Source organism: Hippopotamus amphibius, chromosome 8, assembly GCF_030028045.1.
Source record: "Hippopotamus amphibius kiboko isolate mHipAmp2 chromosome 8, mHipAmp2.hap2, whole genome shotgun sequence".
Classification (NCBI taxonomy): Eukaryota; Metazoa; Chordata; class Mammalia; order Artiodactyla; family Hippopotamidae; genus Hippopotamus; species Hippopotamus amphibius.
This window is the reverse complement of record NC_080193.1, coordinates 37872089-37944177: the sequence shown is the minus strand read 5'-3', so window position 1 is coordinate 37944177 and position 72089 is coordinate 37872089.

The following is a 72089-nucleotide window of genomic DNA, read 5'->3' as shown; positions in this document are numbered from 1 at the left end:
AGAGAAGAGAAGAGAATATTTCAAGAAGAAAGGCAATGAGAAAAGCCATGGTTTTTGCTGAAACATCAAGGTGGTGAAGAGTTTAAAAATGACATTGAGCTTGGCAACATAAACGACATCAGAATGGTTAACTAGAATTATCTCAGGAGATTCAAAGAGGTAGAAGTCAATTAGAGTAAGCTGAGAAGTGAGCAAGAGTCTTATCTGTTACTCTTAGCTCCAGTAGCACGCTGAATTCTGTAATAGCATGTCTCTCTGCATTGAACACTTATCCATTTCAGCCTTTCAAACTGAGTGTGAGTTCACTAGCACTAGAACCATATCCAATTCAACTTTGCATTCCAGTCTCATCATAACAGTCAGTCGTCCTCCTAAATCATAAATCAAACCATCTCTCTACTCCGCCTAAAACCCTCCAACAGTTCCCATCTACTAAAACTAAACGACAGAATCCTTCATATAACCCTCAAGTCCCCCCCATCAGCCATTCTCTTTACCTCTCTGGCTTTGTCTTCCACCCCTCTCCCCCTCACACCATTTACCAAATAGCTATGACATCAAGATGCTAAGCATGTTTGCTTCTCACTTGCTATTCCTTCTACCTTGTGTATTCTGCTCCTACACACTCTCATGGTTAATTTCTTGGCTCTTCTTAGCCTTCATTCAAATGTCACCTTTTCTGGAAGTTCTTCCCTGGCAGTCTATCTGAAATGTGACTCCCTCAGCCTCCCATCACAATAGTATCTATCCCCCTTCCCTTTTTATATTTTTTCTCTTTAGTACTTAACTCTTTTAAGCATATTGCATTTTTATTTATCCTACCTATTTTGCTTCTTCTCTATTAGAATATAAGCTCCAAGAGAAGAGAAATCTTCCATGTGAGTTTTACTGCTGTTTCCCCAGCTCCAAAAAAATATCCTGCCCAGAAAAGCACATCAGAATTATTTGTCGAATAAATGAAATTTTCCAGTGCCTAATGCAGTGCTCTGTACATAATAGACACATGTAAATTAATAAATATACTTTTGTATTATGGCCAAAGTACATTTTTAATTACTAAGACTGTATTGAATAAAATAATGCAACTATTTAAAAGTTTACCTGTTTGCCAGTCATTAGTTTTTGGTATTTTTCTGTACCTCATCAAAATTACAGTATAGTCATTTTGGTGAAATTCTTTGAAGCAATTTGAAACTGTAGGGTTTCATTGGCTATCATATCAATCTTAAAATTATATTGATGTAATGCTTTGCATTCATTTTAATCTAATGGCTCTCCTAGAGCTCCAGAGTAAAGAAAACAGTTTTCATTAATTGCCATAATAACATCACAAGAAGACATGGATTGCAGGAGTCTAATTCCTTTACCTTTTAAACTCATTCTGAGCATGAGCTTGGCTTCATTAAGTAGACAGGAAAGATAATGCTATACTCTTGAACTTGACTAAGAGTGTACATTAAGCAACTGGGTGGAAATGTTCATGACATCTTTATGTCCTCTACTGATGAGGATTTCAAATGAGTTGGTGTTCCAAAAAATTCAGCTTAGCATGTTCTACATCATCTTCTCACCAAGGAAAATAAAGACTAGGTTTCTGAGCCATATCCCAGTTGGCTTCATAATTCTGTGAGCTGACATCAAGTATAAGTGTGTGAAAATTTTCATAATGGCAGGGATTATTCTGATCAGGGCAGAGACAAGATCTTGATGCATAACTTCTAAGCTGAGTAAATGATTTTCTTAGGGGAGCTTGGTGAATGTTTTTTAAGAAATTTAGTTCACTAGTGATAGTGTCTCAAAAAAGCTAGCTGTGGTTTTTGGAGAAAAAAAAAGACGATTTAATGATGACAAGGAGTAGCCACTGCTCCCTGAGGCCCAAATGTATAGAAAATGTGTTTTGAGAATGTATGTCTTGGCCAAAGATCATTGTGTAAGTTTCATGACAAAAGCAGGAAAGGAAAAACAGTAAATTAATTCCCCTAGGATAAATTTCTATTTCTTTGTCTTTTACCTTATGTTAACTAAGATAACCTAATTCTTTTAATTCATTAGCACTAGTGATAAATCTCTTTCCAGAGCCTTAAAGTGAAGGAAGGAAGGACTGTAATCTGACCCTTAAAACTGTAGAAATAGAGCAACTGAGATTCCTCATCCTAGCATAACAGACAATGTCATAAAATCTCCCTCTGTAGATATTTTTGAAAGGAAATGACTGTACAGCCAATGAGAAAATCTCTATGGTACAGCCCCTGCATACACCTTTGCTAGCACAAATCTCTGATGTATCAGTTTATTCAGGATGGATCCAGTTCTCAAACTTCCAGTTTATTTATTTAGTCATTTAAATTTTTATCTTATATTGGACTATATAGTTGATTTACAATGTTGTATTAGTTTCAGGTGTACAGCAAAGTGATTCAGTTACACATATACACGTATCTGCTCTTTTTCAAATTCTTTTCCCATTTAGGTCATTACAGAATATTGAGCCGAGTTCCCTGTGCTATACAGTAGGTCCTTGTTGGTTATCTATTTTAAACGTAGTAGGGTGTATGTGTCAATCCCAATCTCCCAGTTTATCCCTCTCTACATTTCCCCTTTGGTAACCGTAGGTTTGTTTTCTATGTCTGTGGGTCTGTTTCTATTTTGTAAATCAGTTCACTTGTATCATTTTTTTTAGATTCTACATATGAGTGATATCATATGATATTATTTCTCTGTCTGGCTTACTTCACTTACCATAACAAGCTCGAGGTCCATCCGTATCACTGCAAACGGCATTATTTCAATTGTTTTTATGTCTGGGTAGTGTTCCACTGTATATATGTACCATATCCTCTCTATCCATTCATCTGTTGATGGACACTTAGGTTGCTGCCAGGGACAATGGGATGCCAGAGGGAGTACAGGGCACAGACTCAGAGGACCTGGGTTCTAGTCCCATCCCTGTGTTAATACTTATCCCCCGTGTATCTAAAAATATCCTTCTCACTTAGATGGTTAAGGGAAGAGAGGTGTTATGGTGCTATCTTTAAGGATTTGCTTGCTTTAGGGTCCATTTATTTGTGTACTGATATGACTCCGGTGTGTTTATCCATAAGAAGTATTTTCCTTGATGAAAGACGTTTACCAAAGGCCTTATGTCTCCTACCTAATTAGAATAGCTCAGTAGTAGGGAGTGTAGGCTATAGAGTCTGAGGAATCTCCCAAAGCTGCTTTGATTAATTACTCCCTGGCTCACTTCGGGCATATTATTATAAGTCACTGAGCATCGCATATTCCATATACATGAGAATAAGTGATAATTTCTACTTCATAAGGAAGTTATGGCAAGTATTTCAGTAATTAAAAAGGTTTTGGTTCAGCTAATATCTGACGAGGCGGCCAAGAATACCAACGGGGACAAGATAGTCTCTTCAATAAATGGTGTTGGGAAAACTGGACAACAATATGCAAAAGAATAAAATTGGCCCCCATCTTACACTACTCATAAAAATTAACTTTCAATAATGCATTTTGATTAGTAACCTTTATCTTTTAAAGACGTTTTAGGTTCACAGCAACATTAAGAGGAAAGTACAGAAAATTTCTATATACCCCCTCCTCCCGCATATATCCATCCCTCATAACATCCCCACGTTATAAGTGATGAACCTGTATTGACATATCATTTTCACCCAAAGTCCGGAATTTACATTAGGGTTGACTTTTGATGCTGCACATTCTGTGGATTTGAACCAATGTAAAATGACATTCATCCACCATGACATTTATCCACCATAGAGAATAATTCCACTGACCTAAAAATCCTCTGTGCTCTACCTTTTCATCCTTTCCTCCCTATTAACCCCTGGCAACTACTGAACTTTTTACTGTCTCCATTGTTTTGCCTTTTTCCAGAATGTCTGTAAGTTGGAATCATACAGTATGTTGTCTTTTCAAATCAGCTTCTTTCACTTAGTAAAATGCATTAAAGATTCCTCCATGTCTTTTCATGGCTTGATAGCTCATTTCGTTTTAGTGCTGAATAATATTCCTTTGTCTAGGCTACAGTTCATTTATCCATTCACCTACTGAGGGATATCTTAGTTGCTTCCAAGTTTTGGCAATTAAGTATAAAGCTGCCATAAACATCCATGAAGAGATTTTTGTTTGGATAAATGTTTCAATCCATTTGGGTAAATACTAAGCAGTGCAATTTCTGGGTCATATGGTAAGAGGATGTTAAGTTCTGTGAGAAACCGTCTTCAAAAGTTGCTGTAACATTTTGCATTTCAGCCAACAATGAATGGGAATTCCTGATGCCCCACATCCTCACCAGGATTTGGTGTTATCAGTGCTGAGATTTTAGTCATTCTAATAAGTGCATAGTGCTATCTCATTGTTGATTTAATTTGCAATTCTCTAGTGATGTATGATGTGGAGCAACTTTTCGTATGCTTAATTGCCATCTATATATCTTCTTTGGTTGATGTGTGTATTCAGGTCTTTGGTCTATTTTTAACTGGATTGTTCATCTTCTTATTTTTGAGCTTTATGAGTTCTTTTAATATTTTAGATAACAGTCCTTTATCAGATGTTTCTTTTGCAAATATTTTCTCTAGTCTGTGGCATTTCTTCTCATTCTCTTAATCAATAATATTCTTTCATATTGATTACATATTGAAATAAAGTTTAAAAAAGAAATGAGTAAGTTTTGATACATTGAATTAAATAAAATATATTAATAAAACTAGTTTTACTTTTTTACCTTTGATTTTTCTTAATTTGCCTACTAAACATTTTTAAAGTTTATAAGTGGTTCTTTTTTTTGTTCAAATTATATTACTATTAGACAGAGCAATCCAAGAATCTTACACTTGTCTTTCAAAAAGTCTCCCATTTAATTGTAAAGTATGGTGCAGAAAACAATAATGTCAGGAGTTCTGAGATAGTGAAGTAATGAATTGAAGTGAATTATGAAAATCACTGAAAATATTTTACAGAAAAAAATGATCATTATATGTTATTGTAGTCAAGAAAACTATCATGAAAAAGGAAACACTTGCCCCAAGTCAATTCTGCTATCAAAAGTAAATGCTATTTTTTTATTCAAGATTGAATATCTACTAGGATATGACTTCACACCAGGAAATGAATGTCAAACATTGTCTTCATTTCAAAATTCATGTGTCTATAAATGACTGGCCCATATGTATCAGACATTGCTGTCCACCTACTCCATCAGATCCTCTTGGACTCTCTGTTCTCAGTGTCTGGTCCTCTTGCTCCTCCTGAGCAGCCTTCAGGAGTCATGGAGACCATGGGTGCCCAGAAGCTCTGGCTCCTCCCACCACTGGTAGACTTGAATGAAGAAACACATGGCAGCAAATGGGATCTAGTTATCTGGGCGGCTCCCAGTGTAGCCAGGACATAGTTCAGAGCCATCAAGAAGGAAAGAGGAGGCTTCCTTTGAATAGATCTTGATCAATGGGAAGCAGAAAAAGACAAGTATGCACAGATTCACCCCTCACCCTTGCCTCTCTCTCACAGCACAGCCATCTGGAGAGGTCCTGCAAAGCATCATAAAACATATGGTAGGTACAGTGACCATTCCTCTGGTACTGCATCCCTGCTTCATGAACCTGCTTCTGCAAACATCTGATTCCAAACACAGGATGTGAGCGCTAGGTGGGACAAAGAGAGAAAAAAAGCAGGAAGAGGTTAATGGACAGTGAAAAAGTGGTTGGGGTCATGAATCAGAGGCCTCATGACACGAGGGAGATGTGTGCAGCAAAAATAAATTTCTCCAATTAAAAAAAAACTTTATTTCAAATTAAAATATTTGTAAGTTACGTCCAAAATAAAGGAGACTACATTTCCAAGGGTTATTTCCAAATTCAGTTAACTTTCTCGAATTGAACTAAACTAGTTTCTGTAAGTACCAATTGACCCACTTTTTTACTATATATTTAGAGGTAAAATAAAGTTCCTCCAATAGAAAGATTCTCTGACTTATTCTTAGGTCAGCTGCTGCTAGTTGTGAATGTGACAGGAATGCTAGCTCATTAGTGCTCCGTAGATGCTTGTGTGGGAAGACTTAGCATCCTATTTTACTTTGCTATTTGACATTTTTCTCTCTAATGTGTAATCTATTGAGAGAAGCTAATCCTCAACTCATCCTGTTCAGCGGGAAGTAAAGAAATTGCTAATTATCTCATCACAAATCCACAAGTACTGTAAAGTTTGGTTTGGGTGTTTTGTATACAGCATTAACGAACAAACACCCATCCTTCCACGTGCTGATCTAAAGGCAGGATTCCTACCGCCTTTATATTTGCACTGGGCATCAAAATTCAGAGTACAGAGGAAATGTTCCTTCAAATGTTTGTAAGTGGCTAGGAAAGAGTTCTGGCACATTTCCATGGGAACAAAGATAAAGGAAACTTCTGAGGGGGGAAAAAAAACCAGAAATGCTGGAGAAGAACATAATATACCAACATGAAGGGCTCCTTTCTAAAAGAAAAATTGCAAATTGGCCGTCCTTTGGGCTGAATTCAGCTTACAGACAGATTTTCTTCAGCTTATTCATTGTTTTTAATAAAGTGAATTAGTTGCCAAAATTTAAAAATTGGCAAGCCTACATAGAAATACAATATGTATTTCTGACTTCTTCTGAAAAAGAGGTTAATGGAGCAAACTGTCCCTTATTCCATGTGGCTCCTGTTGGCCAGAGCAGAGAACCATGCTCTGGTTGGTTCACCGCTGTCCCCAACTGACCTGCTTCCCTCATACATTTTACCTTCTTGCCACCTGAAGCCATTGATGTTTGTGTTCTCTGTGAAGAGTTTCTAAACTTATGGTTACCAGAGATGGGGGGGTGGGGGAGGTGGGGGAGGGATAAACTGGGAGATTGGGATTGACATATATATGACTATATATAAGATAGATAATTAATAAGGACCTACTGTGTAGCACAGGGAACTCTACTCAATACTCTGTAATGACCTATATGGGGAAAGAAGCTAAAAAAGGAGTTGAGATAAATAGATAGATAGATATAGATATAAATACAGATATATGATATATGCTGGAGTCAGCTACAGTGCTTTAAACATTTTTATGTGCTACTTGAAAATGGCCTCCTAACTCCTGTGCATTCATTTTGTCTGAAACTGATGAAACCGACAATGTTCAGGTATCCTCCAGATGTCCTACCACGGGGTAGCTACCTATAATTGTTTCTTTCCAACTTGTTTGTGGACTGGGCTCCGTGGCATACTGTACTTTCTAAAGATGATCTCCAAATTTCTTCCAGTCTACATTTTCTTAAAACTTCCCCTTCTTTTATTGAGAAATGAAGTTGACCCTGGTCTGAGCAGGCTCTTGACTTATTTGTAACCAATGGAATATGGTGGGAGTGACTATGCTTTTGCAATAAAGAAATAAAAGGTGATATAACTTTCACCTTTTTCCCTGAGGCTCTTACCTTTGGGGCCCTGAGACAACGTGTAAGAAGTACAACTACCATGAGACCACCCTGTGGTGAGGAAGCACAAATGAGGAGACACAGAGAGAACACCTGCAGAAGAGAAGAAAGAGAAGCACAGCCCACCCTGCCGTCGGCCCACCCTGCTGTCACAAGCCATCGCTATTCTGGCTGTAGTCATCAACCAACTGAGAGACCCTTAGCCAGAACTTCCCAGCCAGGAGACTCCTGCAACTATTTACCAACAGAACTTTGAGCTCTAAGAGTAAAATCATAGTTGCTGCTTTAAGCCAGTAAGCTATGAGGTGATTTATTTATTTAGCAATAGTCAGTGAAATGCATTTGTTCCACTGCTTATTCCTTGGATAGGAAAGGTCCTACTTAATCAGTGGTGTGCTGGGAAATGGTTAACAGCCAGCAATCTGGACAAGAAAGCCCTGATTTGCTGATCACCTCAGGGTCATTTCAAGCTACCAATGGGATACCATTCAAAGTAGAGTTGGAAGCAGTTACATAGCAGCCCTCCATTGTAGTTTTCTACCACATAGTCATAAAAGCTGTAAATACCCTCAAGAGCATAGACATTAGCAAATTGTAGAAAATAAGTTTGATTGTTTATCCTCATTTTTAATACAATTTGCTTAATTTTAAATGTATACAACTTAGTGCCTAGTAGCAGTTGTGTCTAATAACCAGCTCACCAAATTGCTGAGCGGTCAGCTCTCATCCAAGGACACCATTGTGTTTCCCCTTCTGTATCGTGCTGTGTGCCTCTCAGCCCTAAACACTAGCACTCAGGAGAACCATTTCAGATGACAGATAAGGTCTCTTTTGCACACATGCATCTCACATCCAATCCATTACTCTCCCATTGTTTCACTGACCTTCAACCATCTGATTATCCATAATCATCAACATTGAAATCCATGTCCCAAATTACTTTACTAGGATTTATGAGTATTGTACCTCATAACCAGTTGATGAAAAATGGAAATCATCATCTGTCCCATCACCCCTTTTCTTCTTCCATCTTCCTTATCTTGCTCAATAACATCACGAAAGAACTGGTCCCTGAGAATCCTTGAATTCCACCCTCTCTCTCCATGGCCAGTCGTCAGGAAATCCTGTTACTCTGCTTCCTTCAGGTTTCTCAACTTTGTTTACTTCTCTCCACTTCAGATGTGACTGTCATAGTCCAGGAATTGAGCTTTTTGGGATTTTTTAATTTGTTTTAATTTTAATTTTTTTTGATCTTTATTGGAGTATAATAGCTTTACACTGCTGTGCCAGTTTCTGCTGTACATCAAAGTGAATCAGCTGTATTTATACATATATCCCCATATCCCCTCCCTCTTGACCCTCCCTCCCAAGCCTCTCTCCCACCCCCCTAGGTCATCACTAATCATTGAGTTGATCTTCCTGTGTTAGGCAGTTGCTTCCCACTAGCTATCTATTTTACATTTGGTTGTGTATAAATGTCAATACTACTCTTTCACTTTGTTCCAGCTTCTCCTTCCCTACCCTGATTTACAATGTTGTGTTAGTTTCAGGTGTACAGCAAAGTGATTCAATTATTATACGTACATTTTTCTATACATCTATTCTTTTCAGATTCTTTTTTTTAATTTTTATTTTATATTGGGTATAGTTGATTAGCAATGTTGTGTTATAAGGGTGAGTCAAAAATTATCCACACTCTGGTTATATTAAAACTTCTATAAATTCTACAGCTAGAGTGTGGATAATTTTTGACTCACCCTTATAGTTTTAGGTGTACAGCAGAGTGATTCAGTTATAAATATACATGCACCTATTCTTTTTCAAATTCTTCTCCAGTTATTAGGTTATTACAGAATATTGAGCAGTTCCCTGTGCTATACAGTAGGTCCTTACAAGGACTTACTATTTTATTTTAAAGGTTACACTATTTTATATATAGTAGTGTGTATATGTTAATCCCAAACTCTTAGTTTATCCCTCACCCCACTTTCCTCTTTGTTCACCACAAATAAGTTTGTTTTCTATGTCTGTGGTTCTATTTCTCTTTTGTAAATAAGTTCATTTGTATTTTTTTTTTTAGATTCTACATATAAGCAATGACATACAATGGAATATTACTCAGCCATAAAAAAGAATGAAACATAGCCATTTGCAGCAACATGGATGGACCTAGAGATAATCATACTAAGTGAAGTAAGTCAGACAGAGAAAGACAAATATCATTTGATTCTTTCTTCATAGATTATTTCAATGGCTCCCCTAGCAGCCTCCCTACCTTTGGTCTTCTCCTTATCTCTTCTTCACTCTAACCTCAGTGTTACTTTTCCAATCATGCTGTGTTTATCTAGGCTGTTCCCATTCTTGAAGGCTGTGAGGAGCAGTGGCACACATCACAAGCATTTCTTCCACGTGATTTCATTATCTGGTAGAGACAAACAGAGCCCCCCTGGGGCACATGGAGGATATATACATACATGTGCATCTATGCAGTGTCTTAAGTCAGATTACATATCTAGTCTGACAGGCTGAATTTTCCTTTAGACCAGTACCTGCTCTGCTTGTGGAATTTCACTGCAGTTGAGGTAACTTGTTTATAGCTCATTTCAGAGATATTCATCTTTATATTCTCTAGCTAAGCCAACCAATGAAAGTTGAAATATATCTGAGAGATATTTGCTATTGTCTAGAGATTATTCTTAATGTTTCTCCTTGATTACACCCAGGGATAGAAGTAGAGTAATACAATTATGGGCACTTGATTTAATGTCTGGAGAAAAGGTTCCCTAGGGAGCTGTGTCACTTTGATCAAATTTAATTTAAACAAAAGATTCAGCTGGGGCTGATTTCTGTGGACATCAAATTAAAAAGAAAATCTCCACCCCTGAGCTGTATCATTTCATTTAAATGACAGTAACTGCATAAACAAAAATATATTGGAATTTTTATTAACCCTAATTCATATACTCAGTATTTTAATCTTAATCCTAAAGTACTTAGGTTCAGCACGAGTTCCTAAAATGAATAAAATTCATTGGATCATAAAAGAAGATAGAAAAGTTAAATGACCTGAAATACATTTTATATGAGACTTTCACTTTTCAATAAAGCTTCAGAAAACCTGCTTATATTCTACAGGATAGAATATATTATGATCACATTGGAGATTTCAATAACTTCTGATGTTCACAACAGATTATTTAGGTGTTTATAACTGAAGGGAGATGTTTTCCATCAAAATCTGCTGAATTATATTTTCCAGGGATATTTTTCCAATACAATCTTCATACAGTGGGCAAAAAGAATAAGTTTTAGAAACCAATCTATCTTAGAAAGAATAACAGATTTTACTGAAGGATCTTCATGTTGTTAATTCTCATGTAGAGAGTTTTTCACTTCTTTAAAATCTGCCTCAATACAGGTGGCAGCACACAAGCACCTGTGTATCTGCCTGCTGAATGCTATTTTGTACTTGCCAACCACGATCAAGTGTTGTCAGTCTCCCATTTGTAAAAGGCACAAATGGTACTTGCAAGGCTTTACCACTTCACCATAAAAAGAAAAGATGGCATTTCCACACAACTGTCAAGGGACGTCTTGGTAAGCCACTTTGCTTTGATTGTTTCCTGTATAGATTGGGATGGATCCTAAGCCTTAGGTAGAAAACAAATTAGGATGAACTATTATAGGGTGTTATTTAGATTCTCATCATGTGCCACTTTACCAAGAATGTTGATGTATTCATTCACTACCCATTTACATTTTCATGAAACATTTATTTTAATAGTAGTTGAAATTTACTGAGCACTTACTATATGCCAAGCCCAGTGCTCACCATTTCATATACTGTATATACTGTATCGGTATCTTTTTTTTTTTTTTGTCCGTGCTGTAGGGCTTGTGGGATCTTAATTCCCCGACCAGGGACTGAACCCAGGTCTCAGCAGTGAAAGCTCCCCGTCCTAACCACTAGATCTCCAGGGAATTCTCTCAGCATTTCATATAGTGACAAATATATATATTACCCTACAAAGTGTAGGAGGCATAGATACTACAGTTATGCATTGAAATTTACTTAATACTGTTTCTGGAAAGAGGTTTAGGTTAATTCAAAGAAGGGTAACATCTCATTTATCAACCAGTAAAGTGTTATTGCATGACCTTACGGCTCCTAAATGTCAATATTGATCCCCTACCTAGTATTCACTTATTCTTGCTAGTTAAAATTAAGTCAAATGTAATATATCCCATTTTGAAATCACAGTGTACAGGAGCATGGATTAGAAAGAACAGAGACCCTGACTCCAATGCCTACTCTGTCACCCACTGTGTGATCCTGCATGGGTGGATTCCTCTCTTTGATTCAATTTCTTTGCATGTAAAATGGTCAGATATTCACTGAAAAGAGTTGTCATAGAGTTAAAAGATAATGATTTATAATTGGCTGACACCAAGTGAGTTCCTGAGAGATATTCGTTCTCAAACTTTTCTGTCCTGGCAATAACTTCTTCTTGCATTTGAGGTTAATTAAATTTAATTTTCTGTATGAAAAATATAGTACATAAAGCTTTTCTTCAAAGACCATCTATAAGTAAATAGCATCAGACTTGAATCCAAGAATCTTGGGTTTGAGTCTTTTTTTTTTAATGTTTTCATCTTTATTGGAGTATAACTGCTTTGCAATGTTGTGTTAGTTTCTGCTGTACAACAAAGTGAATCAGCTATATGTATACATATATCCCCATATCCCCTCCCTCTTGAGTCTGCCTCCCATCCCCCCATTCAACCCCTTTAGATCTTCCCAAAGCATCGAGCTGATCTCTCTGTGCTCTGTAGCAGCTTCCCACTAGCTACCTATTTTACATTTGGCAGTGTATATATGTCAGTGCTACTCTCTTACTATGTCCCACTTTCCCCTCCCCTCCCCATGTCCTCAAGTCTGTTCTCTACATCTCCATCTCTATTCCTGCCCTACCATGAGGTTCATCAGTACCATTTTTCTAGATTCCATATATATGTGTTAGTAGACGGTATTTGTTTTTCTCTTTCTGACTTACTTCACTCTGTATGACAGACTCTAAGTCCATCTACCTCACTATAAATAACTCAATTTTGTTCCTCTTTATGGCTGAGTAATATTCCATTGTATATATGTGCCACATCTTCTTTATCCATTCATCTGTTGATGGACATTTAGGTTGCTTCCATGTCCTGGCTATTGTAAATAATGCTGCAATGAACATTGTAGAACACATATCTTTTTGAATTATGGTTTTCTCCAGGTATATGCCCAGGAGTGGGATTGCTGGATCATATGGTAGTTCCATTTTTAGTTTTTTAAGGAACCTTCATACTGTTCTCCAGTGGCTGTTTCAATTTACATTCCCACCAACAGTGCAGGAGGGTTCCCTTTTCTCCACACCCTCTCCAGCATTTATTGTTTCTAGATTTTTTGATAATGGCCATTCTGACCAGTGTGACGTAATACCCAATTGTGGTTTTGATTTCCATTTCCTTAATGTTTAGTGATTTTGAACATCTTTTATGTCTTCCTTAGAGAAATGTCTATTTACGTTTTCCATCCGTTTTTGGATTGGGTTGTTTGTTTGTTTTTTTTTGATGTTGAGCTGCATGAGCCGCTTGTGTATTTTGGAGATTAATCCTTTATCAGTTGCTTCATTTACAAATATTTTCTCCCATTCTGAGGGTTGGCTTTTTGTCTTTTTTATGATTTCCTTTGCTGTGGGTTTGAGTCTTAAATGGACCAAATACTATCACAGGTGGAATCATTTAACTGCTTTGAACTAGCTTCATTGTCTGTAAAAATGTACATATAAGAAACCCTTTCCCTTACAAATATTTCATTAATTACCCAGTAGTTAAGGCCACTGAAAAAAAAAAAAAAAACAGCTCTTTGGATCTCAATATAGTAACATTTGTGAAATGACTTTGTGTCACACTTGTCACAGGCAAATGTGACACAAAGTCATTTTTTTCCTTAATTAGATGGTTAACCACAACAATTTGTGATCATTAGCAACAGAACCCAAGCCAAAACCAGTCAAGATCAACCTAGAACAGCCAAGTCAACAAGGTGGATTTAAACTCTTAAAAATATATAAATGCCCATTGTTATGTCTTTAAGACTGAAACTGTTTGTCACACAACAATAGCTTACTGATACATTGTACTTTAAATTCTGGTCCATCTCCTACCAATTCTCAGCAGAGTTCCCTAATTCTTCTGGTCCAAAGTCATTTCTTCTTCTTCTGAATGCCTATGGTATACAACATTTCCACCACTACTTGACAGTCAATACCTTGGAGCACATGCATACATTTTTATATCCCAAATCTGGTAGCAATTGCCTTGTTTAAGAGAATCTAGTCCTTTTTCAATCCACAGTTCCTAACTCAAGATGTTATGCAGCTCAGGGAATATATAAATATTTATTCCTTTGTTTAATACACTATTATTTAAACCTCATCTGATTTTTTAAAATAAAGTGGCGTTGTATTTGTTCTACAGCACTAGTTCTCAACAATTCTGACTTAATTAAATTAGAGTGAGTCCTGGGCATTGGTATTTCAAAAGTTTTCCAGGAGGTTATAATATATATCCAGGATTAAGAATCACAGTGTTCAGCTTGGCTCTGAATGGATTAAGTCTTTAGGGCAGTTTTTTTAAAGGCAAAAGGGACTTCCCTGGCAGTCCAGTGATTAAGACTCTGCACTTCCACTGCAGGGGGCTTGGATTTGATCCCTGGTTGGGCAACTAAGAACCCACATGCCATGCACCGCCGCCCCCCCCCCCAAAAAAAAAGAAAGCCATTTATCCATCCTGTTCACTTACTCTAGGTAGAAATCATTGACTGCCACTTACAAATCTGCTCAGTCTTTTGGCTTATTGATATCCTGCTGCCCTAGCCAGTGCCTCTGTCTCATTTCTGCTCCCAGGCAGAGCTATATGAACTCCTTGGTTCTCTTTATACTGTAAATGCAAGCAAATCCTTTAAAACCAAATTGATTCAGCAGAGAGGAAGAAATAGCACTGAGTGGTATGTTGGTATTTTTATAACTTCTAAGTGAACAATCCATTTTAAATGATTAATTCCATTACACTGCAATTTATGTCTAGTGCCAGCTAATGAAATAAATTAGTTTCAACATCAATTCAACACTCTTCCCTTTCTCACATGCTCTCATTAGCTTCATCCTGAATGTTTTGCTACAACAATTTCTCTGCCACACCAGCTGCACCATTACTGGACTTTTCTTATTGATTACTGAAAAGTCAGATGTAAGAAAGACAAATGAGCAGGGAGTTGGTTACCATGATCAGTTTCCAGTCTAGGGAGAAAAAAAAGTCATCAACAAGGTATTTATTCTCATGACTATTTATTTTCTAGAGGAAATGGTATATTTCTGACTCTACATATATTAAGAGGCTCTGATAGATATGTAGATTCTAAAACAGTTTTGGGGAATGATTTATTGATTTATTCCATTAATTAATAATGTTACAAATGTTGCAATACATTTCTGTATTTATAGTGCTTTCTCATCCGCTACAGTGAATCTTCATGGTAACCTAGGAAATCAGAAATGTAGACATTTTAGCCACATTCTGTTAATAAAGAAACTATAAGTCAGAGGGTTTATGCAAGTGACTTTAGGCTCCTTGTTGGCAGAGTTGGGACCAGACCTTTCCTGTTCCCCATTATCCTTCAAAGGTAAAAATCATAAATCAAGAAGGCGGGTTTGGAGAATCTGACTAGTAAGTTGCGTAGTAAGCAGAGGTGATTCTGTGTAGAAGAGAGCTATATCCTACACACTCAAATGTTAGAATGGGAAAGTTGACTCTAAATGCTCCACTGAATGGCCATGGTATCAAAAATGCCAACATGTAAGGTACACATTGTCTGACACCTCAAGCAATGTTTTGAATACATAATCCATTGACTCTTATGGAGACACCATTTAAATCCAATTGCCCCCAGATGCAGCACATTATTTTAAATTAATGTTTCTATAAAATCAGACAACAAATCTGCCAGTAAAAGACTGCGAGACTGTAGTCTAGAATGAATACATTTTGGTAGTCAGGTAAGGGGTGGATTTAAAGACCCTTTAGGAGAGAAGAGCTAGAGGGACATTGAAATAAGCATCCTTGGAGTAGGTATTCAGAGAAGCAGGATGGAAAGAAGGTGATGTACCAGCCAGTACCCCAAGCACTTCAAGGAGGATGTGGGGCCAGTGTTTCCTGTTCCGTTATTCTGCAGAGGGTCATATCTCAATAGCAAGGAGTAATGTAAACCTTGCAACCAGAGAGGCAAAATTCCTTTCATCACTGTATCAGTTGAGAGATATTGAAAAGTTGTTGCATAGTTCTGAGCTTCTGTGTCATCATTTCAGAATAATATGTAACCATTTATGAAATGAACTGAGATTTAAAATTTTTCCCAAAATATAAGGAGTGCTCAAAAATGTTTTCCCCATTTCCCCCACTTCATCTCTTCCTCCTAGTAATCGTTACAATCCCCAAATCCTCTAAGTTTTAAAATACTTATCTTTGTAGTGGTTAAAAGAAAGTTCAGAATAAGCAGTCATATATACAAGGGGACAAATTTTGTCTTTATCACTTATAACTGTACTCTTGGGTGAGCAACTTAATCACACTATTTCGGGAATGTCTGAATTCCTCATTTATAAAATAGTACCTACTTCATATTGTTACAGTAAAGAGTACATGAGGAAATATACAAAAGGTCTCAGTGCCTGCCTTACAGCAAGTCCTCAGTAAGCCCTCCCCATTCCCTGCATCATTTTCTAGTACCTGCAGGATCTCAGCCTTCACTCTATCTCCCTCATGAGCCTCTCCCCGGCAATGTGCTAGTCACCACCTGTGGACCACCTAGGTTTGGCTTGTGTCCTTTTTTTGAGGAAGAGTGGCTTTCTCTCTGTCTGCTAGCACCTGTTCCCTTCAATTTCCCCTGGATGGACACACTGGCCTCCTACTGACTGAAGCACAGCCATACCTTCCCACTGAGCATCTTCATTCCAGGCAAACCCAGACAGGTGCTTTTAGGCTTCGGGGGTATTTCTAGCTGGATGGCTACCAGCATAGCAGTTTACAAGTTGAAGTTGCATGCTTCATTGTTCTGTGATTTGCATATGCAAGATGAACTGGGTCATTTCAGCTTCAAAAGTATTGTGATGATCATATTTTAAAGTGAAAAGAATTTGACTTGAAATACGATATTGATATTGTTCTCTTTGGTGTGTATTCTCAAGTGGAATATGTGTTACTTATATATTCATGATTGAGATAGAGTCAGCATGTGAGAACTATTCAAAGTCAGGCAACATATTAGAATATATTGGATCCGTTTTATTTTAAAGTCAAGATGATTAAAACAAAAAGATGTTTAACTATTCAATTTTTAAGCTAAACCAATTTGGATGAGTCTGGCAAAATTGCAGATAGCAGGTTTTATTGCTAACATTCTAATAGTCAATCAATTCCTTGGTGACAATGGTTTTCTTGTCTCCTACCTGCATTTTGTTCTGGTTTCAATGGCATTTCAGCATATTAAGCATTTGGAAATTTTCAATACTCATTCACAGTATGGTAAGATTTTAGAAAACTCCTGTCTCACATCAGTTTTAAAAGTTTTTGGTCTTTGATCTTTATTCTCGGATTCCTAGCAGAACTAGGGGTTAGCGACTGAATTGGAGGAAAGAGTAGTGGGTTCACCTCAGTGCTCCTTTCCTTGTTTGCTCTTTGACACTGTCTGCATTGAGGAATCTCCCTGAGGCACAGATTCCTCCAGCAGCTGGCTCTGAGATCTGGGTGGGTACAGTGTGTGGGAGCTAGTCCTCATACGAGGCCCCTTGGAAAACAAAAAGAGAGAAAAGACCGTAATATATGCTTGTTTCAGGGTAGGAAGGGATTCTTGGTCCTCAGCCTCATTTCTCAGAATTTAGCAATAACTCAAAAGAAATAATTTGTCACTAAATACTACTACAAAATTTAATTAGTTGCCTTTACATTCACCTGGAATAAGAGTTACTAAATGTGTTCACACAGATTTTTCATTAAAGCCAGAAGTTCAGAACTGGTAGGCATATGTGCTTTTGATAAAGTTATTTTATTTTTGGAAGCTGTCATGATGTCTAAATTGTGAAAGTCCTAGAAGGGAAATAATAAAGAGGAAACTTAATGCTAAAATATAAACTACTGACCTGAACCTACGGGTTGAACTTAATCATTTTAATTTGTATTTCAATTACTTCTCATTCTTCTCATCAATAGAGAAAAACTAAGTGTTTTATAGGAGAGTTGCCTCTACCCATGTCACAAAGACAATGCTACCAAATGCTGTTTTCCCCTATTTCAAACCTCTCAGACACACGTTATCTCAATAAATTTTTTAAAAATTTAATTTATTGAAGCATAGTTGATTTACAATATTGTGTTAATTTCTGCTGTAAGCAAAATGATTCAGTTACACATACATATATCTTCTTTTTTATATACTTTTCCATTACATTTTATCACATATTGAATATAGTTCCCTGTGCTATACAGTAGGACCTTGTTGTTTATCCATTCTCCATATAATAGTTTGCATGTGCTAATCCCAAACTCCCAGTCCACCCATCCCTCCGCCACCTCCCCTTGGCAACCACAGGTCTGTTCTCTGTAACCGTGTATCTCACTGAATTCTCATAACACACTTGAGGGTCCCTACACAGGGGCTGGGACAGATGAGGAAACTGAGATTGAGGAAAGCTAAGAGACCTTCATGAGATCAGAGACTTATGCAGTAACTGGCTTTGGGCTAGGGCTAGGGTTTTGATTTGCCAATGAGTTCCAGTTAAATCATGTGGACTCAGCATAATCATGAAATAATCCTTATCATCTCTGAAGGGAACTGGACTTATTCCATGACCACCCTAGCCAGAAAGCACCTCCCCTGAGTCACTGTCCCATGCCTGTTCCACTGCACCCAGCTGGGTTTAGATATGTCTGCTCCTTCAAGAAATTAACATCCCACCTTATCCAGGACCACATTTGCTGCTGCAGAGCGGAGAGAGGAGAATCTCCAGGGGCAGTTACTGCCACCTCTGCACTTACAAAGCTTCTGTTTCCTGGTCAGCTTCCTCTACAGCAATGGCTCCTTTTCAAATTACTATGAAGATTATTAATTTCTCAGACAGCATGCTGAGTGATGTCCTGAAGCTTGTCTTATTTTTTCTATCAGTATGTCTCCCCAAAGCTGCAGTCCAGAAGAGTCTGAATCATTACTGTAATGATACAAAAGATCGAAGAATTGACATTAATTTTTATCACTGAACAGTTTGAGTTCAATTGAATTCCATTAAATTTTACTTCATTATTAACAAATATCAAATGTTTATATCAAATACTCAAAGAGTTTCATTTTGTCTTTGTGTTTCCTTTAAAATTTGAATTTAAATTTAGAACATCTGTTCCTTGTAAGCACAAAAGGGTGTGCTTATTGGTCCAGGCTGAAGGCTGAAAGTTATACACGAGATCATGGGTCTTATTCACATTGGGCTGTTGGGTGTACATAGCAAACAGTGACCATGGTAAATGGAGTCCAGCAAACGTGTGTTCAGTTCAGTTAGTAAAATGAAGTACAACTAAATACACAACTTCTTATATTTGGACAAGCTCTTCATATGTTTTGCATTTGTTTGTGTCTCCTAACATCTTTGAAATATAAACAGTCCAGATGTTACCAAAAGTCTTTAAGTTCTAGTTCTCTGGTCAACCTGACCAGCCAGTTCACCCAAAGACCATATAAGAAGAGAGCCAGGGAATGCCTATAGTGCATGGGTGTGGATCACAACTGACTTGTGACTCCTCCAGTTCAAGGCTAATGGATCCCTGTGACACTTAGAGGCAGTGCAGGCAAGGCAGTCTGCAGGTGAGACAGTGCAGATTGGAACTGAGCAGCATGCAGTGTGTAATAGATCTTTTTATTATCCACAGTTGTTGAAAGACCAGATTGAGATTAGGAACCACTCAGGCAGGAATGGGTGAGTAAGAGGAAGTACAAAGGACACACAACAGATGCAACCTAGAGCTGGCAGGACAGCATGTTGGGAAGATGAAAGGGGACCATTTATCAGGATGCTTCTCTCCAAGAAAAGTTAGAAGAAGCACAGTGGGAAAGGATGCACAGGACTCCAGGGACCCTGACCTGGGCCACCACAGCAGCACAGACAAGCCAGGTCCAGCAGCAATAGACTGAGGTCCTTGTGACACCATGTCCATGAATCCTGCTGGTCCAGTGCCCAGAAGTCTGCATCCCTGCAGACATCACGACCGGTGACTTACCCTCTGCTTCCAGGCACCCGCTGGTCTGCAGAGACAAGGCACTAATTAGAATAATTAGGACAAATCCTCTCAGTGAATTAATGGCTCACCAGCCTCCCCCTGAGCACCATGGTGGGTTTAACAAAGAGGGCAACTCCTAGAATTGCCGCAGACAATAAACCTTCTTGGACTTCTGTGACACTGCCTGTGTCCAGGGGACACTTCATTAGGAGAAAAGCAACTTTCCCTGTTCCAGTTCTGGCTGATCTGGTCAATAAAGACTTGTTAAACTGATTTTTTTTTTTCAGATAAGATCTTGGAGGTTAGACAGTATGATGACATGAAGGCATTACACACACCATGACTGCAACTGAACCACACACAAATGTTCTCTCCCTCAACAGAAAGAAAGAAAAAGAAAAAAAAGTACTGCAGTGTTCCTTTTCCTGTTTCCAGAACTACAGGGAGGATCCTGGTATTTTGACAGACATTATATTCTGATGTGTGGTTATACTTCATTCACCCGAAAGCAGTGGGTGCAAGGCACTGAGTATAGGAAACTCATACCTATGATACTGACACCATACTAGGTATGTTCTATTTTTTTTTAATTTAAAAAAAATTTTGTTGGAATACAGTTGATTTACAATGTTGCATTAGTTTCAGGTGTACAGCAAAGTGAATCAGTTATACATATACGTATATCCACTCTTTTTTATTTTTTTAAGCTCTTTATCGGAGTATAATTGTTTTACACTGTTGTGCCAGTTTGTGCTGTACACCAAAGTGAATTAGCTATATTTATACATATAGCCCCATGTCCCTTCCCTCCTGCAACTCATTCCCACACTCCCTATCCCACTCCTCTAAGTCATCACCAATCATCGAGCTGATCTCCCTGTGTTATGCAGCAGCTTCCCACTAGCTATTTACTTTACACCTGGTGGTGTATATAAGTCAATGATACTCTTTCACATCGTCCCAGCTTTCCCTCCCCCGCCACCACCCCGTGTCCTCAAGTGTAATTTCTACATCTGCATCTTTATTCCTGCCCTGTCACTGGGTTCATCAGTACCATTTTTTTAGATTCCATATATATGAGTTAGCATACGGTATTTGTTTTTCTCTTTCTGGCTTACTTCACTCTGTATGACAGACTCTAGGTCTACTCTTTTTTAGATTCTTTTCCCATATAGGCCATTACAGAGTATTGAGTAGAGTTCCCTGTGCTGTACAGTAGGTCCTTATTAGTTATCTATTTTATATATAGCAGTGTGTATATCTGGTCAGAATGACCATTGTCAAAAAAATCTACAAACAATAAATTCTGGAGAGGGTGCGGAGAAAAGAGAACCCTCCTACGCTGTTGATGGGAATGTTAATTGGTGCAACCACTATGGAGAACAGTATGCAGGTTCCTTAAAAAACAAAAAGTAGAGCTACCATATGATCCAACAATCTCACTCCTGGGCATATATCCAGAGAAAACCAAAATTCGAAAAGATACATGCACCCCAATGTTCACTGCAGCACTATTTTTAATACTCACAATAATCATATAAAGTAAACATTATTATCTCCAGATGCCATAAGAGAAAACTCAGCATGGGATCAATTATGCACCTTGCCCATAGTTATACAGAGAGGAAATGACGGAACTGGAGTGAAGGGCGCCTAACTCCACAGACTATATGCTTTCCAATGTGAATCCACGTGTCCGTCTTACTAGCTCTGTCTTGTTAAGAACTGACAGCCCACAGCACCTCTGCCTGAAAATTAAAGCCTCATTAGCTATGAATTGAGACATACAGTAAAACATTCAATATTCTGCATTTGGAAGATTAGGTAAAATTCCCACCTGTGTCAGATTTTACCTCAAATTCTTCCTGCCCTCTGAATTCTGGAACGTCAAGACACTGAGTTACTGACTTTCAATCCAGAAAATTAATTCTGAAGAAACAAACAAGAAATTCCTATTTTTTCCAGGTGTGTACAGTATCATCAATTACATCCCAGCCTGACATCTATTAACAAGGTTGGAAGTCCAGTGTAGAAAGAGCTTCTGGAAAAACTCAGGTCGGTGGGCCATGGCTGTGGCCTTTTCAGTGCCAGCAAATAGCCCATGTGTGTAAGGTGGTGATAAAGTCATCTAAAAGGCATTGAAAAAGGTTGACACAGATTACATTCTTCAAGAGGATGCGCCCATGGCTGTGATCTAGCCAACACAGGTGCGTGAAAAGCAAGTTAAAAAAGAGCTTCAAGTTCCTAATGGCTTTGGGGAAATAGCATAATTACCCATCACACTGTTTACACTCAAACTCCAATGATCTCGAGATCCCATGATGACACCCATGCATTCTTCTTAACTTTCAGGCTAGAAGAACTAGCATTTTATATACATTTGCTCTTTTAAATCCCATAATAAAGTTATAAAGTGGATAATATTTATTACCCTCATGAAGAAAAATGAAAGAAAAATAGTTTTGCAGAGATTACACAATACCGAGAAGGCTACAATTAAAGCTATTAAAATTGGGATTCATAATTGGCTTTAATGATAGAATTTCAGGCACCTGAAAATGACTGAGTGTGTATGTATGTCTGTGTGTGTATATGTGTGTGCACATATGTATATAAACACACTTTGAAGAGTGGAGTGATTTCAGTGATTTTCAAATTGCATCACATTACTGTGAGTAACCTCCTAGCTATTACCTTGAAATGTGTTTTTTCTTAAGTATAATTCATAGTAGGATTATAAAACTGTAAGGGAGCCTGGAGACCATATTAGCCAAGGCCCTTATTTTATAAAGAAGGACTCAAAGCCCCCAGGGTGGTGCTGAATTACACATGACCCAGGCAGGAAGCTAGTGGCTCAGGCAAGATTCTCATCAAATCAACTATGTTCCAAACTCGGTGTTTATCCTGCTTGTAATACACTGCCTTATAGCTGGCACAGCATTATCGCACACACACACACAGCAGTGAAAGAAAGCTATTTTTCACCTCAGGTTATGTTTCCTTTTACTGAAATCTCCACTGATTCTTCTCCCTGAAAGCCCAGGCATTCACCTTATTAACATCTTCACTGGGGAAAAAGAAAAGATGATTAGAAAAAGAAAGTGGCAGAAAAGCCCGGAAAACTCCCACTCCTGCCTGCAGCTTTGAATGCATACTACGATCTCCTTCACTTTCTTTACTTATTCCCCAGGGCTCCTTGTTAAGAAAATGATTCATTGCTTGCTTATTGAAAGCACTAAAGAACCCTGGCCCTTGTGGAGCTCCCTGAAGGCACTGTGAGATGCAGGCTTCTCCCTGGGAGGGATGGAGGGAAGGAGAATGCCCAGTGGGGACTTCCACTGCCCGGTTTCTTTTCTTCTGTCTTCAGAAGGAGAAAAGGAGCCAGGGAGGAATTCAGTGAGGATTCAACCAAATACCAAGGCAGCCACAATGTAACAACTGCCCCAAGAGGATGGGATGAACAGCAGTTCATCATGCAGAGACACCACACCCCCGCCCCAGCCCACCAGCAGTGCAGCCAGCATCCTGTCCTTCCCTTGCTAACAGCCTCTTTGAGAAGCCACACTTTGTGTGCAGCATGTTGCAGAATTAGAGAAATGAAAAGTCCATGGGCCCTTGGCAGATTGCTCTCTGACCCTGGCTTTAGGCATTTGTGGAGTTGGTGCTTCTGTTCCTACTGGGGGCACAAGGTTTGTGTCTGAACTGCAGCCAGGAATGAACAGTCCTAGGTCCCTGAAATGAAAGTTTTGTTAACGCTGCTGGTGAATTTTGACTGAGGCTGAGGGCTTAGCCTTACCCAGTTAGGAAAAGCTAGATCACTTCACAGACCCACTGTGCCCCTTTCAGGACTGGAGTCCTACTCAGGACCAGGGGTTCGACCACACATCAGGAAAAAAAGACCTCAGCCTGGGTCTTCCTCGTCCACTAAGCATAGGCATCCTTGACCAAGTTACTTCTCCCCTGTGATGCTCAGTTTCCAACAGTATTAAATGAATATTTAATCTAAAGAAGCATTTTTAGATATGAACCCCCATATCCAAAGAAAAATTTAAAGGAAAACCCAATATGTGGAATAAACAAAAGCTACTCTGGTTCAAGCTGCAGAAAGACAGGCTAGATTCTGATGAGGAAGAACCCTTAGAAGCATTTCAGAAATGAAGATGTTCAGAAAATGTGCCATGTTCTCTCTCCCCTCATTTTATATTAGACTTACCCTAACATTAGGAAAACAGTCATTTTTTTAAAAATTGGGATATACTTGTTTTATAATGTTATGTTAGTTTCTACTGTACAGTGAAGCGGAATTAACTGTGCTATACAGCAGGTTCTCATTAGTTATCTATTTTATACATATCAGTGTACATATGTTTATTGCAACACTATTTACAATAGCCAGGTCATGGACGCAACCTAAATGTCCATCAACAGATGAATGGATAAAGAAGATGTGGTACATATACACAGTGGTATATTACTCAGCCATAAAAAGGAATGAAATTGGGTCATTTGTAGATATGTGGATGGATCTAGAAGCTGTCATACAGAGTGAAGTAGGTCAGAAAGAGAAAAACAAATATCGTACATTAACACATATTTGTGGAATGTAGAAAAATGGTACAGAAAACAGTCATTTTGAAATATCACTCTTCATACACACTGAAAGTGAGGGTTTGTAAAAAGATATTCCATGCAAATAGAAGTCGAAAGAAAGCTAGGGTAGCAATACTCACATCAGGCAAATTAGATTTCAAAACAAAGACTATTACAAAACACAAGGAAGGACACTATATAGTGCTCAAAGGACCAATCCAAGAAGAAGATATAACAATTATAAATATCATGCACCCAACATACGAGCACCTCAATACATAAGGCAAATGCTAACAGCCATAAAAGGGGAAATCAACAGTAACTATAATTGTAGAGGACTTTAACACCCCAGTTACACCAATGGACAGATCATCCTTTGGTGTAAATAAGGAAATAAATAAGGAAAATAAATTAGGAAATACAAACTTTAAATGACACATTAGACCAGAGAGATTTAATTGATATTTATAGCACATTCCATCCAAAAACTACAGAATACACTTTCTTCTCAAGTGCACAGAGAACATTCTCCAGGATAGATCACATCTTGGGTCACAAATCAAGTCTCAATAAATTTAAGAAAATTAAAATTGTATCAAGTACCACAATTCTATGAGACTAGATAACAATTACAGGGAAAAAATTTGTAAAAAGTACAAACACATGGAGACTAAACAATGAAGATTCACTGAAGAAATGAAAGAGGAAAGCAAAAAGTGCCTGGAAAAAAATGACAATGAAAACATGACAACCCAAAACCTATGGGATACTGCAAAAGCAGTTCTAAGAGGGAATTTTGCAGAACACAATCCTATCTCAAGAAACAGAAAAAATCTCGAATAAACAACCTAACCTTACACCTAAAACAATTAGAGAAAGAAGAACGAAAAAACCCCAAAGTGAAGAGAAGGAAAGAAATCACAAAGATCAAAAATAAATGAAAAAGAAAGGAAGGAAACAATAGCAAAGATCAATAAAACTAAAAGCTGGTTCTTTGAGAAGATGAACAAGATTGATAAACCATTAGCCAGACTCAACAGGAAAAAAATGGAGAAGATGCAAATCAACAGAATTAAAAATAAAAAAGGAGAAGTAACAACTGACACCACAGAAATACAAAGGATCATGAGAGAGTACAACAAGCAACTATATACTAATAAAATGAACAATCTGGAAGAAATGGACAAATTCTTAGAAAAGTACAACCTCCCAAGACTGAACCAAGAAAAAATGGAAAATACAAACAGACCAATCACAAGCACCGAAATTGAAACTGTGATTAAAAATCTCCCAGCAAACGAAAGCCCAGGGTCAGATGGATTCACCGGCAAATTCTATCAAACGTTTAGAGAAGAGCTAACACCTATCCTTCTCAACCTCTCCCAAAATATAGCAGAAGGAGGAACACCCCCAAACTCATTCTACAAGGCCACCATCACCCTGATACCAAAACCAGGCAAAGATGTCAAACAAAAAAAGAAAGTTACAGCCAATATCACTGATGAACATTGATGCAAAAATCCTAAACAAAATACTAGCAAACAGAATCCAACAGCACATTAAAAGGATCATACACCATGACCAAGTGGGGTTTATCCCCGGAATCCAAGGATTCTTCAATATATGCAAATCAGTCAGTGTGATACACCATATTAACAAATTGAAGAATAAAAACCATATGATCATCTCAATAGCTGCAGAAAAAGCTTTTGACAAAATTCAACACCCATTTATGATAAAAACTCTCCAGAAGGTGGGCATAGAAGGAAACTACCTCAACATAATAAAAACCATATATGACAAACCAACAGCCAACATCATTCTCAATGGTGAAAAACTGAAAGCATTTCCTCTAAGAACAGGAATAAGACAAGGGTGCCCACTCTCACCACTATTATTCAACATAGTTTTGGAAGTTTTAGCCACAACAATCAAAGAAGAAAATGAAATAAAAGGAATCCAAATTGGAAAAGTAAAACTGTCACTGTTTGCAGATGATATGATACTGTGCATAAAAAATCCTAAAGATGCCACCAGAAAACTACTGGAGCTAATCAATGAATTTATTAAATTAGCAAGATACAAATTAATGAACAGAAATCTCTTGCATTCCTATACACTAACAACAAAAAATCAGAAAGACAAATTAAGAAAACACTCCCATTTACCATTGCAACAAAAAGAATAAAATACCTAGGCTTAAACCTACCTAAGGAGGCAAAAGACCTGTATGAAGAAAACTATAAGACACTTACGAAGGAAATCAAAGATGATACAAGCAGATGGAGAGATACACTATGTTCTTGGATTGGAAGAATCAACATTGTAAAAATAACTATACTACCCAAAACAATCTACAGATTCAATCCAATCCCTATCAAATTACCAATGGCATTTTTCACATTACTAGAACAAGAAATTTTACTATTTGTGAAGGAGAAAAAGACCCAAATAGCCAAAGAAATCTTGAGAAGGAAAAATAGAGCTGGAGGGATCAAGCTCCCTGACTTCAGACTATACTACAAGTCTACAGTGATCAAGACAGTATGGGGTACTTAAGAAACTACACCCTTAGGCAGATGTGGATTAGAGTAGTCAGAGACTAAATGAGATGGAATTTGTAACCAATCCCTGAAATATGAACTGGAAATTAATAAAAAAAAAAAAAAAAAAAAAAAAAAGACAGTATGGTGCTGGCATAAAAACAGAAATATAGATCAATGGAACAGGATAGAGAGCCCATTGATAAACTCATGCACATATGGTCACCTTATCTTTGACAAAGGAGGCAAGAATATACAATGGAGAAAAGACAGCCTCTTCCATAAATGGTGCTGGGGAAATTGGACAGCAACATGTAAAAGAATGAAATTAAAACATTTGCTAACACCATACACAAAAATAAACTCAAAATGGATTAAAGACCTAAATGTAAGGCCAGACACTATAAAACTCTTAGAGGAAAACAGGCAGAACACTCTATGACATAAATCTCAGCAAGATCCTTTTTGACCCACCTCCTAGAGTAATGGAAATAAAATCAAGAATAAACAAATGGGACTTAATGAAACTTAAAAGCTTTTGCATAGCAAAAGAAACCATAAACAAGACAAAAAGACAAGCCTCAGAATGGGAGAGAATATTTGCCAATGAAGCAACTGACAAAGGATTAATCTCCAAAATATAAAAGCAGCACATGCAGCTCAATATCAAAAACAAACAACTCCATCCAAAAATTGGCAGAAGACCTAAATAGACAATTCTCCAAGGAAAACATATAGATGGCCAACACACACATGAAAAGATGCTCAATATCACTAATCATTAAAGAAATGCAAATCAAAGCCACAATGAGGTATCACTTCACACCAGTCAGAATGGCCATCATCAAAAAATCTAGAAACAATAAATGCTGGAGAGGGTGTGGAGAAAAGGGAACCCTCCTGCACTGTTTGTGGGAATGTAAATTAATACAACCATTGTGGAGAACAGTATGGAGGTTCCTTAAAAAACTAAAAACGGAACTACCGTATGACCCAGCAATCCCACTGCTGGGCATATACCCAGAGAAAACCATAATTCAAAAAGATGCATGTTCCACAATGTTCATTGCAGCACTGTTTACAATAGCCAGGACATGGAAGTAACCTAAATGTCCATCAACAGATAAATGGGTAGAGAAGGTGTGGCACATATATACAATGGAATATTAGCCATAAAAAGGAACAAAATTGAGTTATTTATAGTGAGGTAGATGGACTTAGAGTTTGTCATACAGAGTGAAGTAAATCAGAAAGAGAAAAACAAATACCGTCTGCTAACACATATATGGAATCTAGAAAAATGGTAATGATGAATCTAGTGGCAGGGCAGGAATAGAGATGCAGACATAAAGAATTGACTTGAGGACACAGGGGAGGAGGGGAAGCTGAGATGCAGTGAGAAAGTAGCACTGACATATATACATTACCAAATGTAAAATACATAGCTAGTGGGAAGCTGCTGCATAGCACAGGGAGATCAACTCAATCCCTAGAGGGCTGGGATAGGGAGGGTGGGAGGGAGGCTCAAGAGGGAGGACATGGGGATATATGTATAAATATAGCTGATTCACTGTTCTACAGCAGAAACTGGCACAATACTGTAAAGCAATTATACTCCAATAAAGATGTAAAAAAAAGAAAAAAAAAAGAAAAAAGAAATATAATTCCTGATTGCTGATGCTGCCTATCCAAAAATATACCATATGTAAAATAAGCACCCATCACCCTCTATCCACTTAATTTGAATACATTTTTTCTTCATAGTTCTTAACAGTTATCTGACATTGGATTGTGCTTTTATTTGCTTATGTGTTTATTGTGTATGTCTCTCATTAGATTCACCCTCCATGGGGATCAGGATTTCATCTGCTTTGTTAGTCACTGTGTTTTTAGCACCTACAATAACGCCTGGCACATAATAAATATATACTGAATATATGCCTGGATTTCCCAGAATTTGATTGAATTATTCCTTGCCTTCCTCACTTGTATATATGCGCAATCAACTTAAAGTCTGAGCAGTGAGAGAAGCTCCCTTGCTTCTCTGAAAGGGTCATTTTCTTCAAGGGATTAAAAAAGTGAGATTTTTACAAATTTCCAGTGAATGCCAATTCTACACATTTTGCTGTACTGAAAAATAATCATCCTCTTCATCAAAATTTTAAAAACATGAAGGGGAATTGCAGTGTGGGATCCAGTAGAAAGGCTGACAAAGGCAGAGCTGTAGCTACTGGCTGGCCAGCTGCCTGTTGGCCCAGAGTGTGCAGGAGCATGAAGCATCCATGGATGAAGGGAGCACGGGGAGGATGGAACTCTGGAATCAGCAGCAAAGAGCAGGCAGGTATGGCTTTCAGCCTCCTGAGAGCTTTGATTGCCCCCAGGTAGAGTCTGAAAATTTGGAAAAGTATAAATTGCTGGATTATTAACACAACTCTCCAGAAAGTCTGGGTGCTCTCAGGAGATTTCTTCCTCCTCCCAGGGGTGATGCTGGTCTGTCCCCTTGAAGGGGCATTGTGCTGTAGGATGAGGCTAGGCTTGCTTTAGAGCTGGGTTCAACTACAGTTCAGTGCTACTACAGTTGTACTGGGTACTTCTGCAAAATACTAAACCTCATGTGAAAGCAAGAATAGCTCCCTGGTAGGAGTTTGGATCATTGGAAATGAAGTTTGCAAGGTAACCAGAGAGTTATTATTTCCTACCAACTATTACTGTAACTATAGTTGATGTCAACTTAGGAGGTATGGTTTATATATTAATTTCAACCAACATAAATAGGCATTCCACATGATCCCAATGCAACATAAACCAAGGATGAAATGTAAACCTTGTAAAAATGGAATGTAGAAATATAGATATCATTTCCCACAATGTATAAAGTAAGGAAAATATATTTTCTCTCTCTATTCCCTTCCTTCCTTCTTTCCTTTTGCTTCACTTTTCAAATGGACAGAAAAAGTCCTTTCCCATTTTTATCATAATTCAATTCACAAATATTTCTGATATCTCAATTTATGATCAATGATGTTAACACATTTCAAATTTGTTTCAGATATATTTTACTTAATGAAAATATTCCCAAGTGAAAAGTTTCCACTTAACATAGCAGCTGAATCACAAGGTATAACTCACAACTCTTTGACAGTATTTTCACTTTCTCTCTAGAAGGCAATATGCTTAGTGGCTAAAATCTTGGGGTCTGAGGAAGACCAGAACTGTTAACTTAAAAGCTGTGTGAATTAGGACAAGTTAATAATCTTTCAAAATTTGGTCTAACTGTAAAATTGTTCTAATAGCTCCTATCTCTTGAAGATGCTATAAAAATGAAATTAAATAATCCATGCTACCATATGACCCAGCAATCCCATTACTGGGCATATACCCTGAGAAAACCATAATCCAAAAAGAAACATGTACCACAATGTTCACTGCAGCACTATTTACAACTGTCAAGACATGGAAGCAACCTAAATGCCCATTAACAGATGAATGGATAAAGAAGATGTGGCACATATATACAATGGAATATTACTCAGCCATAAGAGGGAATGAAATTGAGTTATTTGTAGTGAGGTGGATGTACCTAGTCTGTCATACAGAGTGAAGTAAGTTAGAAAGAGAAAAACAAATACCGTATGCTAACTCATGAATATGGAATCTAAAAGAAATGGTATTGATGAACCCAATGACAGGTCAAGAATAAAGATGCAGATGTAGAGAATGAACTTCAGGACACGGGGGCAGGGGGCGAAGGGGAAGCTGGGACAAAGTGAGAGAGTAGAATTGGCATATATACACTACCAAATCTAAACTAGATAGCTAGTGGGAAGCTGCTGTATAACAGGGAGATCAACGCCATGATTCGTGATGACTCAGAGGGGTGGGATAGGGAGTGTGGGAAGGGTTGTTGGAGGGAGGGGATATGGGGTATATGTATAAATACAGATGATTCACTTTGTTGTACAGCAGAAACTGGTACAATGGTGTAAAGCAGTTATACCCCAATAAAGAGCTTAAAAAAAATCCATGCAAATCATTTAATACAGAGCTTGACATAAGCCTTCAAGAATGTTTATTGATTTTTTATTGTTCTATTTTTATCATCAAATACTACAAAGTACATGTTGAATAAACAATCCTAACTTTAAAAAAAATCTGACAGAGATTAAAAAGTGTTTTGTTTTGTTTTGTTTTCATACTGAGGGTAAACAATGAGGACCTTTAATTCATGACTTTTGGGCAAAATACTGTTCCAAACACTATTAAATTCCTCAAAGTTAATCCTCAAATAATTAAAGCAGAATGCTGTTTACATAATAATAAATGTCTGGGTATAAAGGAAAACAGTAATGATGTATATATGAATTTTCACAAACATATGAGTGCAGTCTCCTGAATATAATTCTGTTCATTTTTAGTATACAAAGACTTAGATATTTTCATTTCTTAGATCTGTTAGATTGATGACTGTTGGTCATGTAACTGTCATCAATCTCAAGATGCATCTCCCCAAAATATAAATTTGTCAAAAAAAAAATGAGTGATTTTTATCAATCAAGAGCCAAGAATATGAAACAAAGGTCAGGTCAGGATCAGAAAATGCTTCAGTGCCTTGGCATTTTTCATAACTGTCTTAGAATCACAGAGGGCATGTTGCAGGAAGGGGAACCCCTTCCAGGGTCCAAGACCAGGCTCTTGTCTAACACTCAGAAATGAATTGTCTGAGGAGACACATGTGCTGACAAAGCAAGAAACTTTATTGGGAAGGGGTCCCCTGGGTGGAGAGCAGGAGAGTGAGGGAAACCAGGAGGGCTGCTCTGCCATGTGGCTCACAGGCTCAGTGTTTATGGTGTTGGGGTTAGTTGCCAGGTTGTCTCTGGTCAATCATTCTGAGGCAGGAGACAGATGGGCCCTCAGGGCAAATGGTCTGAGTTCATTCCCTGTGGACCGATACTCTGGGACAAGAATAACAGGACATTAGGGAAGGAGGCTGGGCCCTGCCCAGATAGAAGATAAGAGACCACATATCCCTCATTATCAAAGTCAGCAGAACCCCGCCCCCAACCATATATGCACAGGAAGCCTCCTTGGAGGTCAAAAGGGGAGTGAGGCCAAGTGACCAAACCTACCCATAGGTCTCTACAGTGGAATCCATCTTGGCTAAGAGATGTGTGAGCACATCTGGGAAAATCCTGAGATACACCAAATATGGACTTTGAACCAGGCAAATCAAAATGATTGGTCAAAGGAAACATGGAAGAAATGCCCCATAAAAATGATTCAAACTGACACAAGGGCATGACTCTCTCTCTGAGCCTCCCCGTGTGTCTATCCAAACATATTCTGCTCCCTTTTTTCCCTGATAAATACTTTACTTGTTTCACTACTTTCTGTCTTTGTGGGAATTCTTTTCTGCAAAGCCATAGGGCCAGGGCCTTGTCACTGACCGCTGGTCTAGTGGCTAGCGTTCTCACCGCGGCTACCCAACCTCAATCACTGAGCAGGAGCTAAAACCATGCTTCAAGCCACTGCAGGCCGAGGCAACCAGAGATCAGTTCTGACTCAGGGTCCTTCCTGGTGGTGTGTGAAGCCACTCAGCCAAGATGGATTCCAGCAAGAAGGATTCTGGGAGCACACATGGACAGGTGTCTCCCTCCTTCCTTTTGACCCTTCCCGAATTCCTCCAGTTGATGGTAGCTTGTTAGTTCCCCATTCCTTACCAGGACCTCCTGTTGTAAGAGAACTGATACAAGTGGTTATTATCATGCCCAGCCATGGCTGGAAGTTTTGGTCAGTGGTTCCCCTAACAGGTGGGGTGGCAAGTAATTCCACCAGGTATACAGCAGAGGTGTGAAGAACCTACACTACAGGAACCAATAGGCTTGGCTTCAGGGCCCAGCTCCCCACTGATGGATGATGTTACCTAATACCAACCATTAAGCTTCAGTTGCCTTACCCATAAAATAAAGCTAATGTCATGAACCTCACAGGGTTGTTGGGGAGATTAAATGGGGAAAAATGGATATAAAGTGCTTGACACCTTAGCAGAGCTATGAAACTTGATCTCTTTCCTGGAAGAAGATACTCATTACAAAGTTGATAGGATTAGCATCAAAGGGAATGTAGTACAGCAATTTTCCAGAAAAAAAATACATTTTTTGAAACAGTAGATATTTAACAAAAGCTGAATAGGAGATAAATATTAATACTAAATATCACAGACATTTCTAGTATGAATATGAAAAACAGTTCAATTTTTTCTCAACAAGATCATGATCCTGGGTGGTGGGTTTGGTTGTTTTGTTGTTGGTGGTAGAGGGTTTTTTGTTTGTTTATTTGTTTTTTGGGATTTTTTGTTTGTCTTTTTGCTTATTTGGGTTTTCTGGTTTGTTTTGTTCTATAAAATGTTTATCTATCCAAAACAATAAGATTTAACATTTCGTTTCCTTTGCCTTGCATTTTAGGCTCTGTTGAAGAACTCTTGAAACAAATTAGAGTCACAGTACCAGAAAATATAACCGTAGTTGCAAAAGCAAATACCCAGGTACATTGGCCACAATGGCTCCAGTTGCTAGCTTGTGGAAATCGCTCTTTTTCTGGAATCCTGCTCTCTGGCTTTTCTAGTCTGTCCTGTTGGCACCATCTTCCCAAGACTCCAGTGGAGAGAACACCAGCCACAACCCCTACTGCTAAATTGAAACTCATTCTATTCTACCGCTTTCCTAAATTGCCTACGGACATTTCACATCTGGAAGGTGGATTTTCCATTCTTGGAAAATTCCTAAATTCCCTGGCCCTTTCTTATGTTTGTCCCCCCATAAAGGATTTGCCATTCTGTTCTGTTTATTCTGAGGAGAAGCCTTAAGTTTATATTCTTGATATCACTTTCTTCAACCCCGTTGCTTCTGTCTGCAGGGAAAATGCTTCCCTTCAATGCACAACTAGCAATAGCCAGTTTCTCACCCCAGGAGGCAAGTGCTATCCTGGCAGGCCCTTCTGGCACAAATAAGGCAAATAGAATATTTAATAGTTGTTTTGGGGGGTTTTGTTTACTTGTTTGTTTTCTATCTCAGTCAGTGTTTTTCACTGAAAAGGATTCCTTTTGGATCATTGGCAGAATGAACCAGGGTGGGAAGGCACACCCAACTCCAGAGTCCAAAGCAAAAATGAGCCTACACCTTCATCTGTCATCTTTCAAAACTCTGCTCCACAACTGACTTGAGTAATTTTTGAACAGAGGAGACATATTTCCCAGAAAGAAACAACACCAGTTTTCAGAGACTGCACTCAAAATCCACATTTAGGTGAGAACAAAAAACACACACAATAATTTTACCTGACTCTGCAGGGACACCATCTTACTAATAAACCCAATTTGCATGACTAATGAAAATACTTAACTTCTTGGTTTCAAGCAGTGTTCTCATGCATTTGCATAACTAAAATGACTCCCGAATGTGGCCCTTTTTCTGGACCAAGGGAGGATGCATTCTGGAGACAAATACCTCTGTGTCCTTTCAGCAACCACCAATGACAGAGCTTCAACAAACACCAGATGTAGTCCTAATGAACACCTCATCCATTTTATCTTAAAATCAGTAACACTTGCTGTCCTGTAATGGTTACTGATACCAGATAATGTTGAAATTCATTCAGCAGTTCCTATCAAGTATTTATTGAGAAACTTAATGTATTGTTTTCTAATCCAGAGAGAGAAAAATATACACACATGTCAGAGGTTCTGGCCTTGGGAGGCTCACAAGGTACAAGAACAAATAAAAGAGGCACACCAATAGTAGCACAGACATATGTATACTACCAACTGTAAAATAGTCAGTGGGAAGTTGTTGTATAATGGGGGGAGTCCAACTCGAGGATGGAAGATGCCTTGGAGGACTGGGGCGGGGAGGGTGGGAGGGACTCGAGGGGGGGGAGTCAGGGAAGGGAGGGAATGCGGGGATATGTGTATAAAAACAGATGATTGAACCTGGTGTACCCCCCCCAAAAAAAAAACAAAAAACAATAAATGTAAATAATATAACACTCCAATTTATACAAAAAATAAAAAATAAAAAAAAAATAAAGTAAGAAACAATTGCCACGGTAGATATTAAAAAACTCTGAATGTTCAGAGGAGAAAGAAATTACTTTGTTTGGAAAATCAGAAAATCTTCAAGAACAGGGGGGGTTTGAGTTGGGTTTTGAAGCACTGAATACACTTACAGACATCTTGATAGAAAAGGTAGATGAATATTCTTTGTGGAAAATCAAACATGATCAAAGTTATGAAGAGTGGAGAACATATAAAATGAACAGTATATACTAAATTAGCTTGTCAGTTACTAGTAAAGATTTAATAAACAACAGAAGCAAAAAAAAAAAACAAAAAACAAAACCTCAATATTTTATTTGAACATTCCAACATCATTTAATTGCCTGGTACAGAAATAATTTCATTTTCTCCTACTAAAGAAAAACAAGTATTAATATTCCTACTTTTTTGAGGAGGCAACTGAGAGCAGAGAAATCAGATGACTTGTCTAAAATCACATGTTATATATAGGCTTATCCTGACAATTCAGTGATTTAACTCACATCGAGTTTTTAGCAGAGGGTCTGAAACTTAGTCAGTGCTCAAAGATAGTGGCAACCATTGAAATTATTAGTAGAAGGCAACCCCAGAAAGTGGAAATTCAAAATCTTTCTAAAAACTGGGCTCTTCTCATAAATGTATGCTATTTCTAATTAAATAAATATATGTTTGAACTAAATGTTAAATCCCAAGACCTAATTGAAGTACTTCATCAATGCAGAGCTCCCCTTAAATGAAACTGGAACTAAGGGATGCATTACAAACTGAGAAGATAGTTAAAATTAGTAGTGGGAGTGGATTTCTCTTTAATAAAGATGCCAGCTCCTCCCAGATGAAGATCCAAGCAGGGAAATAGTACCAGAATGAAGTTAAGAGCCACAACAAGGATGTTCCCGTGGAAGGTCTGGGGATGGGTGAAGTGGATGTTTGGCCCCGTGTGCTCTGTGTGATGAGTGACTCTGCAGTCCACTGTGTTAGTTTCATCTGCTTAGGATGATGCATGATTTCCCTTCCAGCTTTAGCATTCTCAAATCCTAGGTGTCACACATTACTGCTTTCTGAATTTGTATCCAAAATTTGTGTTTAGGAAATATGTTTTATATTAGATGTATGATAGACAATGCTTGCAATCAATCACAATTTTGTGAATGATATTTACCCACTTTTGTATTATGGATGGGCTATATATATATATGTCACTGATTAAATAAAGAGGAGGATTCTAGTCCCAGGTGAGTTCTTCCAGGTGTGAATTTTCAATGATCTGCAAAAGTATGCAAATTACTCCTCATTTTTCCCTGAACAAGGATTAAATTAGTATGTATTGTAAATAATACCTCACAGAGCAAAACCAGGCTGAACAAATAGATACATTTGGAAATAGAAACAAGAGATGATGAAATGAAATTTGGCATGAAAAAATACTCAGAAACAAAGCTGAGAAGAACATAAAACAGCAAATCAGCAATGTTTATTATACATTAAGGGAAAATGAAAGGAAATCATGAGACCATTTGTGCATATTGGCCTAAAGAATAGAGATGGTTGAATTCCTCTAGGCCTGTTCTTATATTGTTTAGAATCATGCAGTGTAAAGAGTACAGGACCAGGATTAAAGAGACATAGGTGTTGGTTTATGACCTGTCTCTGAGCACTTGTGAGTGACTGCAATTCTCTCCTGGCATCGGTTTTCTCACCTGAAGAATGGGAAAATAACACCCACCTTTCAGGTTTCTATGGGAATGTTATCTATGTAAAGATACTTTGTAATTTGTAAATTGTGCTATGAATTTCACTCATTAAAATTATCATTGTGGGACTTCCCTGGTGGTGCAGTGGTTCAGAATTTGCCTGCCAGTGCAGAGGACAATGGGTTCCATCCCTGGTCCAGGAAGATCCCACATGCTGTGGAACAACAAAGCCCCTGCACCACAACTACTGAGCCTGAGTGCTACAACTACTGAAGCCTGTGCACCTAAAGCCCATGCTCTGCAACAAGAGAAGCCACTGCAGTGAGAAGCCTGTGCACTGCAACAAAGAGTAACTCCCACTTGCCACAACTAGAGAAAGCCTGTGCACAGCAAAGAAGACCCAACAAAACAAAAGAGCAGCCAAAAAACAAAACAAAAAAAAAAAAAATAAAAATATCATGTTATTTTATGTAGAAAGGCACATGAGGCAATGTTATTATTGTGCAACATAATATTCATTTTTCAGGTAAAGAAATTAAAACAGTGAGGTTACAGTCATAAAGTAAATATAGTTGATTGTACAGTTTAACAATTGTTTAATTAATTCCAGGCACTGTGTTGATTATTCTTTATCAAATTTTTACAATTATTCTACAAGGTGGATTATCTCATCTCTATACTACAAATGAAGAAACTGAGGCTTGGAGGAATGAAGTAATTTTGCTAAAATCAAACAACTTGTAAAGGGTGAAGATGAGATTTAAAACCAGTGCATCTATTCTAAGGTTTATGTGATTAGCCATGACATTTCGATGTAGTGACATCAATAATTAAGTCTTACTACATGCAAGAAACTACACCAGCCAAAACAAGGCTGGTGTTTGTTGGAGGGTGGGGGGAAACACACATCAGGAAAGGATTCACTGTGCTCATCTACAGTGCTGCAAAGACAATCTCATTGGCTAAGCATGGGTCCGAAGCCCAAAGCTGGGAACATGAACCTGGAAGCCCTAGAAAACAACTTGAAGTCAAGAGCCTAACAGGAAGTTAAAGCCAAAGTCTTTAGAACCCCAGAGATCAAAATCAGGAAACTCAAGTTCGGTAATCAAAGAGCTGATATAAATTTAGAAGCAAAACATTCTATCAGAAATCACTAACACAAAACATTTATAATGAAAATATTAAAGGATCTAATGGAAAGTATGGACAACATGGGTAAAGAAATGGGGAATTTTAGCAAAGAGATGGAAACAGTAAAAAAACAGATGAAAACATTAGAAGTGAAAAATATAATGAAAGAAGAATTAATTTGGAGTAAGCAGCAGACTATGCTGGGGAATTTAGAAGGCCACATGTATACCCAGGGCAAGATGCAGGCAGGCTGAGAAGACTGAGCTGTCACCTGGTGCTGATGTCTGGAGTCAGTACAAACATCGCTAAGTGTTCAAGGAGGGCACCAGTGTAGAGCCAGTCTTTAGACTTGGAGAGATCAGTTTTCTGTCTCTTTTTTTTATTTTTTGTTGTTTGTCTTGTTTGTTTTCCTTCTTGTTTTCTTTGTTTTTCTGTTCTTTTAGAATCAGTGAAATAAATTTTTTGAAAAGATTAAAACATCGGCAAATCTTACAAAGAAAAAAAAAAGAAGACACAAATAACTAAAATCAGAAATAAAAGAAGGGACATTACTACCACCTTACAGATATAAAAGAAAAAGATTATAAAATAACACTGTGAACAATTGTATAACAAAAAATTTTATAACTTAAATGAAATGGAAAAATTTATATAAACACACAGATTGGCTAAGCTGATTCAAGAAAAAGCACAAAATCTCAACAGAGTTATAACAAATAAAGAGATTGAATGAGTAATTAAGAACCTCCCAACCAAGAAAGTCTAGGAGCAGGTGGTATCACTATTAAGTTCTAACAAACATTTAAAGAATAATTAACAAAAATTCATCTCTAATTCATAAAAAAAAATAGAAGATAACTCTTCCCTATTAATTTAGACAAACTGATAACAAAGCCAGATAGAAATATTGCAAGAAAATTATAGTTCAATATCTCATGAATATAAACGCAAAAATTCTCAACAAAATATTAGCAAATTGACTTCAGCAGCATATTAAAAAGACCAAGTGAGATTCATCTCAGAAAAGCAAGGGTGGTTCAACATAATAAAATCAATCACTGTAATACACCACATTAATAGTGCAAAGAAAAAAACAACATATTATTATTTCAATTTATGCAGAAAAGATATTTGAAACAATCCAAAACCTTTCATAATAAGAACACTTAAAAATGTATGACTGGAAGGTGACTCCCTCAACATGATAAAGGGTATTTATGAAAACAAACAAACAAACAAAAACAAACAGGTAGCATCATATTCAGTGATGAAAGAGAAGGGGCAGAGTCAAGATGGCAGCATGGGAAGAGGCAGAGATCGCATCTCCCCACAAAGAGATCCGTTGCCAGAGGCTGGTGGGGGACCTGAGGCCCAAGGAGACCAGAGGAACCCCACAGCAACCAGGTAGGACCTGGGGGAAGTCAGAGGGGCAGGGAAGGGAAAGCTGGACAAGACCGGTGCCCCTGAGGGGAGGCTGGGTGAGGCCGGAGGTTCCCAACTGGAGAGACCCTTGGGGTCTGGGGCAATCTGGGTTTCTCCTGGCCAGGTGGCCAGGAGGCCTGCTGAGCTCCCAGGCCTGGTCCTTCACTCTCTGGGCCCCTCTCCAGTGCATGGGTCCGGGGGTTTGGGGGGAAGGGGGACGGGGGAGGGAGAGAGGCAGACAGTGGAGGTGGGAAGGGGTCTCTCCAGGTCAGAAGAATAGGGGAGGCACCACCGAGTATTTCTTCTGGGTGAGTCCTCCACCTTCCAAGGGTCCCTCTGGGCTGTTGGTCCTAAGGGTATAAGAAGGGAGCAGTGGGGGGAGAAGAAGAGGGGTGGAGGAGGGGAGGGACACTTTGGGATCAGAGGATCAGGGGAGGAGTGGAAGGTATGTCTGCTGCCCACTGGCCCAAGAAGCCTGCTGGGCTCCCAGGCCTGGTCTACAACCCTTCAGGGTCCCCTCCCAGACACATTGGTCTTGGGGGCATAGGAGCGTGTCAGGGGAAGAGGAAGAGAGGGAGACCACAGTTGGGATGTTCCAGCATCAGAGGACCAGGGGAGGTGTGGAGGGCCTTTCCCCTGCCCACTTGGGCCTGGTGGATCTGCTGGGCTCCTGAGCCTGGTTCCTTAGTCTCTGGGGCCCTCTCTGGCTGCATGGGTTCTACAGGCATGGGAGGGAGGGAGGAGAGGGGAAGAGGAAGAGAGACAGACAGTGGGGAGGGGGGACCTTGCAGGACTGGAGGATCAGGGGAGACACTGCAGGAAATCTCCCTACCCACTTGGCACCAGGAGGCCTGTTGCATCCCCATGCCTGGCCTTCAGTCCTCCAGGGACCCCTCTAGGTCTCATTGGTCCTAGGGGTGTAGGAGGAAAGCAGGGTAGAAGAGGAGGCAGGCAGGGGAGGGGACCTTCTGGGAATGGAGGATCAAGGGAGACAGGGGAGGTATTTCCCCTGCCCACTAGACCCGGGAAGCCTGTTAGGCTCACAGACCTGGTCTTTCACACTCCAGGACACCCTCCAGTTACTTGGGACCTAGGAGAGTGGGGGGAGGAGAGAGGAAGAGAGATGGACAGGGACCCTATGAGACAGGGAAATCTGGGGAAGTGCCGCAGGCATTTCCCTAGCCCAGTTGGCCTAGGAAGACTGTTGGGCATCAGAATCTGATCTCCTGCCTTCCAGTGCCCCCTTCAGCTGTGAGGGCCCTAGAGGAATAGGAGAGAGGGAATGGGGAAGAAGAGAACCCAAGGGGGAGGGGCCCTCCGAGATTGGAGGATGGGGGAGATTTCTAGCATTTCTCCCACCAACTCAGGTACAGGGAGCCTGTTGGGTACCTAGACCTTGTCCTTTGTCCCCAGGAGCAGAGGTATTCCTGGGTCTCTCTGCCTTATTGGGCCTAATCCCCATTCTCCACCACCCCCAGGGCCTTTTCTAAGCATAGGCCCTACCCACAACCTAACATCACCCCCCACCCCCCAACCCACCACTGCCCTTATCTAAGCCACACCCCCAGAGCCAAGGTCTTTTCTGGATTTTTTTTTTTACTTTTTCCTTTTATCACCCCACCTCCTCAGTTTGGCTATTGCAGTTGTTTTATCCGCCAGTTCTTGCTCTATCTATTTTTTAAAATCTTTTTTCTAACACATCTGTTAGTTTCCTAATTTTATCATATTTTTAATCTTGCTATTGTTCTGCTGTTCTCCTACTTTTTTTTTTTTTTTCCCTGCTCCACACAGCTTGTGGGATTCACAAGCCTGGGGTCAGGCATGAGTTCCTGAGGTGGGAGCTCTGATCCAAAACATTGGACTAACAGGGAAACCCAGTCCCCAGGGAATATTCATCAAAGTGAGGTCTCTCAGAGGTTCACACCTCAACATCAAGATCCAGCTATATTCCACAGTTTACAAACTCCAGTGCTTGAAACCTCAGGCCAAACACTCAGTGGGACAGGAACACAATCCAATGCATCCAAAGGGAGGGGGGAGTGAGGGGACAAAAAAATATGTCACAGATGAAGGAACATGGTAAAAATAAACAAGACCAAATAAATGAAGAGGAAATAGGAAAATTGCCTGAAAAAGAATTCAGAGTAATGATAGTAAAAATGATCCAAAATCTCAATAACAAAATAGAGAAAATACAAGAAACAATTAATAAGGACTCAGAAGAACTAAAGAGCAAACAAATAGTAATGGGCTACAAAATAACCAAAATTAAAAATACTCTAGATGCTATAAATAGCAGCATAACTCAGGCAGAAGAATGAGTATGTGAGTTGGAAGATAGAATGGGGGGAAAAAACTGCCACAGAGCAGGAAAAAGAAAAAGGAATAAAGACAATGAAAGACAGTCTCAGAGACTCCGGGGATAACATTAAATGTACCAACATTCCAATCATAGGCATCCCAGAAGAAGAAGAAAAAAAGAAAAGGTCAGAGAAAATATTTGAAGAGTTTATAGCGGAAAATTTCCCCAACATGGAAAATGAAATAATTAATCAAGTCCAAGAAGTGCAGAGAGTCCCATACAGAATAAACCCAAGGAGAAATACACCAAGCCACATAAAAATCAAACTAACTAAAATTAAAAACAAAGAAAAAATATTAAAAGCAGCAAGAGAAGAGCAACAAATAACATATAAGGGAAAACCCATAAGGATAACAGCTGATTTTTCTGCAAAAACTCTGCAGGCCAGAAGGAAGTGGCAGGATATACTGAAAGTCCTGAAAGAGAAGAACCTAGAGACAAGAATACTCTACTCAGCAAGAATCTCATTCAGATTTGACAGAGAAATCAAAAGCTTTACAGAAAAGCAAAAGTTAAGCGAATACAGAACCACCAAACCAGCTTTACAACAAGTGCTAAAGGAATTTTCTAAGCAGGAAACACAAGAGAAGGAAAAGACCTACAAAGATAAACACAAAACAATTAAGAAAATGGTAATAGGAACATACATGTCAATAATTACTTTAAATGTAAGTGGATTAAATGCTCCAACCGAAAGACACACACTGGCTGGGTGGATACAAAAACAAGACCCTTACATATGCTGCCTACAAGAAACCCAATTCAGATCAAGGGACATATATAGACTGAAAGTAAGGGGGTGGAAAAAGATATTCCATGCAAATGGAAGTCACAAGAAAGCTGGAGTAGCAATACTCATATCAGACAAATGAGACTTTAAAGTAAAGACTATTACAAGAGACAAGGAAGGACACTACATAATGATTAAGGGATCCATCCAAGAAGAAGATATAACAATTGTAAATATATATGCATCCAACATAGGAGCACCTCAATACATAAGGCAAATGCTAACAGCCATAAAAGGGGACATTGACAGAAACACAATAATAATAGAAGACTTTAACACCCCACTTATGTCAATGGACAGATCATCCAAACAGAAAATACATAAGGAAACACAAACTTTAAAGGACACATTAGATCATCTCAACTGAATTGATAGGACATTCCATCCAAAAACTACAGAATACACTTTCTTTTCAAGTGCACATGGAACATCCTCCAGGATAGATCACATCTTGGGTCACCAATCAAGCCTGGATAAATTCAAGAAAATTGAAATTGTATCAAGCATCTTTTCTGACCGCAATGCCATGAGACTAGATATCAATTACAGGGAAAAAACTGCAAAAAAAAAACCAAAACAAACAAACAAACAAAACACATGGAGCTAAACTATATGCTATTAAACAACCAAGAAATCACTGAAGAAATCAAAGAAGAAATAAAAAAATATCTAGTAACAAATGACAATGAAAACACAACAACCCAAAACCTATGGAATGCAGCAAAAGCAGTTCTAAGAGGGAAGTTTATAGCAATACAGTCCTACCTCAAGCAACAAGAAAAATATTAAATAAACAATCTAACCTTACACCTCAAACAATTAGAGGAAGAAGAACAAAGAAACCCCAAAGTGAGCAGAAGGAAGAAATCATAAAGATCAGATCAGAAATAAATGAAAAAGAAAAGAAGGAAACAATAGCAAAGATCAATAAAACTAAAAGCTGGTTCTTTGAAAAGATAATGAAAATTGATAGACCATTAGGCAGACTCATCAGGTAAAAAAGGGAGAAGATGAAAATAACAGAATTAGGAATGAAAAAGGAGAAGGAACAACGGACACTGCAGAAATACAAAAGATCACGAGAGACTACTACAAGGAAGTATATGCAAATAAATTGGATAACCTGGAAGAAATGGGTAAATTCTTACAAAAGTACAATCTCCAAGATGAAACCAGAAAGAAACAGAAAATATGAACAGACAAATCACAAGCACTGAAATTAAAACTGTGATTAAAAATCTCCCAACAAACAAAAGCCCAGGGCAAGATGGCTTCACAAGCAAATTCTATCAAACATTTAGAGAAGAGCTGACACTTATCCTTCTCAAACTTTTCCAAAATATAGCAGAAGGAGGAACACACCAAAACTCATTCTACGAGGCCACCATTACCCTGATACCAAGACCAGGCAAAGATGTCACAAAAAAAGAAAATTACAGGCCAATATCCCTGATGAATATAGATGCAAAAATCCTCAAGAAAATGCCAGCTAACAGAATCCAACAGCACATTAAAAGTATCATACACCATGATTAATTGGGGTTTATCCCTGGAATGCAAAGATTCATCAGTATATGCAAATCAATCAATGTGATACACCATATTAACAAACTGAAGGATAAAAACCATATGATTATCTCAATAGATTAAAAAAAAAGCTTTTGACAAAATTCAACACTCATTTATGATAAAAACTCTCCAGAAAATGGGCACAGAAGGAAATTACCTCACATAATGAAAGCCATATATGACAAACCAATAACCAACATCATTCTAAATGGTGAAAAGCTGAAAGCATTCCCTCTAAGGATAGCAACAAGACAAGGGTGTCCACTCTCACCATTATTTTTCAACATAGTTTTGGAAATTTTAGCCACAGCAGTCAGAGAAGAAAATGAAAAAAAGGAATCCAATTGGAAAAGAAGAAATAAAATTGTCACTCTTTGCAGATAACATGATATTATACATAGAAAACCCTAAAGATTCTTCAAGAGAACTGCCAACACTAATTGATGAATTTAGTAAAGTAGCAGGATACAAAATTAATGTACGGAAATCTCTTGCATTCCTATACACTAACAATGAAAAAGCAGAAAGAGAAATTAAGGAAATGCTCCCATTTACCATTGCAACAAAAAGAATAAAATACCTAGGGATAAACCTGCCTAAGGAGGCAAAAGACCTGTATGCAGAAAATTATAAGACACTGGTGAAAGATATCAAAGATGAAACAGATGGAAAGATATACCATGTTCTTGGATTGGAAGAATCAATATTGTGAAAATGAGTATCCTACCAAAAGCAATTTACAGATTCAATGCAATCCTGATCAAATTACCAATGGCATTTTTCACAGAACTAGAACAAGAAATGTTATGATTTGTATGGAAACACAAAAGACCCCGAATAGCCAAAGCAATCTTGAGAAGGAAAAATGGAGTTGGTGGAATTAGGCTTCCTGACTTCAAATTATACTACAAGGCCACAGGGATCAAGACAGTATGGTACTGGCAAAAAAATAGAAAGGAAGATCAATGGAATAGAATAGAGAACTCAGAGGTAAACCCAAACACATATGGACACCTTATCTTTGACAAAGGAGGCAAGAATATACAATAGAATAAAGACCCTCTTCAATAACTGGTGCTGGAAAAATTTGACAGCTACATGTAAAAGAATGAAATGAGAACACTTCCTAACACCATACACAAAAATAAATTCAAAATGGATTGCAGACCTAAATGTAAGGCCAGACACTATAAAACTCTTAGAGGAAAACATAAGCAGAACACTCTATGACATGCATCAAAGCAAGATCCTTTGTGACCCACCTCCTAGATTAATGGAAATAAAATCAAGAATAAACAAATGGGACCAAATGAAACTTAAAAGCTTTTGCACAGCAAAAGAAACCATAAAAAAGACAAGACAACCCTCAGAATGGGAGAAAATACTCACTAACGAAGCAACAGACAAAGGATTAACCTCCAAAATATACAAGCAGCTCATACAGCTTGATACCAAAAAAGCAAATAACCCAATCCACAAATGGGCAGAAGGCCTAAACAGACATTTCTCCAAAGGAGATATGCAGATGGTCAACACACACATGAAAAGATGCTCAACATCACAAATCATTAGAGAAATGCAAGTCAAAGCCACAATGAGGTATCACCTCGCACCAGTCAGAATGGCCATCATCAAAACATCTGGAAACAATAAATGTTGGAGAGGGTGTGGAGAGAAGGGAACTCTCCTGCACTCTCGGTGGGAATGTAAGCTGATATAAAATCTATGGAAAACAGTTTGGAGATTCCTTAAAAAACTAAAAATGAAACTACCATATGACCCAGTAATCCCACTACTGGGCATAGACTCAGAGAAAATCATAATCCAAAAGGAAACATGTACCATAATGTTCCTTGCAGCACTATTTACAATAGCCAGGACATGGAAGCAACCTAAATGCCCATTAACAGAGGAATGGATAAAGAAGATGTGACACATATATACAATAGAATATTACTCAGCCATACGAAGAAATGAAATTGAACTATATGTACTAGCGTGGATAGACCTAGTGACTGTCATACAGAGCGAAGTAAGCCAGAAAGATAAAAATAAATATTGCATGCTAACTCATATATATGGAATCTAAAAAAATGGTACTGATGAACCCAGTGACAGGGCAAGAATAAGATGCAGAAGTAGAGAATGGACTTGAGGACATGAGGTTGGGGGTTGTGAAGGGGAAGCTGGGACAAAGTGAGACAGTAGCATAGACATAGATACACTTCCAAATGTAAAATAGATAGCTACTGGGAAGTTGCTGTATAACAAAGGGAGATCAACTTGATGATGGGTGATGCTTTAGAGGGCCAGGACAGGGAGAGTGGGAGACAGTTGTTGGCAGGAGGGGATACATCTATAAATACAGCTGATTCACTTTGGTGTACCTCGAAAACGAGTACAAGAGTGTAAAGCAATTATATTCCAATAAAAAGCTTAAAAGATAATGAAAGAAACAAACCTTTTAATCTAACATGAGGAATAAGACAAGGATTCATACTTTCACCACTCTATTCAATATATTACCACAAATTCTAGCCAGAGCAGTTAGGCAGGAGAAAAGTGAATTATTTTCTAATTGGAAAGAAAAAGCTGAAATTATCTCTATTCACAAATGATATGATTCCATATATATAAAAAATTCAAAAAATTTACAAGAAAGATACTAGGGCTAATAAATTTAGCAAACTTATAAGGTATAAGATCAACACACAAAATTCAGTGGTGTTTCTATATATCTACAATAAGCAATCTAAGATTAAAAAGAAATTAGGGAAGATTTCCATTTATAATAGCATTAAAAAACTACCTAAGAATAAATTTAACCAAGGAGATGGAAGATATATATATATACTAAAATCTTTTTAAAATGTTGCTGAAAGAGATTTAAATGAGCTAAATAAATGGAAAGACATCCCATGTTAATGAGTAGGAAGATTCAACATTTGTTAAGATATTAACACTACCCAAAGTGTCCACAGATTCAATGCAATCCTTATCAAAATTCCAAAAGTCATTTTGCAGAAACAAAACAGTCAATCCTCAAATTTATTTCCAGGGGGAATTGCAAGGGGCCCTGAATAGCTAAAACAATCTTGAAAACAAAGAACAAAATTTTAGGTTCACACTTCCCAATCTCAAAACTTATTACAAGTCTGCTGTAATCAAGAGGGTAGTACTGACATAAGAATGGACATATAGACCTATATAATAAAATTTATAGTGCAGAAATAAACTCATATCTCTATAACCAATTAATTATTTTGACAAAGGTATCAAGTCCATTCAATAAGAAGAATCTCTTCTATAAAAGGCCCTGGCACATGAAAAAAAAAAAAAATGAACGTGGACACTTACCTTGTACCATATATAAAATTAACTCAAACTGGATAAATGACCTAAAGATAAGAGCTAAAACTATAAAACTCTTAGAAGAAAACATAGAGTTAAATCCTCATGGCCTTGGATCTGGCAATAGATTTTTGTATTCAACAGCAAAAGTGTGAGCAACAAAAAAGAAACAGATTAATTGGATATAATCAAAGTTAATTTTTCCTTGTGCTTCAAAAAACCATTATTAAGAAAACAAAAAGACAAATATGGGAGTTGAATAGAAGAGAATAATTGCAAATTATAGGACTTTAAAAATATAATATCAAGATACAGAAAAAACTCCTACAACTCATCAACAAAAGACAACCAATCCAATTAAAAATGGGAACAGTACCTGAATAGATGTTTCTCCAAAGAAGATTTGCAAATGACTTATAAGCACAGGAAAAAATGCTAAATATCATTAATCATTAGGGAAATGCAAATCAAAACTATAATGAAATACCAATTCACATCTACTAGGATGATACTAATTTAAAAAAGAAAAGAAAAGAGAAGAAAACTGAAGGTAAGAAGTATTGGCAAAAATGTAGAGAGAATGGGACCCTTGTGGTTTGCTAGTGAGAATCTAAACTGGTACAGCAATTGTGGAAAAATCTCAGTGGTACCTCAAAAAGGTAAATGAGAAATATTACATGACCCAGCAATTCCACTCCTAGGTATATACCATAATGAATTAAAAACAAGAACCCAAATACTGTATGCCAGTATTCATTGCAGCACTATTCACAATAGCACAAAAGGAGAAACAATCCAAGTGTCAGTCAACAAATGAATGGGTAAACAAAATGTGGTATATATACACAATGAACTATTATTCAGCTATGAAAAGTAATGAGGTTCTGACACATGCTAAAACACAGATGAGTCCTGAAAACATACTAAGTGAAAAAGTCACATAGAAAAGGACAAATACTGTATGATTCAACTTACATGAAACATCCAGAACTGACAAATTCATAGAGGCAGAAAGTAGATTAAAAGTGACCAGAGGCTGTGGAATGGTAGAAATGAGGGGTTATTGCTTCATGGTTGCAAAGTTCCCATTTAAGGAGATGAATAGTTTTGGAAACACATAGTGAATATCATTGTACAAAATTGTAAAGGTAATTAATGGCAGTGAACTGTACATTTAAAAAATGGTTAAAATGGCCAACTTCAAGTTATATATATTTGCCCCAATGAAAAATAAGTACCATCCATATCAGTAAAGAAAATAAAAAATAGAGTTGTTCAAGTAGACACCTCCTTTTTCCTTTGGAAGCCAGATGCCTGCAGAGAGGGTTTGTTTTTGTTGTTGTTTTTTTTTATTTTTTTCTTTCTGCTCTTCCTTGGTGTGACTCACTGGGTAGGGTTGAGACCATGCCTGAGGAGGTCTATCACAGCAATATCTCCATCCATTTTTCCAGTTAATGTTGCCTGGTATGGGGAGAGAGTGGCTGCTAAATTAATTCACCTAGCAGCCCCATTTCCTCTAAAATAATGCCACATCCTCTACCCTCATCTTTATGAAGAATAAAGATGAGAAATTTCTATACTGTTCTCCATTGTGGCTGCATCAAGTTACATTCCCACCAACAATGCACAAAGGTTCCCTTTTCTCCACATCCTTGCTAACATTTGTTATTTCTGGTCTTTTTGATGATAATCATTCTGACATGTTAGGTGATATCTTGTTGTTTTGTTTTGCATTGCCCTGATAATTAGTGATGTTGAACATCTTTTCATACACCTGTTGGCCATCTGCATTTCCTCTCAAAAATTAAAAATAGGACTACTATGTGACACAGCAGTTCCATTCCTGGGTAAATGTCTGAAAAAAAAACAAGCATTAATTTGAAAAGATACATCCACCCCAATGTTCATAGCAGCATTATTTATGATTGCCAAGATATGGAAGCAACCTAAGTGTCCATCATCAGATAAATGGAAAAAGATGATGTAGTATATCTATATCTATCTATATCTATATCATCTATATCTATATCTATATCTATATCTATATCATCTATATCTATACAATGAAGTACTACTCAGCCATAAAAAAGAATGAAATTTTCCCATCTGCAGCAGCATGGATGGACTTTCAGGGCATTATGCAAAGTGAAATAAATCAGACAGAGAAAGACAAATACTGTGTGTTATCACTTTAATGTGGAACCTAAAAAATACAACAAATTAGTGAATATAAAAAAAAAGAAGCAGACTCACAGATATAGAGAACAAACTTGTGGTTACCAATGGTGGAGAGGAGGAAAATGGGGTGGGGAAGTGGGAGGTACAAACTATTAGGTATAAGATAGGTTCAAGGATGTATTGCACAACACAGAGAATATGGCCAATATTTTGTAATAACTGTAAATGGAAAGTAACCTTTAAATATTGTATAAAATTTTTTAATTGAAAAAGAATAAAAGTCATGTTTTAGCACCCCTCCAAAAAAAGTCCCAAGAGCTTTCCAAAATTGATGAAAGATATCAGTCTAAATCTACCAGAAATTCTGTGAACTCTAAATAGGATAAATATAAAGTTTCCCAATCTAGGCACATCTTAGTAAATTTACTGATACCCAGGATAAAAAGCAAATATTAAAGTAAACAAGGGAAAGGGACACAATTCAAGCAAAAGATCATACACAAGAATTACAGATGACTTGACTTGTTACTATAAACAATGGAGGCCAGAAGACAATAGAACAATGGCTTTAAAATTATATGAGAGAGGGGAAAAAAGTCTAGAATCCTATATCCAACATGACTATGCCTCAAAATAAAAGTGAACTAAAGATGTGTTCATTATAATAGAGGTGACAGATGTTTACCTTCAGAAGACTTGCACTACAGCAAATGTTAAAGAAATTTTCACATCACAGAGAAATGGCTCTTAGAATTACAAGGTAGAATAATGAGCACCAATGAAGAAAGAATATTTTTAATGATTTTAATGACAGAGAAAGAGAGAGATTTTAAAAACTGTATAAACAGAAATAATGACAATGTAATATGGAATGTGTAATATTTGTAGAATTCAAATATAAATAACCATAGCACAAATAGCTGACAGAAGGATAAATGGAATTAATCAGTAGTAAGATTTTCACACTACATATGAAGTAGTGAGATTTTGAGGTAATATTATGTGAAAGCAGACTACAATAATTCAAAGATGTATATTGTAATTTCTAGAGCAATTAGGAAAAGAAAACACAAAACTAAATCTAAAAAAGTTGATATAAGCTATAAAATTGAATACTAAAAAGAATCAACACAAAATAATCCAGAAAAAGGGAATAGTCTAACAAGAAAAATTTAGATAAATAATTATAAAACAAGCAAAAGATATTAGACTTAAACCTAACCTTATTAATAATTATAATAAAATGCAAATGAACTAGACTTCCTCTGATGACCAATATGAAGCAATGGAGACCAATTTTTCTCTAAATGGAAAAAATTCACAGAAATTAGACAAAATGTATGAAACAGCAATGTTCAACTGGACATCAAACAATGATAGACAGTGACTCTGACAGAAAACAAAAGAAATGAGTCCTGAGATTTTCCCATTTTTGATAGCCATCTTTGATAACTACAAAGCATTACTGGGAGAAAATTAAGGGTACCTACATAAATGCAGAAATATACCATTTCATTAATCAAAAGTACACAAAATTGTTAAATGTCAGTTCTCCTCAAATTAATCTAAAAATTCAACACCGTCCCAATAAAAATGATAGAGGTTTTTATTGTAGATATTGTCAAGCTGATTATAAAATTTATATGGAAAACAAAAGGAACTTAAAAAAAAACTTAGGAAAAAAAAAGATGTTTGAGAACTAATGCTACCTGATTTCAAGACTCATAGTAATCCAAGACAGTGTGTATTCATGTATTTGGAGACAAACAGATCAGTGAAACAGAATAGACTTTGCAGAAATAGATTCACACATATAGCCTCACAGATTTTTTGAAAAAGATACAAAGGCTATTTAGTGGAGACAGTATGGCCTTTTCAACAAATTATGTTAGAACAATTAGATATCCATATGCAAGAAACAAATAAAAACAAAAAAGAAAAATATGCAAATAAAACTCTAATCCATTCTTTGTACCATATACAAAAATTAACTTAAAGTGAGTCATAGGTCTTTTAAAAATAAAAACTAAAAAACACTAGAAGAAAACATGAAGAAAAATATTTGTGACCTTGAGTTAGACAACAAAATTTTTAGATAAGATACCAAATGCCCAATCCATTAAAAAAAATTGGTAAACTGGAAATTAAAAACTTATGCTCTTTGAAAGACATAGTTAAGATAATGAAAATACAACTTAAATACTGGTAGACAATATTAGCTATATAGTTGATAAAGAACTTATATCCAGAATTATCAGAAAACAACAAACATAATGTTTTTTAAAAGGCAAAATATTTTAATAGACCCTTCTGCCTATCAAAAGCAATCTTTCATATAACTAATAGTCGTACACATACTCAGAAAATATTTTTAAGTATATATATCTGACAAAGCATAAATATCTAGAATATACAAAGAAGTCTTGCTTATGCACAATAAAATGATGACTATCCCAATAAAAATGGTCGAAAATACTTGAACACCTCACAAAAGAAGATATATGAATAGACAATAAGCCCATGGAAAGGTCCAGAATATCAGCGATCACCAGAGGAATGCAAATTAAACTTCAGTAAGACACCATTTCTTATCCTCGGAAATGCCACCCCTGTCTTTCCTAAAAAGATTACTTAACAAAGCCAAACACCAATAAGCCTATGGACCAACCAGAACACTCTGACATGGCTGGTGAACATGCGAAATGGTAAGAACCACTTTGGACCACAATTTGGCAGTTGTTCATGGAGTCAAACGTATACCTACCTTATGACTCAGCATTTTTACTCCTAGATATTTCTCTAAAGGAAATAAATACACATGTCCACAAAGACTTCCATGAGATTAATAGCAGCTTTATTCATAACAGCCCAAACTGGAAATGAATCCATGTATTCATAGCAGGGGAATGAACCAACATATTGTGCTACTATATACTCATTAGATGGAAAATCACTTAGTGATAAAAAGTTCTTAACTAATGATACATGTAGAAACATGAATATACAAGATGCAGACATTATGTTGACTGAAAAGGGGTCAACACATGAGAGCTCATATTTTATAATCCAATTTAAAAATTAATTTATAGACTAGGTAAAACTAACTGATGGTAGAAGGGGTTGCCTGGGAAAGGATTGACTGGAAAGAGACAAAAGGACATGTCTGTGGATGATGGGAAATATTCTAGATGTCATTTTAGGTGGTGGTAACATAAGTATGCTATTGTAAAAATTCATTAACCTGAACACTAAATATCCATTATATGATATGTAAATTATAACTCAACAAAAATGAATAAAAAAGAGAGATGCAGATAAGAATTTGCTAGTTTTATAGCAGTGTTGATAAGTGCAATTATTTTTTATCTCCAATTGGTGAAAAATAAAATTGAGAACTGCTATGAGCTGCACTATGATATGAGCAAGAATCAGTCTTTAATGCTGTAACCAATGATATTTTGAAGTTGTTTGTTCCTAAGGCAGAAGGTGATTAATAAACTGATCAAGTCTTACTTGTTCTAAGGCAAATTGCCTTACTATTTCTGCCATTTTTAAATCTCACCATCTTCAAATGTTTAAAGTATGAAATGTATCAATTACCTATAATGTCTTATTTATTTATTGGCTGTGTTGGGTCTTCATTGCTGCGTGTGGGCTTTCTTTAGTTGTGGCTAGTGGGGGCTACTCTTCATTGCAGTGTGCAGGCTTCTTATTGCAGTGGCTTCTCTTGTTGTGGAGCATGGGCTCTAGGTGCACAGGCTCCAATAGTTGCAGGATGAACTTCAGTAGCTGTGGCACATGGGTTCAGTAGTGGTGGCTTGTGGGCTCTGGAGCACAGGCTCAGTAGTTGTGGCATACCTCACCCTCTTAGTGGCTCTGCGGCATGTGGGATTTTCCCTGCCCAGGGCTCGAACCTGTGTCCCCTGCATTGGCAGTCAGATTCTTAACCACTGCTCCACCAGGGAAGTCCTATAATGTCTTTTCTTTTTACCTTGCGTACTGTATTACTCTTTCTAGTGAAACTATAGAATTCTATACAAGGGAGGCCAAGTGACAGGAAGTGTGGAAATTGATATTAAAAGCTGGAAAGATGGCATTCAGTGACTTATTAAAAATCAGTAACTTGTAAGGGTGACCATGGCTGTAAATGGCATTTTTCATACTGGGGAGGTGGGGGCACCAATGTCTTTCTTTTCTGGATTACTGAAGATTAGAAAAGGAAAGAAGTTTCCCTACACATAATCCTTTCTCCTAATATTCTTCACTCCCAGGAAAGTGTTGAGAGTTAAGATTGGGAGAAGAGAAGGGATTTAAAACTAACATATTCACTGATCATTATGTACTTGGCATTTTGCAAGATGCTTTGCATACATTATGTCATTTAATCTTCATTAATCTTCATTTAAAACTCCTGTTTTGGAGATGAAGAAACTGGGATTCATGAATTAAATAACTTAACGTGTTTTTCAAATACCACACTGTAAGAGCTCAAACTCAGGTGAGTGATGAGGAAAAGAGTGTCCTACCATGTTTCCTGTCCTTATTTTTTCCAGAACCATTGCCAAGAGCTCTCCTCCCTGAGTTATGGCAGCCTTCGGACCTCCAAACCACAGTCGAAGGAACAGGAAGAAAAAAGTGTGACTTGATTTGTGGTCAAGACAACATATCAGATTTAATTGCTTCTTCATTATTTAGCTCTCAGAAACATCCTCTATTAATCACCTGAGAGTTAATCATACTAAATTTCATCCATTAAAAGCAGAAGCCGTTAGTCCGAGAGCCAACAGCAAAGACTGCATACAAGAAGCAATCATTACCTTGAATGTGAGCCAACATTTACCCAACTGCCTGTTGGCTAATGGCACAGAACAAGAACACATGGGAAGGAGGTGGTGGAGAGGAGTCAGGAATTTTATTTGTTTGTAAAAGAAAACAAAGAGTGAAAAGGGAAAAAATGGTACTTTGGTGATGTTTTTAAAAAACTGTTCTTTTGAAATTTCTAATCACCCCTGAGTTAGCCATGGCCCACCAAGGATTAAAAATGCATTAGATGTGATCTGCAAGCTATAAACAGATGGATTATCATGAAGAAGAAACTGGGTGATAAATGAGAAAAAAATGAAAACTGGAAGACAGAAGACAACCCAGTTTTCCTCTCATTCAGTAGCATTAGCGGGACAAAAACTACATTTCTAAGGAGAAGTTTTACACTGATTTTTAAAAACATTTTATTTAACATCATAAGATGTAATACATCACTCAGACCTACCCCTTACACTTCCTTCAAATTTCTAATTGAATTTGAAAGAGTTAAGAGTACTTCCTCAGTATAGTATTAATAAATATATTTAGGCAACATTAAAAGGGCAATTCTATACACAATTAGCAAATGCCATTCTTGGGTCCTCCATTACCTAGTAGTCTGTGTGGAGTTATGTGAGGGACTCCAGAATACCTGTTACCTACAAGAAATCTATTTCACAGTATGTTCTCAAACTATAAGCTACTACCACTCAAGTCACAGTTTTAAGGTGAGTGCCATTTTTTTTACCTGTTAATCTTGATAATACACTTTAGAGCTGGGTTTTTCAAAGTCTTATACTGGAACCCACTGATGCTGAATTTTGGGGAAGTGGAATCCAGGGATTTGTATGAAAAAAATCATAGCAAGCTTCACCTATGATTCATAGGTACACTAATGTCTGAGAACAACTACTTACACCTTCAATATCTTCATTTTTATCCATCATATTCTGTTTAGCTTGTGTAAATTTTTTCAGCATCTTTTCCCAAAAATACTCCAAGTGATGTGCTCCAGCAGAAATAGATGGAGCTCAGTTAAGGGAGAAAAGGAAACAATCATTTTTTCTCCAATAATTCTGCTTTTCCTGGCTATTCCCATGCCATATATATATAAAGGTGTTCTGACTTGGCCTTATACATAGTTACATAATGAAAGAAAATGGAAATTTAGGAGGATAAATATTTGTTGAGCTTTTATACAATGTATCAAAAATTTACACATTATCTTACTTAAGCTTATGAACAACTGTGTATACATTCTTTCCCTGAAGAAATAATCTGAAGACAGCTAGGTTACCTATTTTGCCTAAATTCATGTTGGACTTTTAGTCATTTTTTAATAACTAAATTCTCATGTGTTTGCAAGCATACCTTCTCATTATTTTATAAAGGAATAAGCTCTGCCCCCAAGGAGGTATTGGAGATATTCAGAATATCTAAACATTGATAACAACTTCTTATATGCCCATCAATGGAAAGACACACAACAAGCAATCTGCCATATCAGCTTTGTCAGGTTGCCATTTGCAGTTATGGGCTGAGTTCTTGAGTGTGGTGATGGCATGCCAAGCCAGGCTCACCGAGAGAGGAGAAGTTGGTAAACGTGGTCATCACAGCACTTAGCACAAGGCCTCCTGCCCTTGAGAGGTGGGCCACACAGCAGGCCAAATATCTTCATTATTCAGATTTTACTATTTTTATTTTTAAAAAATTAGAATGTAAGATCCCTCCTTTTCCAAGTTGGTGTAATGTTTTCTAGTAGCTTCTGTTATTTTTCTCTGGATGCCACTAGACTCCATTCTTTCTATTGGAGATAGACTGATTTCTGATTTCAGGAAGAAGGTCCCTGACTTCTAAACATCCAAGAGTTCCCTTAGGTACCACCAATGCCGTCCCCATACAAGACAATATAGCCCCTATTGTGCAAATAATCTTTCGAAGCACATTTGTGACATATAATATTGAATCCCCAAAGCACAGGACAAAGTCCAGACTCTAGTTATTACTTGCTCTTATGTGCTGTTTTTCATTCATGCAATAGATATATATTAAAAATCTTGATATCAGGATCTATGGTGTCAGTGGGGGAACAGGGGTGAACAGGTAATACTGGGGTCAAAGTGAGAATGTGGACATCTATATAACCAGGTCATGACTAAAAGGATCCACTGGGATGCTTGTGAAATGTGAAATGCACATTTCCAGACCTATTTCATCTCTCTTCCTTGGACCAACCTGAATGGGGCAATCAAGTTAACTCTTGCATCAGACTAGGCTGGGACATAGAGCAGAATCTTGAAGGTTAACAAGTGGAAAGAGGGGAATGAAAAGAACAGCTGGAGACAGCTGCCCCTTAACCAGGCAAATACTCAGAAATATTCTCCACTGATTTTCCTTCCTGGTATTCCAATTCATGAAACATTCACCCCTGAGATAAGAAGTAGAATCTGGTTCTGACCTGTCAATTCTGACAACTTGACAACCCTGACAATCACCAGATGGCCCTCTCTAGCCCAGTCAGCTCAGTGTCTGGCACCATTCAGAATTCTGAAGGCTGCCCTGTTGCTGGAGTCTCCTAGTACTTCAGACGAGTTATGTCTTCCAGGAGATCTACCATATGTGCCAGTGATGATTCCCTATAACACAGAAGAGAGGCCAGTTCAGAAAAGAAGAGCAAAGAAAGCAGGCGATGGCAGGCTTCATCTCAAGGTCCAAGCCCTGCTAGCTGGGCCAGCAGGGAGTCACATATCAGGGAAAAGAGATTTTTAGCTACATCCCTGGTATTCAATAAAGAAAAAACAAATAAATATGTATTTGTGTGGAGCCATTTTAAAGGAAGATCCAGGTAAAGATGTTTCCGAAGAAAGGGAAACTGTGTTGAGAGAGAAGATGAGGGCCAAGGTGGAGAGAGAGAGAGCTAGAGAGAGAAACTTTCCACCAAGCATTTCCCTTCAGTGAAAGTAGCCAAAACAAAGCCTTCTTTCTGCCATGCAAAGTGAAATAACCTGTAAATAAGTGCAAGTGTTTGAAATGTTAGCTCAAGGAGAATAATTATGATGTAAACTAATTCTTTCCCATAACTGCAAAGTAAAGCCGGTCTCTTTACAGATGCATTCCTGTCTTGAAGAGAGAGTTGTGTGCAGCAGTCAAGTGAAGGCAATCTCTAAGAGGTGAATTCCATTTTGACTGCAGGCATGTAATCAATAACTTCACCAAGCACTCAGGAAACAGTCAGGAGACTCTCTTTTCCTCCTTTTCCTTTCCTCAACCTAGTACTTCCTTCTCTCAGATGATCAATTCCTGCTTTCATCTATATAAAGACAACATTACAGGTTTTGTAAGTATTTACAAGTATTCCAGCTCTGATTCGCCTCTGCTTCCATCTCCTGGGCAGCTAACAGACCCCATCCATCTCTGTTCAAATTCTGTTTGACCCAAATATTTGGTCCTGACTGACTCCAAGAAAGATGAGAATAAGTATCAGAAATGAGAGAGAAGCAATAAAAATAAATATTCCACTTAGATCTGTCCATTTTGAATATTTTGTGGTTCAAACAGAGAATAGCAGAGAGAGAAGTGGGTCTCTTCAAAGCAGCATTCTAAATAGCGTATGACAGCCAGTTACTGAGTCTAGCTGGGACTTTCACACTTGTACTTCAAATGAGAATGAAAAGAAAGCCGTGTGCCTATCCAGAGATAACTTCTTTGATGAGAATAGTTAACCATTAGAACAAGAAGAATAGGATTATGATGGAATTACACAAATCACTTACTGCCTTTACTGAAACTATTTGGTCTAGGTGTTTTTAAGTGCTGAGATTGTATCAATATATATGAAACCACTTAACTTAAAATAATCTAGGGACTTCCCGGATGGTCCAGCAGTTAAGACTTTGCCTTCCAATGCAGGGGGGTGCAGTTTCGATTCCTGGTCAGGGAGGAAAATATCCCACATGACTTGTGGCCAAAAAACCAAAACATAAAACAGAAATAATATTGTAACAAATTCAATAAAGACTTTTAAAAAAATGGTCATCAAAAAATCTTAAAAAAAAAAAAATCTGAAAGTCACTGAGTGGGTGTATTAAATATTTGAAAAGTACCTAGGTGAATGTCAGCAAGAGATTGTTTATATTGAAGCAGAAACAAAATAATAACTTTACCAAACATCTACTTTGGAAGATTTTTCTTTAAGAAAATAATTGATTATCATCTTGCAGTAGAAGTTAAAACCCTTCGAATAACAGTGAAGAGAAGACAAAAGATGGATAAGTAGTACTGTGTGAGAAAATGAGAAGAGAAAAAAAAAGAGAAAAGAAGAAGGGATGGAGAAGGAAAAAGGGAGAAAACAGAGCCCAGGACATGTTCTGAAGCTGTGGATAAAATGGCATGCAAAATTTTCCCCAGTGGGATGCCCAAAGGACTCTAAAGAACAGGTTCTATCAACCAATTAGTGGATTTTGGTTATCTTCTATGAGAACATAACCTCTTCCACTCCCTCCTCTTAACCACATTTCTAGTAAAAGTGGCAGAATACAAATGCCTGTGAATGAGGAACTTTTGCCCATATTTTTTAAAAGGCTGAATTTTACATCTGGGTTTACTAGAACAAAACTCAAGCATCACAAAAAGGAGGAAAAATCAATTAATAAATTAAATTTTGCAGAAGCCAGATTCTGATCAAAAGTTCACCATTAAAACACAATTCACTCCTCACTCCACCTCCCACACATACTTTGGTTGCTATTAAAATCCATCAAACAAGAAAACAAAACATGGGGAAATATCACTGACTATTGAATATTAAAATATTTTACTATTGCTCTTAAGGACTGAGAGGCTCCAAAAGTCATCTGGGTTATGCTGTCTTGAATCTGACCCAGGTAGACCTAATTTAAACTCTTTCTATGCTCTTGACCTAGCTAAATGCACTGGCTCCAGGCATCTAAGGCCCCTGTCTGGACACTTTCTGAAGATTTATAAACTAGGAAGGAAAGTCTATCATAGGCTAAACCATGCCTTGTCTGGCAAAGATGTTTAACTCTTGACTTAAGCCTGAAGTGATTTCCTGAATGAGAAGACATATGTGGATCCTAATATACCACACAAGATCCTGACCTTGACTTTGACAGAAATATTGGTAAGGATTGGAAAGGACATAGATACATGTATCTATAGATATAAATATAAAATTAACTTCCTCAGGTGGTTTCATTCCATATTGATTGAGTTCTGTGCACCAAACGCTGAGTCAGGTTTCTGAAGTTACATGGTTGAGAAACTTTCTTAACTGGATGACAGTCTAGAGGAAAAAGTAGCTTTAGTGTCCCTTCATTTTACAAGGCAGTGTTTATGTTATCTACCCAAATTGGAATGGTAAAACTGAAACTCACAACTTTAGCTCTCTGACCATAAACTCTACCATCTTTTCCTTATTCTACACTTTCCATGTTTCATACCTACAGTAGTTTGTAGGACATGTTCGGTCTTTTCCATAATCAGATTTGTTTAAGTCCATTTGGGACACATATCTGTAGTCTGCATATCTATATTAATCCATAAAATGGTCAGAGTATCAATTCTCATCTCAGTGAAGAAAAAGGCAACTGATGTGTTAATGTTTTCAAAGACAGCAGGATAAGTGGGGAAAAAAAATGTGATCTTTGGAGTTGCTAGACCTGGATTTCTGATTACATGCTGCTACTTCATAATTGAGGGTCTCCTTGATCATGTCACTGAGTCTGTTTCTTCTTATGTAAATAGGACTTAAAATGCTTATTCTTCATTGAGAGTACTGTAATTTGTTACCAATATTTTGATGGAACCATTTTGATGGGAGACATTTTAATTCAGCCTAAATATATTCAGCCAATTAAACAAGAACTGATCAGTGAACATAGAGCTTTTATTTATTTTTTCTATTCTGTACACAAATGACTAAGTTGCACATTTAACCTCCTCTGATTCCCTAGATGGTAAACCTTTCTTCCTGCCTGTACCACCCAAAGGTACAGTCCTTCCTTCTCTGCACTTACTCCCCTGCCTGGATTTAACACTTTGTTTGTCTGAGCCTGTTGTGTCAGCCAAGTGCCTTCCCCTATCCTCAACTCTCTGGGTCTCACTCTTCCCATTTTCTCATAGGATGTAACTTGTGAGCCAGCCCTGGCTATATCATCTGGTACTTCTTGAAGCTGAATTAGATCTGCAAGTTGTATGTACTTGGACTTTATTCCTCACAAATAAACATTGCCAAGGAATTGCAATTCAAAAGTTTGCCCTATTTTTCTAATGCATTTGCAAAAATAAACTCCTGTGTTCTTTAATAAATAACCAAAAACTCTAGTTCATGGATACACCTATGTATAAAAACTAAAAACAAACAAAAATGTAACAGCTTGGAAATCAAAATAAGCTCATTTATTTGTCAGTCAGTCTGGACAATTTTCATCCAGGAATATTCATTCTATATTCCCACATTTTACTAGTTACTACTGATCAGATGAAAAAAGGTTTTAACTAGCAAACTTCCTGTGTAGTTTCTAATCATTGGTTAACACTTCCTCTCCAACAAAACACGTTAGAAATGTTATTTTATTCATAGTGACATTTAGATATTCCTGATTACTGTAATGTCTGACATAAAGATTTTATTTTTGTCTAATATAGCATAAAACATCTGGATGAAAGCTTAACATTTAAGTAATTTAGCTCCATATTTTTAATTATCCTCATGTTTGACATCTTATGGAGCAAACCTCCAGATGTGTCACTGAATATTTCAGTTTTTAACCAGATGTTTTAGTATCTATTAGACGTTTTTCAAATTAAAAAAAAAAAAGATTTTTTTTAACTTTTCTTAATAAACGACCCTTTCCCAACTCTTTAGATTACAACTGCTTTATTCTGTACTCAACAGAAAATCCAATTTCCTTAAAGCCTTTTAAAAACAAAACAAAACAAAACAAAAACAAAAAAAAAAAACCCTCCTTTTCTCATACTTTTTCTTTCCCAACCATCATAATGATTCTCACCAACTGATGTAATAGGAAAATCCCCTCAGTTGTGTGTTGCAAAGAAATTGACTCAGAAAGATGGCTGCTATATAAAAGTGTAGTCCAAATCATTTCAGAACACATTTCTTCCCAATGGTGAGGATTCAAATCAAATATTTGTTGGGACTCTTCTCAGTTCAAGGTTCAGTGACAAGAAGGGAGGGACTTCTACAAGTATGTGGCAACTTTTCTCTCCATCACTGAATTTAAAAGACAGCCATAAGTTTCACTGACAACCAAAAGACTGTCTTAGCATCATGATCCTTTAGTTGCAAAGACCTAAACCAATTCAGATTGACCCCAAAATGAGGATTCATTGGAAACATTTGCTGAAATGTTAAGATAGTATGGGGCAGAAATTTCAGCTGTGTCTAGTAAGAATTGGAAGCTTCCTGTCTCCCTCTCCTTCCCCACCTCACTTTTCTTTCTGGAGATACAAGGTTCTGCTTGACCTGCACATCTCTTGTCACAACTGCTCAATCTCAATTCTTCAGTATTATTCTTCCTGAGTCTCTAAGCTACCCTCCCATAACCTACCTATATTGGCAGGCTTCATTCATGTTTCTGTCAACTATATCCATTTATTTCTATATGATGTTGTGACCCAAGGAATAGATCCAATCCAATTTCCTAAGAAAGACTGTCTAAAAGCCTCCGTGCCTGCTGTGGGTTATTTCCATTGTCTGTGAGGTTCTCATCCTGGGGCAAGCAGTCATGACCAAAGGATTGGGTTTATATGATACAAATATAGGAAGCCTTCAAGAATATATGATGTGGAAGACATTTTTAAGAAAGGGGCATAACTGGACAGTCAATAATACATAGGTTTCCCCCTCCCCCAAATATTTTGACCAGGAGGGAAAAACTTAAAAGCAAACTTAGAGACCAAATAGCTGAAACTTCTCTTTTACATTTAGGAAAAAGGATCTGCATGAAGAAATAACTGTACATTAAACTTAATTACTGCTTTTACTTAATATACGTTGCTTAAAGATTAAATAAAATAGAAAATATATTAAATATAATATATAGATTTTGAATATAATCCTAAACCCCACTCTATCCACATAATTTAGTTTCCTGAATATGTTTTTCAATATTTTGTTTTGGAAAGAGAACTGTTAGTTTTATCCGATGCAAAGAGCTGATCCACATAATCAAACATCCAACTGTGACCAAGACTTAATGTTCCCTAAATTCTGTATTATTTTTAACACAACCTGCATTAAACATGACTAAAGTCAGGATAAAGAAAATATCAACCTATGAGACCAAGAGTCATGCCTGACCTTTGCCCTGCTAGTATTGACCTTAAGCAAGTCAATGACTTCTCTTAAGTTCTAGTTCCCTCATCCATCAAGGTTAATGATTAAAGGCTGGTTCAGTTCAGCTGCATTGAAACATCTCCTTATCAAATCAGCTCCTTCAAGATGGTGAACACAAACTATGATATATCTGATGTGTGTATTCAATAATATATTTGAAAGTGTGTCCCAAATGATTCCATATCACATAAATGCCCTAGGCTAGTCACTTAGTGGACAATGTCTACTAAAGAGTAGTTATTGCCAACCACATTTGAATAACAAGAAACTGAGACTCAGAAAGGCCCAGTAATATGTTCCAGAAAAACATTCAACTTTGAGGTGATAAAATATGAAATTAAATGCAGATTTGGACAACACCAAAGGCTGCAATTTTTTGCCTGCTGTGCTGCCTCTGAAAACATCTTAAGCCTGTCTTATCTACCTTATTCCACACTGAGACAAGCATTAGTCTAATATCAGGTAGAAGACAAAAAGCAATTTATTTGCTAGCCCTGTGGGTGAAATAAGCTCAGAGAATCAACCAAAACAATGTTGTTTGTAAATGTTGATTAGATTTCTATCGATTTATATGAGAAATGTCCCTTGTGCCAAAGGAACCACATTTTATCTCCATTAAATACCTGGCTAATGTATAAGATTTTAACCAAAAGAGTATGTCAAAATGAATACAGGCATAAAATACATTTTTTCCAGCAGGCCAAATTGAAAAAGCAATAGTCAAATTATATACTCAGAGTTCCTACATCTAATCATTTTGATTTATAGTTTCAGCCATAAATGAATGATTAGATGATAAATTGCTTGAGGTATCCTAAAATTCATTCCTAAAAAATAACTACTGAACAAGAGAGAGAGATAGAAAAGCCACTTAGATTAAAATAACTAGATGGTGGTCATTCCTAAATCTGAAAAATTATAAAGAACAATGCTTTTCTTATGACTTTCTTTTAATTTACTTATAAGACTGAATGTCCTTATTCTTCATTCCATTAATATTGTTAGAAAATGGTGTTATCCCTTACCTTAACATGTTTAGAATCTATATGGAGAGCTTCCAAATAATCAAAAGTGGATAAGAAGTAGCAAGCAACATTTTCGTTTAGTGTTGAGACTATAATCTTTTCACAACAACGTTTACAAGAGGATTTGGTACCTAAAAACATATAGAAAAATCATTTGTGACCAGTTAACTTCTGCCAAGCCTGAGCAGGCATGGGAGACATGCCTTGCTGTATAGAACTGAATGACTTAATCCAAGGCCACCTAAGACTCAGAAAACCTGTATGGTGATTGAAGAAAAGCCATAGTTGTTTGTTTTTTGTTTGCTTACTTGTTTAATTTTTATTGGCATATAGTTGATTTACAATGTTGTGTTAGTTTCAGGTGTACAGCAAAGTGAACCTCTTATACATATACATATATCCACTCTTTTTTAGATTATTTTCCCATATAGGCCATTACAGAGTATTGAGTAGAGTTCCCTGTGCTATACAGTACATCCTTATTAGTTATCTATTTTATATAGAGTAATGTGTATATGTCAATCCCAATCTCCCAATTTATCCCTCCCCCCCTTGCCCCCAGTAACATAACTTTATATTCTACATCTATAACTCTGTTTCTGTTTTGTAAATAAATTCATTTGTACCACTTTTTTTAGATTCCACATATAAATGATATCATAAAACATTTGTTCTTCTCTGTCTGACTTACTTCACTCAGTATGACAATCTCTAGGTCCATCCATGTTGCTGCAATTGGCATCATTTCCTTCTTTGAAAAGCCATAGTTAAGAAAGAAATCAAAGACAACATAAACATATGGAGAAATATACCATGTTCTTGGATTAGAAGAATCAACATTGTGAAAATGACTGTACAGCCCAAAGCAATCTACAGATTCAATGCAATCCCCATCAAATTACTAATGGCATTTTTTACAGAATTAGAACAAAAAATCCTAAAATTTGTATGGAGACACAAAAGACCCTGAATAGCCAAAGCAATCTTGAGGGAAAAAATGGAGCTGGAGGAATCAGACTCCCTCACTTCAGACTATACTACAAAGCTACAGTAATCAAAACAATATGGTACAGGCACAAAAACAGAAATATAGATCAATGGAACAAGATAGAAAGCCCAGAGATAAACTATGGCCAACTAATCTATGACAAAGGAGGCAAGGATATACAATGGAGAAAATGCAGCCTCTTCAATGAGTGGTGCTTGGAAAACTGGACAGCTACATGTAAAAGAATGAAATTAGAATACTCCCTAACACCATACACAAAAGTAAACTCAAAATGGATTAAAGACCTAAATGTAAGGCCAAATACTATAAAACTCCTAGAGGAAAACATAGGAAAAACACTCTTGAACATAAATCACAGCAAGATCTTTTTTGATCCACCCCCTAGAGTAATGGAAACAAAAACAAAAATAAGTGGGACCTAATGAAACTTCAAGGATTCTGCACAGCAAAGGAAACTATAAGCAAGATGAAAAGACAATCCTTAGAAAGGGAGAAAATATTTGCAAATGAATCAACAGACAAAGGATCAATCTCCAAGATATGTAAACAGTTCATCCAGCTCAATATCAAAAAAAGCAAACAACCCAATCAAAAAATGGGCAGAAGACCTAAATAGGCATTTCTCCAAAGAAGACATACATATGGCCAAGAGACACATGAAAAGAAGCTCAATATCACTAATTATTAGAGAAATGCAAATCAAAACTACAGTGAGGTATCACCTCACATCGGTTAGAATGGGTATCATCAGAAAATCTACAAACAGTAAGTGCTGGAGAGGGTGTGGAGAAAAGGCAACTCTCTTTCACTGTTGGTGGGAATGTAAATTGATACAGCCACTGTGGAGAACAGTATGGAGGTTCCTTGAAAAACTAAAAATAGAATTACCATATGACCCAGTAATCCCACTCCTGGGCATATACCCAGAGAAGTCGATAATTCAAAAATACACATGCACTCCAATGTTCATTGCAGCACTATTTACAATAGCCAGGACATGGAAGCAACCTAAATGTCCATCAACAGATGAATGGATAAAGAAGAAGTGGTACATGTACACAATAGACTATTACTCAGCTGTAAAAAGGAACAAAATTGGGGCATTTGTAGAGACATGGATGGACCTAGAGACTGTCTTACAGAGTGAAGTGAGTCAGAAAGAGAAAAGCAAATATCATACAACACATATATGTGGAATATAGAAAAATGGTACAAATCAACCAATTTGCAAGGCAGAAATAGAGACACAGATGTAGAGAACAAACATATGGACACCAAGTGGAGAAAGTGGGGGGGGGGGGCATTGGGGGGAATGAATTGGGAGATTGGGATTGCCATATATACATTACTAATAAGAAAAAAAATATCAAATTTTACACTTAAAAAAAAAAAAAAAAAAAGAAAGAAAAGCCATAGTTTAATGCTGGAAATCAGTATGAAAAAGGAAAAGAAGACCAAAGCCTGAAATCTGAGAATGAATAATGATGTAGGAAATTGGGAGCACAGATATGATGTGTTGAGATAAGCAGTTCAAGACAAAGAACATAAATGAAAAGATCAGAGTGCAATTTTCCTTTAACCTCAGACCAAGTGTATGACGCTTGTGGGATGGGGGTAGTAGCTTATAGAAAAACTACAGGAAAAGACAAACTGTGAGACAACATTTATTAATTAAACATTTGCATGTGTCCTTAAAGCTGCCAGGTATGGGGAGTCAGCATTTTCTGATCACTATTAATAACCCCTGGCTCTTAGTACTTTTTGGCAGCACTTCAAGTTGGAAATATTATTTCCTTTTCTGAAGAAGGAAACTAATGCCAATTTAGTGAGGAAACTCAAATTACTGGGTTCTAAGCATGATGTTTTTATTTGTCCTAATATATACCACTAGCTGCTTTATGTCAGTCTCCTGTCATCATGAGTAGTGGGGTCCCCTAACAAAACTTCATCCTGAGTTTACAAAGCTATGACTTTTTTCAACTATTAGCAGAGTTTTGCATCTTAAGTTTCACTGTTGTTCACTTACAAGCTTCTATCTCACTTCCCATTCAAAATCCCTGGATATGCCAAGCCTGTAGCTCTAGCAGCTTGGCATGGAGGGAGGCAGGGTCTGCTTTTCCACAACCTTCCTCCTTTTCCACACCCTTCCTCCTTTTCCTCATTCCAAAGCATCCTGGCATGGAGCAGAGGCGTGCAGAGAGGACAGAGAGATCCTTGTCCTGGACCATGGTGCTGGTACCCTCCTCTTGCTTTCAGCAGTAGCACTGTCTGTCTCTTGGGGTACATGCATTTCTATTTATTGTCTTCTCTATGACAGTCCATTAGCAAAGAAGATCCAACATCTCCCTATGCACACCTCAGCCCCTTGTTGTTAGTTTCATGCAGAAACCAATGTTGTGGACACCAGCAAAACAACTCAAGCCTGAAACCCAACTCCTTCCCATAGCACATAAGGACCACATCAAACAACGGGCTACTCTCACACCTTGACTCCTAGCCCCACCTTTTCTCCACACTCCAGGATCAGGTGTTCGGAGGGTCTAGTGGCTCAGAATATTCCAGCGAGAGACTAATTGAGTGCCCACTAGAATCATGACTTCGTCATGTTTCCACTATAGGATGCTAATTTAGAGAATCCCTGAAAAGAAGGGACACAGAAGGAAAACTGATATGCAAAAAACTAAACCCTTGTTTTCTTTGAATGGTTGCTTACAAATGATATTTTTCAAAACATATTTTCAAACTATGTGAAAAGTAATAATTTACATATAAATTATCACATTGAAGTATATGAGGTCAGCGTGGGCTGGAGGCAAGGTCATTGATTGCAGGAAGTAGAATTTACGTTGACCCTTGAAAGATAGGTTGGTGTATAGATAGTAAGAAAAAGGAAAAGGGTTTTGGTGAATATAGATTGGCTATTTTGGGTAAGATAGCAGAGGGATAAGTACCCACTGTGAATTTATTTGGGAAAGAATAGACAACGCTAGCCAGAGAGACTTTTGGAAGTTATTTTTAAGTCCTAATCCTTATTAAAAATAGAGTAGGAAGTAAATAGTACATTTCAGGAAGTTGTTCCCATTGATTTTCTTTCTTTTTTTTAATAAGTTTATTTATTTATTTATTTTATTGGCTGTGTTGGGTTTTTTTTTTTTTTGCTGTGCGCAGGCTTTCTTTAGTTGCAGTGAATGGGGGGCTACTCTTCATTGTGGTGCATGGGCTCCTCATTGCTGTGGCTTCTCCTGCTGCGGAGCATGGGCTCTAGGTGAGTGGGCTTCAGTAGTTGCAGCACATGGGCTCAATAGTTGTGGCTCACGAGCTCTAAAGCACAGGCTCAATAGTTGTGCTGCACAGGCTTAGTTGCTTCACAGCATGTGGGATCTTCCTGGAGCAGGGATCAAACCCATGTCCCCTACATTGGCAGGCGGATTCTTAACCACTGCACCACCTAGGAAGCCCCTGATTTTCACTAAAGACTTAGAAACTGTCAGGCATTTAAGTATAGCATTTGACCTGATCAAGGAAAACTGTCAGCTATTACTTCTGAAAAGTTAATAAAAAAAACAAAATTGATCTACTTGCACATTCATATTTTAATGACATGCTATTGGTTAGAATTAACTTTGTAATATGGTTGCCATGAATTATTTATTTCTAGGATTCTTCTTCTATGACTTTTAAAATCAAAGTACAACACAATGTGGACATCATTTCAGCTGATACGATACAGAGGTTTGGTTTAAGTAGAACACATGAAAACCTGAATGATCATTTTATTCTGGTATTGCACTGTTTTGATAAAGGTTTCCCAGCATTGAAGATCAGGGGAAAAGAGGTCACTGTAACCACCGATAAGAACCAGATTTCCTAAATGTCATGGCTGGCAATATTTACCACATCAATTGTTGGCAACAAACATTTCCATTCTCAAGCCAAAAGCTCTGGAATCATTCTTGACTCTTTTCTTCTCTCATACCACACATCTGATCCATCTGCAACTCCTGTCAGTTCTACCTTCAAAGTATATCCAGTATCTTATCACTTTTCCCCACCATAGACCAAGCTGCCACCCTTCCACATAGGGCTTATTGTGGTCTCCAGGGCTGGGAGTTCTGACAGACTTTGCTCACTGCAGCAGTGGCCATGTCCCCTCTATGCTGGTTCTGGGGTGTCTATTGGCTGTGGTTCCCTTTTCCTGCCTTGTATCTAAGCCTGATTAGCTGGCATTTTCTACAGTTTCAATAACTTGTTTGCAGATTAAACAAATTGTAGTAAATTTCTGTGATTGCTTGCTTTTATTTCTTTCTGTGAAGTACCCTGTCTGATGAAAATATTGTATGTGTGTGTCTATAAATATATATCTCCATATAAAATATTAAAATTAGAAAATGCTAAAATGATCAGAATATACTAGTATATAAACTTCATGAAAGCAGGACTTTATGAGTTGATGCCTCTGTTGTTCCAGTATTCAACAAATATTTGTAGAATGAAGGAGTGTATGAATGAATCTTTGTGGTTTGAATATCTGGATGCACATAGCTTGTGTCGACCTTTTTTTGCAATTGGATTTATACCCAAAGAGAATTTCACATAAACTGTGTAATCTTCACATTTTAAATAGTTTCCTGGCTGTCTGCTTTAAAACATCCCAGAAACATGCAAGAACTTGACATTACTAAGACTGTCTTGCCGAATCACACTCAGAATGCCTGAGGGAAAAGCCAACATCCTCCACCTGGTCATCCCTCCAGCCTCTCACCCCCTCCGATCTTCCTCTCTCTGTGGGGCAAACATAAACCTCAAGGCAAATCTTATAGAAGTTCCTCACATTTCTGAGATGCAATGCCGTAGGCTTGACTGTCAATGTTCAAGGGAGAAAGGAACAGATTTCTGCTAAATAATTTGCCATGCCCTTAAACACTGCCATTCTCTTCCGTACCCCCTTACTCACTTGACGGGGAGGTGCAGGAACACACAGGGTGCTGTATTGAGACCATTGTTTTTGATTTGCACACACTGTGCTGAGAAAGGGCCCTCAACAGAAGTTGAGTTATGGCTATGCAGCATGCTTGTTCACAGCATGACGGGACTGTGTCCACTGTAGCCGTCATCTGCTGCATGCTTGCTCACACATCCGAGCAGAGATGTTAGGTGAACCTTACTTCCATCACATCAGTAGAAATGTACCTACCAACTTGCTTCCAGACGGCTGGCATCATTAATGAGAACTTTATGGGAATTCTGAATAGTAACAGTAGAACAAGCTGGCTAGTCTGCACTTTCAAGAAAAATATGTGGTTAAAAAAATAGTAGCTAGCCTATGATTTCAGTTAAAATAACGATTAAAAGCAGTACAACTGAAAGTGTCTACTTTCTCTGACCAGAAAACCCATCATATGAACATAATGGCTTAGGTCTATCTTTCCTTCTGACTGCCAATTACTTTGCACTGAGAAATGTGTTTTTATTTACTTATTTTCACCTAAATTTGAATACATTTGGGGAAAGGCTCTGCAAGGGTGGAGAAACGAGTTCTGCAGAAACATTTATTCTGAAAAGGATCATTTAAAACACACACACACACACACACACACACACACACTGGTTGATTCATTTCCCCATGTAATTAATTATATTTTTAGATGATCGCTTGTGTATTTTCTTACTTTAAAATGGAAATGAAAGTTCTGGTGACTTGAGTTGATTTAATTTTCCCAGGGAGAGGAACTCCTTCCCTAGTTCTGTGCTAGAGAGCTTGTTACTGTTTCATTGCTCAGTCTACAGCAATGTGGATGGTTTATTTCAATTTTTAAAATACCCACTATATACTGATTTAAATCATCAGAAGCTATTGCCCTGGCCAGGTCATGTACTCTTTCAAAGTTCTTCCACTGAGTTTCAACTTAACGTAAACAGAAGACAGAAAAAACCCTAAAGCTCTCAAGGTCTGAAAGAATTTGAGACATCGTTGAGCTCAACATGGTTGTGAACATACAGAGAAACTGAGACTCGAAAGGGGAGCAAATTGCTCAAAGTCAGATTGTTAAGCAGCCCATAAAGCCCGGCTGGCTCCTGGTCCAGGGCTCTTTCCAGCTTTACTGTCTGCTGGCTTGTGGCCATGATCTTTGTGAAGAAAACAGTTGCCCAGCATGAAAAGGAGAGGATGAGCTATGGGAAAGGAGAGAATTCTCTAGGGATATTTTCAGAAAAACTTCATGTGTGGTCTCATCAACAGGAACTGAGACATCATACTTACATACATGTATACAACTTTGGATAGCATCTACCTTTCCCTTTATATGCAGTGTGAGCATCTCACAACACAGTCTTCATTTTAACAGTAGCTACACACAAACCCTACTCTTCTACCAAACGGGGCTCCTAATGTTTTCCTAGTTATGGCTACTGATTTCTGATATAAATGACTATTCTTGCTTTTCCTAATGTCTAGATCCCCTCCCCCATAATTCCTCTTCTGTCGTCTATCCAGCTTTCCAGGCAAAAATCAGTGGATGCCTTTTCCACTGGGGTTCTACCTAGTCTTCTCTATGTCTCTAAATGTTCCTATTTAACTTAGTGTTAGAGTTGTAGAACACCTGTCTTAGTTTAGTGACCCTCAAAGCATCTAGTGTTGGTTCAGCAAACATTTATTGAGGATCAGTTCGGAGTCTCAACACTTTGATAGTCACTTATTGAATATCCAGCAATGTTGCATTAATGAATGAGTAAACAAATGGCATCATTGATCCATCCAGGACCATTCACTGGAGAGTAAGTTCACATTTCTAGTCTCTTTCTGCACTGCTCTGTTTGATGTCCCATGCCCTGGTTGTCCTATGCCATAGTGCCAACACTACATAAAAATTGGTCTCCAGAACCCTCAGACTGTTTTTAGTCTTCAAACTGAACAGTACAGCCTAACTTATATTCCACTTTCTACATATTTTCAAGCTCTTTGATTTTGAATGTTGCTTTTTCATTCCCTCATTTACGGCCTTTCTTCTCTGTTCAGAGCTAATACTTTCTCTTCCTTTCTCAAATCTGAGTATTGTCTTCCCTCCTTGACTGCACAGTGCCTCTGTTGGCTTCTTTGTATCTCTTCTAGACAACTAATATCTCCACACACACAACATGTTAAAAGCAATTCTTTTGCCCATTCCCTGTTTGCCCATTCCCTGTTTGCCCTCTAATCATTTCTGTTCCCCTGTATCCTTGAAAGAACCTAATGAACCTACATAAAAAGAAGTAAGAATTACTATCTCTCTACCTCCAACAGCCCCCTTAGCAATCCTGCAGGCAGAGCACTAGGACAAGATAACATC